The 55,695-nt window shown below is 46.1% G+C and overlaps 2 protein-coding genes across 2 annotated transcripts in view; both read left to right on the forward strand.

Annotated features, from left to right (window-relative positions):
- LOC105877214 (aurora kinase C-like) overlaps window positions 1-4,107 on the forward strand; it is a 5,688-nt gene extending 1,581 nt beyond the window's left edge. Inside the window, exons 3-7 of the mRNA XM_012775585.3 lie at window positions 827-1,018; window positions 1,378-1,516; window positions 2,675-2,823; window positions 3,431-3,605; window positions 3,805-4,107. Coding sequence (XP_012631039.1) covers window positions 827-1,018; window positions 1,378-1,516; window positions 2,675-2,823; window positions 3,431-3,605; window positions 3,805-3,963 — 814 coding nt within the window. The 3' untranslated portion in view covers window positions 3,964-4,107. The remainder of the gene's footprint in view (window positions 1-826; window positions 1,019-1,377; window positions 1,517-2,674; window positions 2,824-3,430; window positions 3,606-3,804) is intronic.
- A 20,388-nt stretch (window positions 4,108-24,495) lies between these two features.
- Window positions 24,496-44,222, forward strand: LOC105877211 (NACHT, LRR and PYD domains-containing protein 7). The gene is made up of 10 exons (XM_075999020.1): window positions 24,496-24,776; window positions 29,461-29,535; window positions 29,698-31,303; window positions 33,193-33,306; window positions 35,229-35,399; window positions 37,264-37,434; window positions 37,760-37,930; window positions 39,976-40,143; window positions 41,671-41,841; window positions 43,867-44,222. Exons 1-10 carry the CDS (start codon window positions 24,500-24,502, stop codon window positions 43,985-43,987), a joined length of 3,045 nt encoding a protein of 1,014 aa, XP_075855135.1. The 5' UTR covers window positions 24,496-24,499; the 3' UTR covers window positions 43,988-44,222.
- The last annotated feature ends 11,473 nt before the right edge of the window (window positions 44,223-55,695 follow it).

Below are 55,695 nucleotides of genomic sequence, written 5' to 3' on the forward strand. Positions count from 1 at the left end.
GACTCCAGGCTAGGCGTGAGGAGGGACTGGAGCCCAGGGGTGGACTCCAGGCTAGGCGTGAGGAGGGACTGGAACCCAGGGGTGGACTGCAGGCTAGGCGTGAGGGGGGACTGGAACCCAGGGGTGGACTCCAGGCTAGGCGTGAGGAGGGACTGGAACCCAGGGGTGGACTCCAGGCTAGGCGTGAGGAGGGACTGGAGCCCAGGGGTGGACTCCAGGCTAGGCGTGAGGGGGGACTGGAACCCAGGGGTGGACTCCAGGGTAGGCGTGAGGGGGGACTGGAGCCCAGGGGTGGACTCCAGGCTAGGCGTGAGGGGGGACTGGAGCCCAGGGGTGGACTCCAGGCTAGGCGTGAGGGTGGACTGGAACCCAGGGGTGGACTCCAGGCTAGGCGTGAGGGGGGACTGGAGCCCCTGCAGGGGTGGACTCCAGGCTAGGCGTGAGGGGGGACTGGAGCCCAGGGGTGGACTCCAGGCTAGGCGTGAGGGGGGACTGGAGCCCAGGGGTGGACTCCAGGCTAGGCGTGAGGAGGGACTGGAGCCCAGGGGTGGACTCCAGGCTAGGCGTGAGGGGGGACTGGAGCCCAGGGGTGGACTCCAGGCTAGGCGTGAGGGGGGACTGGAGCCCAGGGGTGGACTCCAGGCTAGGCGTGAGGGGGGACTGGAGCCTGGCTCCCTGGACCCACGGCACACCCAGGCTGGGGCCAGGAGAAGGGAAGGCGGCAGAGAGAGGAGAAAGTAAAAGAGGAAGGGGGGCATTCGGGATCCCTGACTTTTCTTCCACCTGCTCTGCCTCCCGAGCTGAGGCTCTATTCTTCTCTCGTCAGGCGGCGCTTCACAATTGACGACTTTGACGTCGGGCCTCCTCTGGGCAAGGGGAAATTTGGGAATGTGTACCTGGCTCGCCTCAAGGAAAACCATTTTATTGTGGCCCTGAAGGTTCTTTTCAAGTCCCAGATAGAGAATGAAGGACTGGAGCACCAGATACGCAGGGAAATTGAAATCCAGTGGCATCTACAGTAAGGACAGTCTTGGCGTGAGATTCCCACACTGGGTCTTTACTTGTTCTCCTGTTTTCCTCTTCCATCTCTGACATATGAACCCAGCATTTGATAGCATCAAATACTACCCCCAAGAAAGCCCTTTGCTTCTACCTTTAAGATTGTTCTCTGCAGTTCATTCCAGTTACACCGTGTAAATCTCCCTCTCTGTGGCAGGCGTCCAAATCTTGATTCTGTTCTCCCTTCACTCACTCCCAGACTGAGCTGTTATTATTTTGGTCCCAGCACAATTGCCACTTGTGTGACCAATCACTGATGACAGCGTCATGTGTTGGGCCTCAGGGAAAACTATGACCCTTTTTCCATCCTTCCTTCAGACACCCTAATATCCTAAGGCTGTACAATTACTTCCATGATGCTGACCGAGTATACCTCATCCTGGAATATGCTCCAAGGGGTGAGCTCTACAAGGAGCTGCGAAAAAAGCAGAAATTTGATGAGCAGCAAACAGCCACGGTAAGGGGGGCTAGAGGCTCTGGGTCTATGAGTTTACTGTGTGCTGGTGGGGGGGGGTCTCTGTGGCTGTCATGAGTGTCCAGATTTCTTTTTTAAAAATTTATTTATTTTTTATTTATTTATTTTTTTGAGACAGAGTCTCGCTTTGTTGCCCAGGCTAGAGTGAGTGCCGTGGCTCCAGCCTAGCTCACAGCAACCTCAAATTGCTGGGCTCAAGCAATCCTTCTGCCTCAGCCTCCCAAGTAGCTGGGACTACAGGCATGCGCCACCATGCCCGGCTAATTTTCTCTGTATATGTTAGTTGGCCAATTAATTTCTTTCTATTTAGAGTAGAGACGGGGGTCTCGCTCTTGCTCAGGGTGGTTTCGAACTCCTGACCTCGAGCAATCCGCCCACCTTGGCCTCCCAGAGTGCTAGGATTACAGGCGTGAGCCACCGCGCCTGGCCAAAAATTTATTTCTGAATTTTCTGTAAATTTTATTTTTTAAATTTTCATCTATTTTTAAATTTTCTTTTAAATAAACCCTAAATGGACACATATGTAAATTTTATATAATGACACAAACATCTTATAGTTTCACATTTGAATACCCTAATTACCTTCAGTGTATCTGTAGAATATTAATAAGTAGTGTGTATAAATTTGGATTCTTTAGTTGTAAGCAACGGACTCTACCTTATGCAAAGAAACATACCAAGAGGCTGTGAAGGAGTTCACTGAATATGGATAGAACTGGCTTAGAAAGCGGTACCAAGAGATTTCTAGAAAGGGAACCACAACAATGATCTTCCAGCAGCAATGGTCAAGTCAGCTTGCTATGTCAAAATGAATGATCTATCTTTCCTCCCATTTCTTTCTCATTTCCTCCTTCCTCAAAGTCCTTTGGGAGATCATCTAAATAGCTCAGTGTAGGCTGTGTGGATACTTGCTGTGCTAGGGCAACAAGGAAGATCTGTCCACCCTATAACACAAAAAAAATGGGGGAGAGGAAATCCTTCCCCACCAATAACCATAATGCTATTAAAAGGAGGTAAAGGAGTTGAAAAGCAAAAAATAAAAGATCCCACTACAATCATAAAATTCATGAGGGGTATTCTACCTTGTAGGGAAATTGTGGCAGGCTTCACTTCCAGATTGCCTTTTCTTTGCTCACACAGATAATAGAGGAGTTGGCTGATGCCTTGATTTACTGCCGTGACAAGAAAGTGATTCACAGGGATATTAAGCCAGAAAGCCTGCTGCTGGGTTTCAGGGGTGAGGTGAAGATTGCAGATTTTGGCTGGTCTGTGCACACTCCCTCTCTGAGGTAGGTCTGGTGGTGGTGGTTGGTGGGCCCCGAGTACTAGTTAGAAATGATCCATTTTAATTTATTCCACAAGTAAGACCCAGATACCAACCTGGGTTTATATTTGAATGTTGCTTTTTTTCAAATTAGTATTTTATTTTTAAATTTTATTTTGTTTATACATGTTTTAGAGACAGGGACTCACTCTGTCACTCAGGCTGGAGGGAAGTGGCGTGACCATAGCTCACTGCTCATAGCAGCCTTGAACTCCTAGCTTAAGTGATCTTTGTGCCTCAGCCTCCCCAGTAGTTGGGATTACAGGCATGTGCCACCACGCCCCACCGACTTACTGCCCAGGCTCCAAATCTTTCTTGATGCTGAGAATATTCTTGTGGAACCATTCTGGATCATAAGCTAAATAATTATATGAATAATTCCAAATAATGGATTTAGTAGGTCCTAGTACTTGCCTTCTCTTAACCTTGGTCTATTTAAAAAGTCTGTTTCCAAACCCCTGTGCTCAGGAGAGGACTGTTCAGGATGTCCTAAGTTCTCACTGGAAGCTGGGAAGGAGGATTTCCCTCAGTCTGGGCTTCTGCTCAGTGTTCCCTTCTTTGCCTTCCTCTAGGTCAAAGACAAGGTGTGGACCACTGGACTACTTGCCTCCAGAAATGATCGAGGGGAGAAGATATGCTGCGAAGATGGATCTGTGGTGCATTGGCGTGCTCTGCTATGAGCTGCTGGTGGGAAATCCACCCTTTGAGAGCGCCTCCCACAATGAGACCTACAGACGCATCCTCAAGGTGGGATGGTCACCCTTTGGGCATTCGTAGGGGAGCTGGTTGGCTGCTGGACCTGTAGGGACCGGGGCACACACATAAGGTTGTCTACTAAGGTCCAGAGTGCCTTGAAGGGACTCAAACAAACAAACAAAAAAACCGGGAAGAATATTAACCAAAGAAACTAACCGAACTTCTCTTTCTTCTTTCTTGGCTTCAACAGGTAGATGTGAGGTTCCCCCTGTCAATGCCTTTGGGAGCCCAGGACTTGATCTCCAGGCTTCTCAGATACAACCCCCAGGATCGGCTGCCTCTGGCCCAGATCCCGAAGCACCCCTGGGTCCAGGCCCATTCTCGGAGTGTGCTGCCTCCCTGTGCTTAGGTGGCTTCCTGAGCCCTGTCTGCTTCTGTTCCTTGTTGTTTGTTTAGGGAGCTCTCTTGGCTTTGCTACTTCATCTGTTTTGTTTCTTCTCTTTTAAGATGCACAATGATAATTAATAAAAGTTGAATAATTTTGCATTCCTAACTAGTACTCAGGGTCCTCCCACCACCAGACCTACCTCAGAGAGGAAGTGTGCGCAGCACAGCCAAAATCTGCAATTTCACCTCGCCCCTGAATCTCAGCAGCAGGTTTTCTGGCTTAATATCCCAGTGAATCACTTTCTTATCATGGAAGTAAGTGCTTACATCTTTATGCTTTCTAGCTTCATCCTTAGTTTTTTTGAGTTAATATTTCAATTGAACATTTGAAAATTCCTAATTGACTGGTTCATACATATGAACCCTGCAATTTATACATGTTAGGTCCTTAATAAACTCACATCGCTGGGCACAGTTTGGGAAGACAAATATAGAAAAATCACTAGGGCCACAACAGTGACTGGCAGGATATATGTTTACATAACAAAAACTCTGACATGCTTTACATCAGGGATTGAAAAGTGTCTCCAATATGTATATAGTTTTCCTCACCTGCACTAATTTCAGACATTCTGGACTCTCATGGCAGAGTATGTAAACATCTTTTTGTTTTGTTTTGAGACAGGAGCTTGCTCTGTTGCCTGGGCTAGAGTGCAGTGGCATCATCTTGGTTCACTGCAACCTCAAACTTCTGGGCTGAAGTGATTCTCCTGCCTCAGCCTTCTGAGTAGCTGGAGTAAAGGCACATGCTACCATGTTCAGTTAATTTAAAAAAATTTTTTTGTAGAGATGAGAGTCTCACTATGTTGCTCTGGCTGTTCTTGAACTCCTGGCCTCAAGAAATCCTCCTGCCTTAGTCTCCCAAAGTGCTGGATTTACAAGCATGAACCACTACACCTGCCCTACATATCTTTTTAAATTTTTCCCCCAGAAGCATAGATTGAAGTTGCCCTGAATATAGACTCTCGAGAATATAAACATTTTTTTTTTTGAGACAGTCTCGCTGTGTTGCCCAGGCTAGAGTGAGTGCTGTGGCATCAGCCTAGCTCACAGCAACCTCAAACTCCTGGTCTCATGCAATCCTGCTGCCTCAGCCTCCTGAGTAGCTGAGACTACAGGCATGTGCCACCATGCCTGGCTATTTTTTTATATATGTATTAGTTGGTCAAGTAATTTCTATTTATAGTAGAGATGGGGTCTCGCTCTTGTTCAGGCTGGTTTTGAACTCCTGACCTTGAGCAATCCACCTGCCTCGGCCTCCCAGAGTGCTGGGATTACCACCGTACTCGACCAAACATCTTTAATATCTGTTTTACAGCTTAATCCAAAACCACTTAATTTAACCCTAAGGGACATACACACGTGAAAAGGGAAATTATAAGTCTTCCAAATTGTGCAAAATACTATTGTCAATTATGAATAACAGTGTTCCTTGTATGCTAATTAAGCCACATTTATCCATAATCTCTTTTTACTTTATTTATTTATTTATTTATTTATTGAGACAGTCTCACTCTGTTGCCCTAGCTAGAGTGCTATGGCGTCAGCCTAACTCACAGCAACCTTAGACTCTGGAGCTCAAGCAATCCTCCTGCCTCAGCATCCCAAGCAGCTGGGACTATAGGCATGCACCACCATGCCCTGCTAATTTTTTCTCTATATTTTTAGTTGGCCAATTAATTTCTTTCTATTTTTAGTATAGACAGGGTCTGGCTCTTGGCTTAGGCTCCTTTTGAACTCCTGACCTTGAGCGATCCTCCCACCTCAGCCTCCCAGAGTGCTAGGATTGCAGGTGTGAGCCACCTCGCCAGGCCTCATAATCTCTTTTTATAAACAACATCTAGGAAATTAACTCCACCTCCATTCCTTGACTCAATTAACATCCTGTCATGATGTTTCTCCCTACTTTTTTTTTTTCCGAGACAGAGTCCCACTCTGTCACATGGGCTCTAGAGTGCAGTGGCCTCATCCTAGCTCACTGTAACATCGAACTCCTGGGCTCAAGTGATCCTCTTTCCTCAGTCTCCCGAGTAGCTGAGACTACAGGCATGCGCCACCATGCCTGGCTAATTTTTCTATTTCTAATACAGATGGGGTCTCTTGCCCAGGCTGGTTTTGAACTCCTGGGCTCAAGCCAACCTCTTGCCTGGATCTCCCAGAGTGCTAGGATTACAGATGGAAGCCACATTCTTGAGGCCTCCAGATTCAAGTGGGCAGCAGAGTCATCTCCGTGCTCCTGTCCACCTGAGATTTAGAAGCAGTGATTCCAGAGGAGGGACCATCTAGCAGGCAGCTGAACGCTCTACAGTCCAAATCAGCTTTGTGATGACATGTGACTTATCTCAGGGCAAGTGTTGTGTACTTGCTGGTCTTGGTACCAAGGAAGGTGTCACAGCTCTCCCTTGGGTGAGGGCACCCAAGGCCAGCTGGGAGTAGGTGACCTCCTGTGGTCCTACAGCTTCAGAGGCCTGAGGAGGGAAGGGAGGTGACGAAATGGTGGTGTGATCGGAGGACTGAGGGATCCTTGGACCTGGGACAGAGGAAGGACTTCTTACCAGTCCAGCCTCTGGCTGCCCTCTTTCCTGGCAACATCTGGAAGGAGGAGGAGGTTGTTATACGTCGTGTGTTTTTGTCCCCAAATTCATGTGCTGAAACCCTAGCCCTAATGGGTTGGCATTTGGAAGTGGAGCCTTTGGGAGATAATTAGGTTTAGATGGGGTCATGATGCGATTTGCATGCTTACAAGAGGCCAAGGCACTGGCTCCCTCTGTGCCACATGAAAATGCCAGCCCTGTCCTCTGATTTTGCAGACAGGAGCTGAGGCTCAGGAAGGCTTGCGGTCACAGGATCAGCCAGCACAGCCACCCACGCCTCTGTGCCTCCTTCCCCCAAACCCCACCCTCAGCAAACGCCCTGTCCCCATTTCCCCTGTTTGGTTTGCACCATGGGGGGCTCTGTGCAGGCTCCCCCTGCCCTCTCACGGACATACTGGCCTTTGCTTTGTGCTGGTGGAGGATTAAGAGGAGGAGGAGGATGGTGAGGGTCAGAAGAGCAGACTTGGACGCCAGTCAGGGTGGTGTGGTGTTCCTCCCGGAGGCTTGGAGTGTGAGGCGGAGCTGCCAAGAGGAAGCGGTTTGGCTTTATGTGACATCGCCATGCTCTGCCCGGTTCCTGTAGGCTCCCTCAAACCCTGGCCCCAGCTCACAGCAACGGAATTGTTGACTCCGTTTCTTCAGAAAGAGAAATGACCTTTGACCACCTTGTCTACTTGCTCAACCATCTGGATGAGAAAGGAAATGGAGCCCACATTTGTATCAACCTAGAATGGGGAATAAGCAAATCTTGGCCTTCAGACTCGACCCAGCCACAGCTTGGTTTCATACAGCCCACGAACTAAGGATGGACTTTCCATTTTTAAGTGGTTGACACAAATCAAAAGAAGAATAGCATTCTGTGATTAGAGGCTGGGCACAGTGGACCACGCCTGTAATCCCAGCTCTCTGGGAGGCTGAGGCAAGAGGATGGCTCGAGGTCAGGAGTTCGAAACCAGCCTGAGCAAGAGAGAGACTATTTCTACTACAAATAGAAAAATTAGCTAGGTGCAGTGGTGCACACCTGTAGTCCCAGCTACTCGGGAGGCTGAGGCAGGAGGATTGATTGAGCCTAGGAGTTTGAGGTTGCTATGAGCTAGGCTGACACCATGGCACTGTAGCCTGGGCAATAGAGCAAAACTCTGTCTGAAAAGAAACCCCACGTTCTGTGCTGAGTAAAAATGACCGTAAATTCAAACTGCAGCATTTATAAATAATGTTTTCTTGGAACATGGCCAAGCTTGTTCCCTTCCGTATTGTCTGTGGCTGCTTCTGTGCTGCAGTGTCAGAGTTGAGTAGTCACCAAACAGACCAGATGGCCCACAAAGCCCAAAATGTTTACTTTCTGGACCTTTTCGGAAAATATTTGCCAATGGCTGGGATAGAGGAAGAGCAACTCATGAGCCAAAAGAAATTTATTAGAAGACTGTGATGTCAGCAAAGCCAATGGAAGCACTCATGTCAAGAATTGAGTTTGGACGCAGTGGCTCATGCCTATAATACCAGCACTGTGGCTTTGGGAGACTGAGGGGGAGGATCTCTTGAGGCCAGGAGTTCAAGACTAGCCTGGGCAATATAGTGAGACCCTGTCTCTACAAAAAATAAAAATAATTATGCAGGCATGGTGGCATACTCCTGTAGTCCCAGCTACTCAGGAGGCTGCAGTGAGCCATGATCGTGCCACTGCACTCGAGCCCAAGCAACAGAGCAAGACACTCTATAAGACAAATGAAACAATTGAGCAGTTATTGCTAAAATTGTGGAAAAAGCAAAAATAATGCAGAAGCAGCCATAGACAACACATAAACATAAGCGTGGCTGGAACAAAACTAAACAAAATAACAACAACAAAACCAAACCAAAAAATAAACTTGTTTTTTTAAACCAAATAGGCAGTAAGCCAGCTTTAGCCTGAGGGTCGTAGTTTCCAGATCTGTGCTCTATCTCTATCTTGTGTGTTGTTTGTTTGTTTGTTTTTTGAGACAGAGTCTCACTCTGTTTCTTGGGGTAGAGTGCCGTGGTGTCAGCCTAGCTCACAACAACCTCAAACTCTTGGGCTCAAGCGATTCTCCTGCCTCAGCCTCCCAAGTAGCTGGGACTACAGGCATGTACCACCATACCTGGCTAATTTTTTCTATATATTTTAGTGAATTTGTTTCTATTTTTAGTAGAGACGGGGTCTTGCTCTTGCTCAGGCTGGTCTCGAACTCCTGAGCTCAAACAATCCACCTGCCTCGGCCTCCCAGAGTGTTAGGATTACAGGTGTGAGCCACCACGCCTGGCTCATCTTGTGCGGTTTTGACCACAATTGATTGTGTTTGTTTGCAAGTTCTTGTTTTCCATTAGGACTCCCTTCTCACTCTATCTCATCTACTATATTTTCTGTCTTTTTGCCCATCAGTTCCACACCTGTATTTGCAGCCCATGCTCTTGTAGCTCAAGATTTATAAAAGTAACATCCATTGCACATTTCCCCTAGGACGACAAAGGCCACCTCAAAGGTAACAAGATCCAACTCCTCACCATTGCACCGTGGTAGCTTCTCAAGCATCTATTTCCCCATGAATGGTCCGTGATACACTCAGATCCCAGGCACTACTAGAGATGTGACCTGCTGCTGGGGGCAAATGACTGAAGCCTAAATTCTTCTCATACGTAGGAGGGAGTGACGGTAGCCAAAATCGCAGAAGGTCCTATCTCAACAGTCCTTCTTAATCCTGTACAGAATATGCTTCTGGGTATGCGGAGAAAAGGATGCTCTGAGAAGGCAGCCGCCTGCCGTGCAGGCAGACACAGTGACCTACCTGTAGGAACAGCTCAGCACAGTAGAGGGATGAAGACTCCAGAGAATAAGGTTGAGTCCAGAGCTCCCTGTAGCCACAATCCTGAGATATATCATGAGTATTTGCCCTTCTGGAAGGATCATTCAATGGGTGAGGGGCTAGCAATCCTAGAAACTGCCTGGAATATTGACAATATGGGGCAAAGATGAACAGAACCTATGGACAGTATCAAAACTATCAGTTTTTTGTTTGTTTGTTTTTTTGACACAGAGTCTCACTGTATTGTTTGGGTTAGAGTGCTGTGGCATCAAGCTAGCTCACAACAACCTCAAACTCATGGGCTCAAGCAATCCTCCTGCCTCAGCCTCCTAGTAGCTGGGACTACAAGCATGTACCACCACGCCTGGCTAATTTTTTCTAATTTTAGTAGAGACGGGTCTCACTCTTGTTCAGGCTGGTCTTGAACTCCTTAGCTCAAGTGATCCTCGCACCTCAGCTTCCCAGAGTGCAAGGATTATAGCCGTGAGCTATCCTACCCAGCTTGACACTACCAATTTTATTTGCATTCAAGAGCTTCTTTCTGCTCTTCCTTGTGGGGAGAAGTCTCACCCCGTCCTGTCTCCTTCTAACTCTGCAACATCCATAAACTTGATGCTATTCTACCCCTCTTGAAAAGCCTTCTCTGTCTCTGGTACATAGTCATTCTTCTGCTCCAAGTTTGAGAGGAAGGAAAACCCCTCCTTTCCTTTTCCACCTGAACTCACTCACCAGTTGAGTAGGTGGTCTCCATGGGACTGCTAGGAAATTCTGCAAATGGGGATAATATGACAGTGATTTTCCTTCTTTCTGTTGTTTATGGATGACCTGGGTATTCCCAAGGACTCACACTGGAGGCAGGGCTCCAACATGGGTGGGGGGCGTGAGCCCCCCAGGGCTTCACCTGGAAGCAGAGCATGCTCCCTGCCCCAGTCACTAAAGGGGCAGCCTCTGTACCCAGGAGGGAACATGGGATGAGAGGGGGTTTCCTCACCTTTGACCTCCAGCTCCTGTGAGTCTCTGGGCAGAGACGACACATCGGGGTTGCTCATGACACCGAAGCTCCTGTAGGTCCCTCCTATTCAGAGGTGACGTGTTCTATGAGGAAGATGGCCTGGTGTCTCCTCCCCTGGGGTGTGGAGCTTTGATTCTTGGTGGTGTGAAATCCATCTTTGGTGAGAATAAATGCACCAAATTTGAGATTTGAGAAACATCGCAACTTCACATTCTCACACCAGGCGTGATTGAGAGGGAGAGTTTGTCATAAGCTCCTGAGGAAGAAGGAAGTTTGGTGATGGTGGGGAGGGCTGCGTACACTCTCTGTCCCTTTTTGTTCTGGGAGTTGACACGGCTCTGGTTTTTATCACCTCTTGTCCTGGGGAACCTGTCTGAGCTCTGTCCCTGATTCCTTCCGGTCTCCAAAGCCTGGTTCTTCCCTCTTCGGAGGACAGTCCTGCGTCTGCTGCCTTCACGTCTGCTCACCGATTGTCACCAGCTGCTGGGGGCACTGGGCTCAGACCAGTGGCGTCTGCTCGGATAGGAACAGCGGTACAGCTGCCCAGTTTGGCAGCATCTGTGAGATATTCCACGTGTTCATCTCCCCACACACCAGCGGCTCCTTTCTGTTCCAGGGTTCATGGCTTCTCTTGTGCCATATCCTCTAAGCTTCAGCTTCGGGGGGTCCTGGGACAGGATGGTCACCGGGTCCTTGGATGGAATCATGAAGCCAGACAGGACTGTGATGTGAGGTCAGGAGAGATTTCCTGGAAGGGGAAGAGGTAATGGTCTTACAGGTATATCTAGTTCTCACACCATCTTTCTACTTCCTCCCCTCTTTTTCTTTTCGAGACAGTCTCACTCTGTTGCTCAGGCTAGAGTGCTGTGGCGTCAGCCTAGCTTACGGCAACCTCAAACTCCTGGGGTCAAGCCATCCTTCTGTCTCAGCCTTCCAAGTAGTTGAGACTGACTACAGGCATGCACCACTGTGCCCGGCTAATTTTTTCTGTTTTTAGTTGTTTGGCTAATTTCTTTCTATTTATAGTAGAGACAGGGTCTTGCTTTTGCTCAGGCTGGTTTTGAACTCCCGACCTCGAGCAATCCGCCCGCCTCGGCCTCCCAGAGTGCTAGGATTATAGGCATGAGCCACCCCCCCCCCCACCAATGGCAACAATTCTGAACCTAAAGGAGGTGCTTTCTTTGTGGCAGAGTCTGTTCTTGAGCTTATCCACATCCTGGACCTTACAGAGTCGCTCTGCCGCCCATTACTTTGGATGGACCACGTAGCCTCCTTCCAACTTCACAGGGCCACTCTTCTCCAAAATCTGAAATAACTGAACAGCCAACCAGGCATTGTGGCTCATGCCTGTAATCCTAGCACTCTGGGAGGCTGAGGTAGGAGGATTGTTTGAGCTCAGGAGTTCGAGACCAGCCTGAGCAAGAGCAAGACCCCATCTCTACTAAAAATAGAAAGAAATTCATTGACCAACTAAAAATATAGAGAAAAAATTAGCCGGGCATGGTGGCGCATGCCTGTAGTCCCAGCTACTCAGGAGGCTGAGGCGGGAGGATCGCTTGAGCCCAGGAGTTTGAGGTTGCTGTGAGCTAGGCTGATGCCACAGCACTCTAGCTTGGGCAACACAGTGAGATTCTGTCTCAAAAACAAACAAACAAACCAAAAACTGAACAGCCAGCCCTTACTGACATTTCATTTTATGCAAGACATTTTTTTTTTTTTTTTGAGACAGAGTCTCACTTTGTTGCCCAGGCTAGAGTGAGTGCCGTTATGCAAGACATTATTCCACGCAGATCACCTGGGAGACCAGAGTTGTCTTAACCTCCATAAAAAGTGCGGCAGCTTCAAATATTGTTCAAATCATTTAGTGTGTCCACATAACCACATTAAAAGTCCACAGCCATCTTCGTTAGAATTCCACCATGAAAGCGGCAGTACCGTGAGTGACGTGGATGCAGGGTTTACGACAGGAGTTAGACGGGATGCTACTGTCAGTCCAGGTAAAGAAGTCCACAGAAGGCCGTCGGGGTTGCATCAGGAGGTTGGCTGAACTCGATTCCAGCAGGGCTGGGTGTTGAGAAGCAAGGCTGGGGATGAAGCAGGGACCCCAGGGGCAGGCACACTGTGACCTTGAGGGAGGCAGAGGCTGGCCTCTGTCACCATCTCCAGCCTCGGAGAGAGGTGCCTTTTGCTTTTGATCTGCAGGGATTAGCCGATTTGGGGGAGGAGCGTGGAGAGAAAGGGCAAGCAGAGTGGTGGGCTTGACCACGGGCTCCCACTAATGCATGAGCCAGCAGGTGCCCAAGCTACTCACCTCTAGTGGTCAATGCACCTGTCGGAGGGGACCTGGGGACACTCCCACAACTTCCTATGGCCCTCCTGGGAGTGCTGGCAGCTTTGAGGAGGTGGGAACCATTCTTCCTCCTGCAGGGGTGAGGGTGGGTTGATTTAACCCTGTGGGATTTCTGGGAGATTTCTTTAGACTCCGAGGGATCAAATGACCCTGGACAGGAGAACGGTGGTGACGTGAGTGGCCATTTCCTGTGGTTTCCTGGCCTGTATGTGGCAGCAGCATCTTTCTGATGCTCCTGACTGCAGCTATAGTAATGAACCTAGAGGTGGACTGACGCTCACTTCTGTAGCTTCTCCAACAGTTTCGTAAGAACCTAATTCTGGCCGGGAGTGTGACTCACGCCTGTGAGCTCAGCACTTTGGGAGGCTGGGATGGGAGGATCCCTTAACACCATGAGTTCCAGACCAGACTGAGCAACATAGCAAGAGCCTGTGTCTATGAAAAACATTGGCTACAGATTACAAGTTCTGTGCGTGATAAAGATGCTAAAATAACGGCCACACCAGCTCACCTCATGTGGTGTCCTCCCTCGCAGAGGAGAGAGAGAGAATCAGGATCTCTTGAATACTCTGCTGAGAGGCTGAGCAAACGGATTGTTTTAATTCTATTTTATTTTATTTTTATTTTTTTAAATTGTTATTTATTTATTTACTTATTCCCAAATTCTGTGGGTACAAATATTTTTTTGAGACAGAGTCTCACTTTGCTGCCCAGGCTAGAGTGAGTGCCATGGGGTCAGCCTAGCTCACAGCAACCTCAGACTCCTGGGCTCAAGCAATCCTCCTGCCTCAGCCTCCCGAATAGCTGGGACTATAGGCATGCGTCAGCATGCCCGGCTAATTTTTTCTATATATATATTAGTTGGCCAATTAATTTCTTTCTATTTATAGTAGAGATGGGGGTCTCACTCTTGCTCAGGCTGGTCTCGAACTCCTGACCTCAAGCAATCCGCCCACCTGGGCCTCCCAGAGTGCTAGGATTACAGGCGTGAACCACTGCACCCAGCCTGTTTTAATTCTTTAAGGTGGATTTTGGTTTATATTAAACAGAGAAAGGTAAGAGTTCAACTGCCATGTTGAAAGCAAAAACGTGGAAAACAAGATTGGCTTCTTCAAAGGCTCATGAACTGCCTGTGTGAAACTTCAGGGTAGTTTCAAGGTACTTTACTAAGGCAATTTTTCCCTCCAGGGGACATGTCTGAAGAGTTATTTGGTTATCACAAGTGAAGGATGCTTCTGGCATGTGCTGGGTAGAGGCCAGGGATGTAGATAAACATCCTAGGATGCACAGGACGGCCCCACATAGAAGAATCTTCTATCCCCAAATGTCAATAGAGCTGATGTTGAGAAACCTCAACGTGAGAGAGAGGAAAAACCAAAATGTTTTTCTTGTTCTCATACAATGCAGAATACTTCACCTCTGGTCACCTAAACGTGTGCATTTCTCCCCACCAACAACCAATTTGCCAGTGGACACCAGCTGGGTGGCCTCTAATTCCATTTGGTTCTGACACCACCTACCTGGAGATAGTGTCCCATCCCTCAGGTTCAGGGCTCAGTCCCACAAGACTGCTTCTGTTTGAGAAAAAAATATTCAGTGACACTTGTTCAATCAGGCAAGAAAGACTTTATTCAGGACCTCTGAGCCAGGTTGAGGCACCATGACAATAGGAACTTGCAGTCGCGAGGAAGACAGAGCTCAATTCGGAATTGTTAGGTCTGGAGCCAGAAGAGAGACACACGAAGACTCCTCTGTAGCAAAATGCTGTCTATTTGGTGCATCTGGGTACAGATGGGTGGAGGCCGAAAAATGTGTCTATAAGAGACACATTTTAGAGGGTTTTTTAGAGGGTTTTTCTGGGAGGAGTAAATAAATTCTTTACAAACAACCAGGAGGGATAAAGAAAGTAAACTCCCCTCTTGCATGCCAAGCAACCTTAGTCCTTATCAGGGAGAATAAGGAAAGTAAGGTCCCCTTTTGCATTTCATTCCCTTATCTCCCTAGGGTCTGGCAGAGGCTAGGAGCCTAATTCGCCCCAGGAATGGGAGAGTGGTGGGTTTTATTGGAGGTTTGGATGGAAGTCTGGGTAGGGTGAAATCTTTAAGCCTGAAAGGAATACAGCATGGGCGTGTGGGAATGTATCACCAATGAGCAGGGGTGGCAGATCAGGGGATACGAAGTGAGAGGAAATATCATGGAAAAGGGAGATTCTTGCTGAAGGCAGGCCCTGGTGGCCAGATGTCACCTGGGATGGTGGTGGATGATGAACAAGTTTAGACGGCGAGGGTGGGGATCTTCTTAATATTGGATTTTATAATACAAGCAAGTGCAACATGGGGCTAGGAGAAGCCTCAGGGGCCTGACAGAAGTTTGGCCAAGCAGAGAATTTTTGTCACATGCCCCCACTTTAGAGGCCAATCACAGGTCCCAGGTTGTGACCTTTACTTCTGACCAACTACCTACAGATTGGAAATTTCTAGAGTGGCTCACAGAACTCCGGGAAACACATTACTTACGCTCACCCATTTGTTACAAAGGGTATTTTGACTTATTTATTTATTATTTTTATGTTTTGGAGACAGATTCTTGTTCTGTTGCCCAGGCTAGAGTGCCCTGGCTTCAGACTAGCTCACAGCAACCTCCAACTCCTGGGCTCAAGCAATCCTTCTGCCTCAGCCTCCTAAGGAGCAACCTCCAACTCCTGGGCTCTAGCAATCCTTCTGCCTCAGCTTCCTAAGGAGTTGGGACTACAGGTGAGCACCACCATGATTGGCTAATTTTTTCTATGTTTAGTAGACATGGGGTCTTACTCTTGCTCAGGCTGGTTTCGAACTCCTGACCTCGAGCAATCTGCCTGCCTCGGCCTCCCAGAGTGCTAGGATTACAGGCGTGAGCCAGCGTGCCCAGCCTAATTTCTTTCTATTTTTAGTACAGACAGGGTCTCGCTCTTGGTCAGGCTGGTTTCAAACTCTAGACCTTGAGCGATCCTCCTGCCTCAGCCTCCCAGAGTGCTAGATATGATTTTAAAGTTAATGCTGTAATAGTTTGACACTTTGGGGATGTTGGGATGGGGTGAGTGTATTTTACACATGAGACATACTCACAGGTGTGAGCCACCACACCGGACCCCCCAAAGATATTTTAAAGGATATAGATGAGCAGCCAGAGGAAGGGATACATAGAGTGAGGTTTGGAGTGCTTTGTGCATGTGCAGGGTTCTATCCCTGTGGAGCTGGGTGCACCCCCCTCCTGGCACGGGAGTGGGTGGTGGGTGGTGGGTGTTCTTCACCATGCAGGAAGCTCCTTTTAAACCCTGTCATTTTGAATTTTTAGGGCAGCTTCCTTAGGGAGTAGAGTTTGATTAGATTACATAGCTGGAGGTTGGTGATCACCTTGATCTTCAGCTCCTCTCCCTCCCCCAAGGTCAGGTGGAGGCTGGAGCTGAAAGTTCCAAATCTCTCCCCCACCCCAGGCACAACCTGGGTGCTTATCTAGGGGCTTACCCCAAATCACCTCGTTAACATAAACTCTAGTGTGGTTGAAAGGGCAGGGTTATGAATAAGAAAAGACACCTCTTTCACCTTTATCTCTCCAGTATTGCTGGTTTCAGGAATTAGAGGCCAAATATTTTAACATAATATACTCCTATTGTTCTAGTCACATAGGAAATTACAAGTTTTTGGGCTGTGAGCCAGGTGTTCTGTGCAAAACCCAAAATGTAGATTTCCTACTATATCACAGTATCGCACCTGACCCAGTGTACGTGAGCACTACACGCACCTGGGGAGTTTCTAAAGGTCCTGACCCCCAGAGCCCACTTTGAACCAGTTACATTAGCATCACAGAGGGTGAGTCACCTGTTGTTAATTGAGTGGGGCGGTGCAGCCGGGGTGGGGAGGCCCGGGCAGGGGCAGAAAAGGCTTCCCCACCCAGGGTTCCAGGAGTCAATCACACAGCTTGGGCTGGTAGAAAAACCTCCTGACTGTCCATTTCCTTTGCACAGAATATCCACGGGCTGGGCCAGTCCTGACCCAGAAAAGGTGAGTTCCGGTTCTTGCACTTACTTCTCTGAGCAGCAGTTGTTTGGTTGGGTCTCTTCCATAGACCTTTCCAAGCCTTAATGGTTGGTGTGGGACTTTGAGAAGGGTTTTTGAGGTTCTTGAGCTGTGTTTCCCCTTTATGAATATAGATGTGGTGAAGAGAGCTGGCAGTGAGTGTGTATAGAGTTTCTTCTTCTTTTTTTTTTTTTTTGAGACAGTGTCTCACTTTGTCACCCCAGGTAGAGTGCAGTGGCATCCTCATAGGTCATTGCAACCTCAAACTCCTGGGCTCAAGTGATTCTCTGGCCTCAGTCTCCTGAGTAGCTGGGACTACAGGCATGTGCTACCATGCCTAGCTAATTTTTTCTATTTTTACTAGAGACGGGTCTCTCTCTTGCTCAGTATGGTCTTGAAGTCCTGAGCTCAAGTGATCCTCCCGCCTTGGCCTCCCAGAGTTCTAGGATTACAGGTGTGAGCCACCATGCCCGGCCTGTAAAGATTTTTTGAAAGAAATCTTTGGCTGAGGCAGTATCTTCAGTGTTTGAGGGGGCAGGTTCTTGAATAAAACTCACTTGATTGTAGTCTTGGCTTTAAGTTTAGCAGCTGTGTGATGTGGGGCCTTATTTCCCTATACCCCTGGTCCTTGAACATCACACTTATCATAATCACCTGGAAGGTTTTTTTTTTTTTTGAGACAATCTTGCTCTGTTGCCTGGGGCTAGAGTGCCATGGCATCAGCCTAGCTCACAGCAACAGTCCTGAGTAGCTGGGACTACAGGTATGCACCACCATGCCCAGCTACTTTTTCCTCTATATATTAGTTGGCCAATTAATTTCTTTCTATTTATAGTGGAGGTGGGGTCTTGCTCTTGCTCAGGCTGGTTTCGAACTCCTGACCTTGAGCAATCCGCCCGCCTCGGCCTCCCAGAGTGCTAGGATTATAGGCGTGAGTCATCACACCTGGCCGAGATGGGGGTCTCACTCTTGCTCAGACTGGTCTTGAACTCCTGAATTCAAGCAGTCCTCTCATCTTGGCCTCCCAGAGTGCTAGGATTACAGGCATGAGCCACTGCTCCCAGACAAGGGTCTATGTTCTTAATACAATACTGTAAAATATATATGGTCTTAAAAGACTACTTATGTTTTTTAGATCCTGATTATTTCTTGTGTAATTATTGGTTGAGGTTAAAGTCATTTCTTAAGTAATTGGAATTTCCAAATTTCCAGTCTAACTGCTATGGTCAAATAAAGGCATACTCTGTATCATTTTGACCTCTTGAACTGTGTTGACTCTTGTCTTATGGTCTTAGTATGGTCTTTTCTTTTTTTAAAAACAATTCCATGTGTAGTTAAAAGGGAATTGTGTTCTACAGGTGCTGGATGTAGTGTCTACAAATGTCTATTGGGTCAATGTAGTTATGGCATTCAAAGCTTTCATATGATTATTTTCAGTTTGTAGTAGCAGCCAGGTGCTGTGCCTCATGCCTGTAATCCTAGCCCTCTGGCAGGCTGAGGCAGGAGGATTGATTGAGCCCAGGAGTTTGAGGTTGCTGTGAGCTGATACTACAGCACTAAAAAAACCAAAAACCAAGGAAAAAAAACCCACCCTTCTGTTTAGTTTCTCTGAGTCAGGGAGCCAAGGGACTCTAAAGATGTCAGTCTAGGTGTCAGCTTGGGCTGGGGTCTGATCTGAGGCTCAGGGTCCTCTTCCAAACTCATCAGAATCCATTTTTATTTTTTAATTTTTTTTTTCCGCAGCTGTAACACTTTTGATGGGTGGCTTTTTAAAAGCCAGTAGCAGAGTCTCTGAACTTACGGAAGGCCTAAGTTGTCTTTGCTTTTGGATGTATTAAGGTTATGATTTTTTTTAAAGTTTATTTATTTATTTATTTTTTATCTTTTTTTTTTTTTTGAAACAGGGTCTCGCTTTGTTGCCCAGGCTAGAATGAGTGCCATGGCATCAGCCTAGCTCACAGCAACCTCAAACTCCTGGGCTCAAGCGATCCTCCTGCCTCAGCCTCCCGAGTAGCTGGGATTACAGGCATGGCCACCATGCCCGGCTAATTTTTTGTATATATATATTTTAGTTCAATTAATTTCTATTTTTAGTAGAGATGGGATCTCACTCAGGTTGGTTTTGAACTCTTGACCTTGAGCAATCCACCTGCCTCTGCCTCTCAGAGTGCTAGGATTACAGGCGTGAGCCATCACGCCCGACTTAAAGTTTATTTTTAATTGACAAATACCTGCATAGATCTATAGGGCACAATGTGACATATATACTCATTATAGAATGATTAGATCAAGGTAATTAACATATCCAATTGTTTCCCATACCTATTTTGCTGTGAACATTTGAGCCACTTTTTTTTTCTTTTTTCTATTTTTAGTAGAGATAGGGTCTTGCTGTTGCTCAGGCTGGTCTTGAACTCCTGTTCTTAAGCTATCTTCATGCCTCGGTCTCCCAGAGTGCTAGGATTATAGGTGTGAGCCACAGTGCCCAGTGAAACATTTGAGACTTGCTGGTACCAATTTTTTTTTTTATTTCAACATATTATGGGGGTACAAATGTTTAGGTTACGTGTGTTGCCTTCCTCCCCCTTCTCCCCCAGAGTCAGAGCTTCAAGCATGTCCATCCCCCTACTGGTACCGAATTGGATATACTGTACAATATACTAAGTGGCAATTTGGAAGTATACAATATACTATTGAGCATGATCACCTTGCTGTGCAATAGATTTCCAAAGCTTATTCCTATTTAACTGCATTTTGTATCCTTGACCAACATTTCTCCAATCCTCCACCCTTCGTCTCCAGCCCTGGTAACCACCATGCTGCTACTCCTAATTCTCTGAGTTTGGTTCCACATATTAGTGAGATTATACATATAAGTGAGATCATGCAATATATTGTTTTCATTCCTGGCTTATATCACTTAACATAATGTCCTCCAGACTTATCCATATTGTCCCAAATGACTGGATTTCCTTCTTTTATTTTTTATTTTTTTGAGACAGAGTCTGGCTCTGTTGCCCAGGCTAGAGTGCCGTGGAGTTAGCCTAGCTCACAGCAACCTCAAACTCCTGGGCTCAAGCAATCCTCCTGCCTCAGCCTCCCGAGTAGTTGGGACTACAGGCACGTGCCACCATGCCTGGCTAATTTTTTCTATATATATTTTTAGTTGTCCAGCTAATTTCTTTCTATTTTTAGTAGAGACGGGGGTCTCACTCTTGCTCAGGCTAGTCTCAAACTCCTGACCTTGAGCAAGCCACCTGACTCGGCCTCCCAGAGTGCTAGGATCACAGGTGTGACCCACCACGCCTGGCTGATTTCCTTATGTTTGAACAGTATTCCATTGTGTCTGTATATACTACATTTTCGTTATCCATCCATCTGTTGATGCACACTGAGGTTGATTCCATTATCTTGGCTATTGTGGATAGAGTTGCAGTAAACGTGGGAGAGCAGATATCTCTTAAACATAGTGATTTCACCTTTTTTAGATATATATACCAGCAGTGGGATTGCTAGTTCTATTAACTTTTTTTTTTTTTTTTTTTTTTGAGACAGAGTCTCGCTTTCTTGCCTAGGCTAGAGTGAGTGCCGTGGCGTCAGCCTAGCTCACAGCAACCTCAAACTCCTGGGCTCGAGTGATCCTTCTGCCTCAGCCTCCCGGGTAGCTGGGACTACAGGCATGCGCCACCATGCCCGGCTAATTTTTTATATATATATCAGTTGGCCAATTAATTTCTTTCTATTTATAGTAGAGACGGGGTCTCGCTCTTGCTCAGGCTGGTTTTGAACTCCTGACCTTGAGCAATCCGCCCGCCTCGGCCTCCCAAGAGCTAGGATTACAGGCGTGAGCCACAGCGCCCGGCCTCTATTAACTTTTTGAGGAACTACCATGCCATTTCCCATCATGACTGTACTAATTTACATTTCCCACCAACATGTCCAAAGTTTCTATTATTCCTATCCTCAAAAATACTCATAATTGCTCATCCTTCTAGTAATAGCTATCCTAACAGGTGTGAGATAATAAGTTCATTGTGATTTTGATTTGCATTTCCTGATGATTACTGATGCTGAGCAGTTTTTCATATACCTCTTGGCCATTTGTGTCTTTTGAGAAATGCCCATTCAATTCTTTCCCCCCTTTAAAAAAATCTGGTTATTTTCTTACTGTTGAGTTATTTGAATTCCTTACATATTTTGGATATTAACCCCTTATCAGATGCATGGTTTGTAAGTATTTTCTCCCACTCTGTAGGTCTCTTTACTCTGTTTTTTTCTTGAACAGAATTTTACTTTTTTGAGACAGTCTCACCCTGTTGCCCGGGCTAGAGTGCCATGGCATCAGCCTAGCTCACAGCAACCTCAAACTCCTGGGTTCAAGCAATCCTCCTGCCTCAGCATCCCAAGTAGCTGGGACTACAGGCATGCACCACCATGGCTAGCTAAATTTTCTATATAGTTTTAGTTGTCCAGCTAATTTCTTTCTACTTTTAGTAGAGACAGGGTCTCGCTCCTACTCAAGGTGGTCTCGAACTCCTGAGCTCAAATGTTCCACCCGACTTGGCCTCCCTGAGTGCTAGGATTACAGGAGAATTGTTTAGTTTGATATCCCACTTGTCTATTGTTGCTTTTGCTTCCTCTGCCTTTGTGTATATCCAAAAAATCATTGCCAAGACCAATGTCAAGGAGCCTCTTTTTTTTTTTTTTTGAGACAGAGTCTCACTTTTGTTGCCCAGGCAAGAGTGAGGGCCGTGGCGTCAGCCTAGCTCACAGCAACCTCAAACTCCTGGGCTCAAACGATCCTCCTGCCTCAGCCTCCCGAGTAGCTGGGACTACAGGCATGCACCACCATGCCCGGCTAATTTTTTGTATATATACTTTTAGTTGGTCAATTAATTTCTTTCTATTTTTAGTAGAGACGGGGTCTCGCTCAGGCTGGTTTCGAACTCCCGACCTTGAGCAATCCTCCCGCCTCGGCCTCCCAGAGTGCTAGGATTACAGGCGTGAGCCACCGCGCCCGGCTCAAGGAGCTTCTTTATGCTTCCTTCTAGGAGTTTTGTAGTTCCGTTCTTTAATCCATTTTGGGTTGATTTTTGTGTATGGTGTAAGAGGAGGGTCCAATTTTATTCTCTTGCCTGTGAGTATCCAGACAAGACCATTTCCCCATGGTGTTGTCTTCTTTTTTTTTTTTTTTTGAGACAGTGTCTCGTTTTGTTGCCCAGGCTATAGTGAGTGCCATGGCATCAGCCTAGCTCACAGTAACCTCAAACTCCTGGGCTCAAGCAATCCTCCTGCGTCAGCCTCTCCAGTAGGTAGGACTACAGGCATGCGCCACCATGCCTGGCTAATTTTTTCTATATGTATTAGTTGGCCAATTAATTTCTTTCTATTTATAGTAGAGACGGGGTCTCGCTCTTGCTCAGGCTGGTTTCGAACTCCTGACCTGCAGCAATCCGCCCGCCTCAGCCTCCCAGAGTGTTAGGATTATGGGCGTGAGCCACCACGCCTGGCTATGGTGTCGTCTTGATGTTTTTCTTGACCATTAGTTGACTGTAAATTCATAGATTTATTTCTGAGTTCTCTATTCTGTTGCATTAGTCTGTTTTCATACCAGTACCATACTGTTTTGTTTGTTTTTTTTTTTTTTGGAGACAGTCTCTCTCTGTTGCCTGTGCTATAGTGCTATGGCATCAGCCTAGCTCACAGCAACCTCTCAAACTCCTGGGCTCAAGCGATCCTCCTGCCTCAGTTTTCCAAGTAGCTGGGACTACAGGTGTGCACCACCATGCCCGGCTAATTTTTTCTATATATTTTTAGTTGCTAATTTCTTTCTATTTTTAGGAGAGATAGGGTCTCACTCTTGCTCAGGCTGGTCTTGAACTCCTGAGCTCAAATGATCCACCAGCCTTGGCCTCCCAGAGTGGTAGGATTACAGACATGAGCCACCGTGCCAGGCTGATACTGTTTTGATTATTATAGCTTTGTAGAAGACTTGAGATCGAGTAGTTTGATACTTTTCACCTTTGTTTTTGCCCTGGATTACTTTGGCTATTTGGGGTCTTCTGTGGTTCCACATAAACTCTGAGATTTTGTCCTATTTCTGTAAGGAATGTTATCAGAATTTTGTTAGGGATTGCATTGCATCTGCAGATCACTTTGGGGAGTATGGACATCTTAACAAAATTCTTCTATCTGTGAATATACTATATCTTTTCATTTGCATCTTCAATTTCTTTCAGCAGTGTCTTAGATTTCTGTGTGTAGATCATTGAACTCTTTGGTTAAATTTATTGCTAAGCTTTTCTAAAATTTCTGATGCTATTATAAATGGGATTGTTTTCTTTGTTGGATATTTCAGTAAGTGTATAGAAAACCTACTGACTTGTGTTTTTCTTGTGTCCTGCAACTTTATTGAAGTCATTCATTTTGACAGTTTTTTGTGGAATCCTTTTTGTTTTCTGTATGTATGAATAAGATAATGTCTGCAAACTGACACCTATCTGATTTGGATGCATCTTATTTCTTTCTCTTGATAATTGCTCTGACAATTAGGACTTTTATGTCGAATAGAAGTGGTGAGAGGGCATCCTTGTTTTGTTGCTGATCTTTATAGAAAAGCTTTTAGTTTTTCGCCATGAAGTATTATGCTAGCTGTGGACTTGTCATATATATGGCCTTTATTATACATTCCTTTTATGCCTAATTTGTTGAGAGTTTTATCACAAAATGGTATTAAATTTTGCCAATGCATTTATTTATTTAGAGAAAGAGTCTTTCTTGCCGAGGCTAGAGTGAGTGCCAAGGTGTCGGACTAGCTCACAGCAACCTCAAACTCCTGGGCTCAAGCAATCCTGCTGCCTCAGCCTCCCGAGTAGCTGGGACTACAGGCATGTGCCACCATGCCCAGCTAATTTTTTCTATGTATATATTTTGGTCAATTAATTTCTTTCTATTTATAGTAGAGATGGGGTCTCGCTCTTGCTCAGGCTGGTTTTGAACTCCTGACCTCAAGCCATCCTCCTGCCTCGGCTTCCCAGAGTGCTAGGATTATAGCCATGAGCCACCGCGCCCAGCCTGTCAAATGCTTTTAAAGCATCCATTGAGGTGATCATATGGTTTCCATCCTTCATTCTGTTAATTCTGCATATCACATTCATCGATTCTTATATAGGTCAAACCATCCTTCCACCTCATGGATAAATCTCACTTGATTTCGGTGAATGGCTGTTTAATGTGCTGTTGACTTTGGCTTACTGGTGTATGTGTATCTTTTTTTCTTCTTTTTGCGTGTGGGGGGTAGTGTCCTTGCTTGGCTTTGGTATCAGGGTAGTGCTGGCCTTGCAAAATGAGTTCAGAAATGCTCTGTCCCCTTCAACTTTAAATTTTTAAGAGGAATTGATCTTAGTTCATCAACTGTTTGGTAGAATTAATTCAGCAGTAAAGCTATCAAGTCTTGGGCTTTTCTTGGGATTTCTGATTCCAGACTCATTCTCCTTATGCTGGGTCTGTTCATGTTTTCTGTTAATTCAGCCTATATAATTTACTGTTAGTGGGGCAGTGAGAACAGGCCTGTTCTTGGCTCATAAACTGTTTCATTTAAGGATGCTGGTTCATGAATTTCTCTCCCCGCCCCAATTCCTTGGTCTTAAGGTCTCATACTTGGGCGCTATGGCATGTATACCACCAGAGTTTAGCCTGGAAACCCTTCTGGAGCAGCTGAACGAGGATGAATTAAGGCGGTTCAAATCTCTATTAAAGAATCTTCCACTACAAGGTAAGCTAAGGATGACCCCATGGTCCGAGCTAGAAGAGGCCAACGGCAAGAAACTGGCAGAAATTCTAATCGACAAATCCCCAAAATATTGGATAAGGAGTGTGACCGTGAACATCTTGGAGAAGATGAATCTCACACAATTATCCAGGAGGGCAAAGGCTCAAATCCCGGGTAAGTAGAACCCAGCATATATCAGTCATCTGCAACAAAGAATGAGTCCCCAGGGGTTTAGAAACCTCAGGAATATTATTGAAACTCCTAATCTTCTGTGTGCTCGGAATACCTCCTAGATGTCTATATGTGTGGGTGGTGAGGACCAGCCCCGTTTGTGGACTCTGCGTGTTTCTGTTTCTCCCCTTCTGTCTACCCTGACCTCTGCTACCCGGTGTCCTTTTGTTAGCTAATGCCTATGATAGTGCACAGATGTTCATGATTTTAGTTTATCCATGACATCATTTTTAAATATATATATATTTTTTCAGCTCTTTAAAAAATTTTTTTGTTCTGGGATAACTTTAGGTTAGTAGAAAAGTTGCAAAGACCATTCAAGGAATTCCCATATACGCTTCACCCAGCATCCCCTAATGTTAACATCTTACATTTGACAAAACTAAGAAATAGACACTGATATGACCCTTAACTGAAGACTACTTGGCTTTCACTTTTTGCATTTGTTTCCACTAACACCCTGTGTGTCACCAGATCCAATCCAGGATCCCACAGTGCATTTACTAGTAGGGTCTCCTTAGTCTCCCAAACTATGTGAATATTCCCATTTGTTCTTTTTCCCACGAATTGTATGTTTAATGCCCTTGAGGAATCTTAGAGTTCCAGACTGCTACCCGCTAAATCAGCATTCCTTTCCCTGATAGAAAAAAAAACTCACCCAATTCTATCACACTAAAAGAAAAACTGTTCAACACAGCATTTCCTCCTAAGCAGGAGTTGGCAACTTTTTTTCTGTAAAGGTTCTGATCATAAACAGTAGACCCTTGGGTCTCTTCACAACGACACGGTTCTGCTGTTGGTTATATTGTGAAAGCAGCCTTTGATAGTAATAAGTGAATGGGTGTGACCTTGTTCCAATACAATTTTATATGCAAAAACAAGAGGCAGACCAAACCTGGACTGTGGGCCATAGTTTGCCCATCGCTGTGCTGGGGCACTGGATTTCAAACTGATCTGCGTGTGAAATCAGAATCTCAAAGACACTGCTGCACCAGGATCCTATATGGATCTTACACTTTCCATCTTACGGAACAGTGAGAAAACTTCTGTTCTTTATGGACTGCCCAGTCTCAGGTATTTTGTTATAGCAGCAGGAACAGACTAAGACCCCAAAGTTGAACTATGAACCCTCTTAGATGTCTTCCTGGTGTATATTTCAGGAATACTGCTCTAATAAGCCCACTGTTCTTATTTTCAGAGTACACATTGATTTCCAAAACACTTTACACATGTCTGGAAGAAGAAGAAGATGAATCCGAAAAGAGAGAAATGGGTTTGTATCCACGTCACTAGATGCTGGAGCATGATATAAGTGACAGGAGACCTCTTCGACTCCCTTAGCCTCTAAGTGACAGCATTCTCTCTCTACCACTTTCTTCCACTCTTTATGGTATTCGCTGTATATCCTGGAGAACGTGTTCTGTTTCATGTTGGAATTGGAGATCCATAGGCAAGACTGACCCCATTATTTCCAAGAACAAAGGACTGATCACTGAGTGGGAATGACTGATCTGAGCTGACCGTGTGGACAGTCTGGGTCTAGAGTAGGGTTTTCCTGCTTGAGCACTACTAACTTTTTAGGCTGGCCTCTGCCCACTAGTTGCTAGGAAGACCTACTCTGGTTATGAGCCTTGGAAATGTCTTCAGACATTGTCAATTGTACCCTGGAGGGAAAAATCACCCATGGTTGAGGACTACTTGTTTGGACAGTTTCTATCTATCTTTCTTATTTTTCTTTTTTTTTGACAGAGTCTTGCTTTGTTTCCCAGGCTAGAGTGAGTGCCGTGGCGTCAGCCTAGCTCACAGCAACCTCAAACTCCTGGGCTCAAGCGATCCTGCTGCCTCAGCTTCCCGAGTAGCTGGGACTACAGGCATGCACCACCATGCCCGGCTAATTTTTTCTATATATATTAGTTGGCCAGTTAATAAAGAGACGGGGTCTCGCTCTTGCTCAGGCTGGTTTCGAACTCCTGACCTCAAGCAATTTGCCCGCCTCGGCCTCCCAGAATGCTAGGATTACAGGCGTGAGCCACTGCGCCCGGCCTTTTTTTTTTTTTTTTTTTTTTTTTGAGACAGAGTCTCGCTTTGTTGTCCAGGCTAGAGTGAGTGCCGTGGCGTCAGCCTCGCTCACAGCAACCTCAAACTCCTGGGCTCGAGCGATCCTTCTGCCTCAGCCTCCCAAGTAGCTGGGACTACAGGCATGCGCCACCATGCCCGGCTAATTTTTTTTTATATACATATCAGTTGGCCAATTAATTTCTTTCTATTTATAGTAGAGACGGGGTCTCGCTCTTGCTCAGGCTGGTTCTGAACTCCTGACCTTGAGCAATCCGCCCGCCTCGGCCTCCCAGAGAGTTAGGATTACAGGCGTGAGCCACCGTGCCCGGCCTTTTTTTTTTTTTTTTTTTTTTTTTTTTGAGACAGAGTCTCACTTTGTTGCCAAGGCTAAAGTGCCATGGCATCAGCCTAGCTCACAGCAACTTCAATCTCCTGGGCTCAAGTGATGCTTCTGCCTCAGCCTCCCGAGTAGCTGGGACTACAGGCATGGGCCACCATGCCCGGCTAATTTTTTCTATATATTTTTAGTTGGCCAATTCTTTTCTATTTTTGGTATAGACAGGGTCTCCCTCTTGCTCAGGCTGGTTTTGAACTCCTGACCTTGAGTGATCCTCCCACCTCGGCCTCCCAGAGTGCTAGGATTACAGGTGTGAGCCACCGCGCCTGGCCTCTGGTAGTAGTTTAATTAAGTGACTTGCCATCAAACATTTGTACCCTTATTATATGGCAGAACAGGCTGGGCATGGTGGCATGAGCCTGTAGTCCCAGCTACTCTGGGAGGCTGAGGTGGGCAGATCACTTGAGTGCAGGAGTTCTAGACTGTAGTATGCCATGATGGTGCCTGTGAATAGCCACTGCACTCCAGCCTGGGCGACATAGCAGGATCTTGTTCCTTAAAAACAAAAAAAATAACTTTGAAAATAATATGGCAGAACAGGGCTGAGAAAACAATGGTCCATTAGTGAAACACAGACCACTGCCTGTTGTAAATTTTTACTGGAACACAGTCATACTCATTTGTCTACGCATTGTCTGTGGCTGCTTTCAGGTTGTGATGACAGTTTAGTAATAGAGACCCTGTGGCCCACAAAGCCTAAGATATTTACTGTACGGCCTTCTACAAATTTAATTTTTGCCTCTGATTATGATGAAGTGTTTCCCACTATAATGATGCTTATGTTCTCTCCCAGTGGTAGACATAAACAAAAACAGCTAAAGGAAAGGGAATTCATTTTTTGTTTTTTTAAAATTTTTCTAATTTTTTCTATATATATTAGTTGGCCCATTAATTTCTATTTATAGTAGAGACACGGGGTCTTGCTCTTGCTCAGGTTGGTTTCAAACTCCTGACCTTGAGCAATCTGCCTTCCTCGGCCTCCCAGAGAGCTAGGATTACAGGAGTGAGCCACCACGCCCGACCAGGAATTCATTTTTGTTTATTAGATGGAGTCTTGCTAAGTTGCCCAGGCTGGTCTTGAACTCCTGGCCTCAAGGACTTCTCTTGCCTCAGTCTCTTGAGTAGCTGGGATTATGGGTGTGAGTCATCATACCCAGCTCAGAATGCATAAATTCTGATCGGGTTACAGAAACATGTTAAGGCAAGAAGACTAGAGGGAGGGAGTCTGGTGAGTCCCCTAGCTCATGCTGCTGTGACGAAATACCACCGGGCACCAACAGCCTGGAGGTGCTGTTATTGTTAGTCTGCTCTGAGGCCTCACTCCTTGGCCTCCAGACGCCTGCCCTCTAGCTGTGTTCTTGTAAGGATGTTGGTTCTATTGTTCCCTCCCTTACAACCTCACTTAATTTTAATTCCTTAAAGCCCTAACTCCAATCACATATAGTCACACCAGGGGTTAGGGCTTCAGTGGAAATTTTTAAAGGGTACAATTCAGTTCATAGTATCTGATTTAGAGGTTGTCTGACTTCTCTCTAGGTCAGTGGTTCTCAACCTTTTTGGCACCAGGGACTGGTTTCATAGAAGACAGGGTCTCCACAGGGAGGTGAGGTAGTGATGGGGAATGGCCGTAAATATGGATGAAGCTTTGTTTGCTCACCTGCTGCTCACCACCTGCTCTGTGGCCCTGTTCCTAACAGGCTGCAGACCGATACTGGTCCATGGCCTTTGGGGCTCAGGGACTGTAGCTCTAGATAAACTAGTATGTTCTATTTCTTGATACATAATTGAAGCTTGAGGCCAGGCATGGTGGCTCATACCTGCAATCCTAGCACTGTGGGAGGCCGAGGTGGGAGGATGGCTTGAGCTCAGGAGTTGGAGACCAGCCTCAGCAGGAACGAGACCCCATCTCTACTAAAAATAGAAAGAAATTAGCTGGGCAACTAAAAATTAGAAAAACTAGCTGGGCATGGTGGTGTATGGTTGTAGTCCCAGCTACTCTGGAGGCTGAGGCAGGAGGATTGCTTGAAGACAGGAATTTAAATCCAGCCTGGGCAACACAGCAAGATCTCATCTCTAACAAAACAATATTTGAAGCTTTCTTTATCTACAACAATATCTAATGTAGGAAGTACAAGTAACTCTGTCTGGCTTATGTCTGTGTGCATTTTGTAGAGGGTGTCCCGGAGCAAGGAATAGATGCCCCAAAACTTGGAGACACAGAAGAAAACTTGGATGTAGAAAAGCCAGGTGGGTAAACACTGTCTTAAGGTCATAAGTTTGGTGTTTGAGAGCCTGCAAGACAAATCACATCTCTGTGGTTTTCCTTATTTCTGGTACTTTACAAAGTATTTTTCAGATGAGTATCATAGAATCGTTGGCATCTCAACTCTTCCATTGCATTCACTGCAGGTAAAATGGGGGAACATAGAAATACAGTGGAGAAACCTCGTTTGGTCTGGAACAATAAATTTTGGCAGGGAGACGGTGACTATTTCCTTGATGATGTCACTCGGAGAAGCCAGAAGTTCATACCCTTCTTGCATCCCAAGACGCCCACGCAGCCAATACCACACACGGTGGTGCTCCATGGCCCCGCAGGTGTCGGGAAAACCACACTGGCCAAGAAATTGATGCTGGACTGGACGGAGACCAGCCCCAATCAGACGTCCAGATACGCCTTCTACCTCAGCTGCGGGGAGCTCAGCCGCATGGGCACGTGCAGCTTTGCAGAGCTGATCTCCAAGGACCAGCCCACAGGGCAGGAGGACATCTCCAAGGTCCTTGCCCAAGCACAGAAGATCCTGTTCATCATCGATGGTTTCGAAGAGCTGAAAGTCCCCGAGGGGACCCTGATCAGAGATATTTGTGGCGACTGGGAGCAGCGGAAGCCAGTGCCTGTGCTCCTGGGCAGCCTGCTGAAGAGGAAGATGTCACCCAAGGCCATGTTACTGGTCACCACACGATCTGAGGCCATGAGGGAGCTCCGGCTCCTGGTAGAACAACCCCTATTGCTAGAGATTGAGGGCTTCCTGGAGCAGGACAGGAAGGCCTATTTCTTGAGACACTTTGAAGATGAGGATGATGCCCTGCGAGCTTTGGACTTGGTGAAGAGCAACGCGGCCTTGTTCCGCATGAGCGCGGCGCCCGCCGTGTGCCGGATCATCTGCACGTGTCTGAAGCTTCAGATGGAGAGCAAGCAGGACCCGGCCCCCAGCTGCCTGACCACCACGTCGCTGTTCCTGCGTTTCCTCTGTGGCCAGTTCATGTCGGCGCCCGGCGGCAGCCCCAGCCACCACCTGCGTGGCCCGCTGAGGACCCTGTGCCTCCTGGCCGCCCAGGGCACGTGGACACAGACGTGGGTGTTTGACGCAGAAGACCTCGGGAGCCTTGGGGTGCAGGAGGCCGACCTGCGTCCTTTCCTGGACAAGGGCGTCCTCCAGCAGGGCAGGGACTGCGAAGGCTGCTACTCCTTCGTCCACCTGAGCATCCAGCAGCTCCTGGCTGCCACGTTCTACATCCTGGAGAGGGAGGAGGAGGACGACGATGACGACTGGGAGAGCCACACGCGGGACATCGGGGACGTGCAGAAGCTGTTCTCCAAGGAGGAGAGACTGAAGAACCCCAACCTGATCCAGGTGGGATACTTCTTATTCGGCCTCTCGAATGAGAAGAGAGCCCAGGAGTTGGAGATGACTTTCGGCTGCCGAGTGTCTCTGAAGATCAGAGAGGAGTTACTGAAATACAAAGCAAATCTGGATGAGAATAAACCCTTCTCAGACACGGACACGAAGGAGTTTCTGTACTGCCTCTACGAGTCTCAGGACGAGGGGCTGGTGAAGGATGCCATGGCCCGCTTCCAAGAAGTTTCTGTCCGTGTGACAGATCCATTTGAGATGATGTGCTCTTTCTTCTGCCTCAAGCATTGTCAAAACCTACAGAAAATCTCGCTGCAGGTAGCAGAGGGGGTATTCCTGGAGAATGATCCTGCATCAGAACCACAGTCTCAGCTTGAGAGGTAAGAAAGAACTCGGTTTACCCTCCTAGTTCCCACCGTCAGCTAGGGAGGGACCAGAGTCTCCTGTGTCCTTGCGGCTTAGGGTCGGAATGTCCTGCTCACTGGACTTTCATTCTGTTTAACATTCAAGATATAGGAGACACCATGTTGTAATTAGAGCTTGTTTTACCTTTTTAATTAAAAAATTTTTTTAACACTTTTAAAAAAGAACAGCATTTTGCTATAGAGTGCAGTGTTGAGATCACAGCTCACTGTAGCCTTGAATTCCTGGGCTCAAGGGATCCTCCTGCCCCAGCCTCTCAAATAGGTGGGATTACAGGCACATGCCATTACGCCTGGCTAAGTTTTCAATTTTTTGTAGAAATGGGGGTCTCACTGTATTGCCCAGGGTGGTCTCAAACTCCTGGCCTCAAGTGATCCTCTTGTCTTGGCCTCCCAAGCACTGGGATTATGGGTGTGAGCCACTATGCCCAGCCAGACTTTGTTTTAGTGTTAAAGTTCTCGTGTGGGGATGGGCCTAAGTATGCCTAGAGAGTTCTATCATTTCGGATATTTTCCCTCCCTCCCCAGATGTTACGTTTTTTCTATATGTACTCTTCTTTCTTTTCTCAGAACTTAAAAGCTTAATTTTGTGTTACTGATTTATTTTGAGACAGTCTTGTTCTGTCTCCTGGGCTAGAGTGCAGTGGCATAATCATAGCTCACTGCAACCTCCAACTTCTAGGCTCAAACAGTCCTCGTCCTGCCTCAGGCTCTTGAGTAGCTGGGACTACAGTTGCATGCCACGATACCTGGCTAGTTTTTCTATTTTTCGTAGAGACAGGGTCTTGCTCTTGCTCAGGCTGGTCTCAAACTCCTGGCCTCAAGTGATCTTCCTGCCTCAGCCTCTCAGAGTGCTAGGATTACATGCATAAGCCACTGCAAACTGGCTTATGTTTTATTTTTAATTGACTGCAATTGTTTGCATTTATGGGGTATAATGTGACGTTTTGATATATTTATGTTTTGGAATGACCAAGCTAATTAACAAATCCATCACCTCACATTTCTTTTGTGGTGAAAAGACTTAATATCTATTCTTGGCAATTTATAATATACAATCCGTTACCCATGGTTACCATTCTGTGCAGTAGATCACTAAATCTTATACCATTTTATTGAAGAATGATTGAAATGAAAAACTATAAGTTTGAGTATGCAAGAGTGTTAACTACAGGCACTGTACTTAATGAGTCTACTTTGACATCCTTTTAAACTGGTGTCTGTTGAAGGGTTGAAACTTTCCCCAGGCCGGGCGCAGTGGCTCATGCCTATAATCCTAGCACTTTGGGAGGCCGAGGTGGGCAGATTGCTCGAGGTCAGGAGTTCGAAACCAGCCTGAGCAAGAGTGAGACCCCCGTCTCTACTATAAATAGAAAGAAATTAATTGGCCAACTAATATATATAGAAAAAATTAGCTGGGCATGGTGGCTCGTGCTTGTAGTCCCAGCTACTCGGGAGGCTGAGGCAGTAGGATTGCTTGAGCCCAGGAGTTGGAGGTTGCTGTGAGCTAGGCTGACGCCACGGCACTCACTCTAGCCTGGGCAACAAAGTGAGACTCTGTCTCAAAAAAAAAAAATAAATAAAAATAAAAAACAAAACTTTCCCTAGACCGACATGCCTTAAAAGGAATAAGTCACTGAAAACACAGTGTTATTCACTTAGATTTATGATAAATGTCAAACTCTACAGTTATTGGGTAGGGTTTTGGCTGTACAAGATGAAGTATTCTTAGAGATCTGCTGTATACAACAGGTATACAGTAAGTGCTCTTGTCTGTTCTTTCCTAGTCGGTGGGAGTGTGACCGCCACTCTCTTCGCCTCTGGAGGGATTTCTGCTCTGTGGTCAGCTCAAACAGGGATCTGAGCTCTCTGGATATGAGTCAAAGCTCCCTGAGTGACTCCTCTGTGAGGATTCTCTGTGACCACATAACCCGTGTCGCCTGTCACCTGCAGGAAGTGGTGTAAGTAGAAGCTCATCTTTCTAGGGGAGTCCTGAAGCGTGGCCAGTCTTCTTGCACTTTTTAACATGAGAGCGATATTTGAATTCCTGACCAGGCTACCACTAGGTGCTCGGAATACAAAGAAACGAAATGGTTCCTATCTTAAACTATTCTAGTGGGAGAATCATATTACATCAAATCATTTCAAGAAATTTTGCTGAGAGTTTGGAAGTTTTGCAAACCTCTGCTGTGGGGCATATTTGAATCTCAGCCTATAGGAAATGTAGGCATGTATCAGGGGATATCCGGATGGAAAACAGAGAAATATTCCAAAGAACGCTTTGTCAAATTGGCGCATAAGAGCATGTTGGTAAAGTGATGGTGAATTCATAGCCACTGTCATGGCAATGGCCTTGAGAGACAGGTCTGAATAAGGTAGGTCAAAGCAAATACAAACCAAGATGTGGACCACCTATACTGACTATGATGGTATCCTTTTTTTTTTTTTATAAATGTTTCCTATTTATTTTACTTTAAATATTTATTAACAACAATGTGGTACTATGTGATAGGATACATGTCTACCTGTGGAAAGATTAAATCAAGCTAATATATCCATTGCCCGATATACTTATTGGTTTGCAATGAACATGTAAAATATACTCTTAGCCATTTTTAAATATATAACACATTATTAACTATGGTCACCATGCCGTACAACAGGTCACTAGAATTTATTCCTCCTGTGTAAATAAATGAAACTGTTTGTATTTTAACCAACATCTCCACTTTCTCCACCCACCCCTACAGGAGTGAGCCTGTAGTCCTAGCACTCTGGGAGGCCAAGGTGGGCGGATCGTTTGAGCTCAGGAGTTTGAGACTACCCTGAACAAGAGCGAGACCCTGTCTCTACTAAAAATAGAAAGAAATTACTTGGACAGCTAAAATATATAGAAAAATTTAGCCAGGCATGGTGGTGCATGCCTATAGTCCCAGCTACTCGGGAGGCTGAGGCAGGAGGATCGCTTGAGCCCAGGAGTTTGAGGTTGCTGTGAACTAGGCTGACGCCACGGCACTGTAGCCCAGGCAACAGAGTGAGACTCTGTCTCAAAAAAACAAAAAAAAAAAACCCCAAAACCAGAGTAAACACAACTTAGCCATGTTACTATTTTGTTCCTCCTTACAGACTCAGTAAAGCTAATTACCTGTACGAGCTGGAAATGTCATCTTTGTGGTTTTCCTACCATTAGTGCAGATAAAGGAGTCTCTTGTCAACCTGTCTCAGTAGCAGTGGGATTCTAAACCTCAGAGTGGGACATGTCCTTATGAGATGTCCTCATGTGTTCATGAATGTGCTTGTTCTCAAAACGCAGGGAAGGTGACGTATTGCCTTTTCTCCCCAACAAGCCATAGAAGCACTTGTTTGAAATGAAACACGGCTCGTTACTGCTGCCCTTCAGTAAAAGGTTGAGACAACAATTGAAGTGAGAATTTTTTTTTTTTTTTTTGAGGCAGAGTCTCACTTTGTTGCCCCGGCTAGAGTGAGTGCCGTGGCGTCAGCCTAGCTCACAGCAACTGCAAACTCCTGGGCTCAAGCAATCTTTTTGCCTCAGCCTCCTGAGTATCTGGGACTACAGGCATGTGCCACCATACCTGGCTAATTTTTTCTATATATTTTTAGTTGGCCAATTAATTTCTTCCTATTTTTAGTAGGGATGGGGTCTCACTCTTTCTCAGGCTGGTTTCGAACTCCTGACTTTGAGCAGTCCTCCCGCCTCGGCCTCCCAGAGTGCTAGGATTACAGGTGTGAGCCACCGCGCCCGGCTGAAGTGAGAATTTATAATGGTCTCTGGATCTGAACCATAACTCGGCTTTTTGTTGACATATGCCTCTAAACAACAGGATTGAACACTCGAGATGGAATCCCTCCTGTTTCTCCCTAGGATTAGAAACGTCACCCCTGACAGTGCTTACCGGGATTTCTGTCTGGCTCTCATCGGGAAGAAGACCTTGACTCGCCTGACCCTGGAAGGCCACGTGCAGTGTGACGAGATGTTGCTGACGATGCTGTGTGAGATCCTCAGACACAAGCAGTGCAGCCTGCAGCACCTGAGGTGGGTCTCAGTCGCTGCCGTCTCCAATGTGTGAAGGGAGCCACGTGGTCTCGCTGAGTGGACTAGGACAAAGGCAGCCGCCCTGCCTGGGTGCTGTGCCGAACAGGGAATGCGTTTCTCCAGTAGACCTGAGTGGAGTGTCGCTCTCCTCTTTTCCCCTGCCAGCTTGTCTCCTGCATTGCATAACTAGCTCTGGATGCAAAGAAATCTTGTGCCATCTTCTAGCTTAGGGACATGATATTCTAGGCTGCATGTTGCCTGCCTGGTGTGGTTTAGAGCAGTGATTGCCCTCAATAGACCACCCAGTGATGCTGTGGGAAAATCTAGTGTTCTGGCTCCTGGTGGCTCCCTGGTTAAGAGATCCCCTTCTCCTCCAGTGGCTCTCCAAGTGAGAACTGGGTGTCGCCACCACAGTGGTCATTAGGCTGTCTTTTTTCCCCTCAACTTAGTTGGGTAGCATCCCAGGTACTGGCTAGCGGCACAGGTTTTTGGAATTAGAAATGAGTTAAATGTCAGAGAAAGGATTAAGACCTAGGTTATCTTTTTTTTTTTTTTTTTTTTTTGTTTTTTTTTTTGAGACAGAGTCTCGCTTTGTTGTCCAGGCTAGAGTGAGTGCCGTGGCGTCAGCCTAGCTCACAGCAACCTCAAACTCCTGGGCTCAAGTGATCCTTCTGCCTCAGCCTCCCGAGTAGCTGGGACTACAGGCATGCGCCACCATGCCCGGCTAATTTTATATATATATATCAGTTGGCCAATTAATTTCTTTCTATTTATAGTAGAGACGGGGTCTCGCTCTTGCTCAGGCTGGTTTTGAACTCCTGACCTTGAGCAATCCGCCCGCCTCGGCCTCCCAAGAGCTAGGATTACAGGCGTGAGCCACAGCGCCCGGCCAAGACCTAGGTTATCTTGAGCTGTTTTCTCATCCATAAGATGGGATTTTAAGAATCTAATGAGCTGGTGGTAACATGACCTATAGTCCCATCTACTCCCCATGGAAGCTGAGAGCTACATGGGGGACTGAGGTGGGAGGATCGCTTGATACCAGGAGTATAAGTCTAGCCTGGGCAACATAGTGAGAACCCTGTCTCTTTAAAAGAACAAAAAATTGAGTGAAACATGAGTTGTGAACTTCTTTGTGTAGGGACCAGATACCAATTATAAATGTATCGGAAATCAATAACAGTTTATCAATTAGAAAAATAATCTGTCTTTCAATTAGAAAAAAAACATAGCTTTAAAATCTTGATTAGATGTTTCTAATGGATACTTGGAGGCTCCAAAATGACAAATGGCTGATATAGAATCTCCTATATGCTGATTGAAACACCTAATATCCCACCTTGTATTCTTTTTTTTTTTTTTTTTTTTCTTCTATAAGCCCCGAGTCTGGGGGGGTTATGGCTCCGGGATCTCCCATCTCATCTTGCCACCACCTAAGACGTGGCTTCTGTTCCTAAATCCATATTAAGTGATTCTTCCTGAAAACTGGGAATGTCAGTCTCTTTCCTTGGTCGCTTGGCTTCCTTGGGCTTTGGGGTAGGTTTGCATAGGCCTGCCCTCCATGAGACAATCACATCAATTTTAACCATGGAATCACGTACTTAAGTCTAAGCAAACCACGTTGGTGAGACTCCACACAGAATTGTGTTAGTCTCTTGGAGCTGAGCCTAGATGTTGACCAGATGTCTGTGGGGATGCCCAAGGAAGCAAAGGAGATCAGATCTCTCTGATAATTCAGGCCAGGTTGCATACTTATTGCGGCAGATTGACATAAGCCAAGGACACAGTCTTCAGGGAAGCGAAGGGTGATCTGATGGTCTCTCTGTCCTCCTGGAAGGATGATTTATTCCTATTTCTCCCGCAGGTTGGGATTTCTTTCTGTTACCACTCAGCAATGGGCCGATCTCTCCTCGGCCCTCCAAATCAACCAGTCGCTGACATGCCTGGACCTCTCAGCCAACGAGCTCCTGGACGAGGGTGTCAAGGTGCTGCACACGACTTTCAAAGACCCAAAGTGCTTCCTGCAGAGGCTGTCGTAAGTCTCTTCTCTCCCCGTGGAGCATCTGTTTTAGGTCTGGGGCCATAGAAGAGAAAAGGGTAACGAACGTCTGACTTGCTAAGAGCCCATATGGAACCTCTCGCTGCTTATTTTTGCTGCTGCTTATTTTTGGTCCCAGGAGGGTGGCTGGTGCGTGTTGGCTGTCTCATTCCTGTTCACTCATGGCTGTGCTCACAGAGGGCAGGGAATTAACAAGAGGGGCTGTATGTAGCTGAGGTCTTTTTGCATCTGGATATAGCCAAGAAAATTGGATTTTTGGAAGTGTGTTTACCACTTCACCATTTGTTTCACATTTTTGCAGGTTGGAGGACTGTCACCTTACAGAAGCGTGTTGCAAGACACTTGCTTCTGTTTTGGTGGTCAACCAGCAGCTGAAGTACCTGTGCCTGGCCAAGAACGATCTTGGAAATACTGGAGTGAAACTTCTGTGCAAGGGCTTGGGTTACCCTGATTGTAAACTAGAAACCCTGGTGTAAGTCCCTGCTTGGCTGTGTGTGTGTGTGTGTGTGTGTGTGTGTGTGTGTGTGTGCGCGCGCACATGTGAATTCAAGCAGAACAGATGTGAAGGTACTTAATTTCTTTCAAATGTAACTGGAAGGAACCTGGTGAGAATTAGAACAGGTAGAAACAAGGAGAGAGATGTCATTATAATATTCACACGTCCTCAGATCCTCTTTCTACTGTGGGGATTGGAGACAGGTGATTGGTTCCCAGACCTGTTTTGTGTATGCTCTTAAAATTCATGTGACATCCTACTTCCCGTAATCGGAGATAGGTTGAGTTAGAAGGTGGGGTCAGTAAAATCCCTTTTTCTGTAAAAGGCCAGATTTTAAGTATTTCTGGCTCTGTGGGCTCTGGGGTCTCTGGCTGCTATTGTGGTTGACTTGTAAAGGAATAAAACTTTATTTATTTAAAAAAAGTGGCAGGCTAGATTTGCCCCATGGACTGTTGTTTGACCCTTGTTTTATAGGGTTATACAGGAACAAGCCCAGTGTGAACTACCTGGTCATAGGAGGATCATAGTTAGGACAATACTCAAGAGATTGCATAGGGTTGGAGACCTATTTCTCTTTGGAAATTCTGTCCAGTGTTCATTTCTCTGGGGCTCTCATTCTCCCGTAAACCTGCTGTCTGCTAGTTCACACTGTGGCTTTGGGAGCCCTAGAAACTCCCAGCGACTTACTCTAGGATATGCCTTAATGTCCCAGTCGCTTCAGACTTGAGTATCCAGCTTCTCGTGGCAGATAGAAAAAAGGGAAAGATATCTCTACCGAAAATATTCATTAGAGCATAAAATTTCATATATGATGTCACTAAGTGGACCTATTTTAGAGTTCATGTAGGCATCTAAACAGACAAAAGTTGCATGCTTATTAACACTGCAAATCAGGTTATGTTAAATTTTACAAGCATTATTTTTAGAGCCCTTACAACCTTATGAGATAAGTACCTTTTATTGTGATTTTACTAGTTAGAGATTTGGAGCTCATCCCCTTGGCTTGCCCACGGTCACGTCTGTGCAGCAGGTCTGAAGTCTACTCTATGATGAGTTTTCAGTTCTCTTTACTTAAGAAATGTAAAGTCAATGTTTGGCTAAGCCTCTGTCACGTAGGCTGTCAACTTAATTTTAGACTTTTAGTCTCCTTCCCCAAGTTCTCCAGGTTGGTGTATGACTTTAGGATTTCACATAAGAACATGGCATCTTCTGGTTTAGTTACCATCTATCTGCTCTTCGGGGTCACCTTCAAGTTCCACAGTAGCTGCTGTTTTGCCTCCCCTGGGGCTGCTGGTGCTGACTGCAGATCCACCTGCCTAAGCATGTGACGTGCCGACCCTTTCTTATCGTCAGGCCTCCTAACCTGGAGGATTTGTAGAAGTCTCAGTTTATAGGAGAATCTGCAGTGTATACATTAGAGCCACAGCCACTGAGTTATCAGGAATGTTTACCTTTCTGGGTGCAGCATGTTTCTGCTGGGTCAATTAATCCAAGATTTGAAATAAAACACAAAATGATGGGGGTGTATGTTAATACGTTATCATTAACTATAGTCATCTTGATCATTACACAACATATCAAAACATCACATTGTACCCTATATATATGTGCAGCTATCACATATCCAAAATAAAACTTAAAAGAGTCAGGGAAAGAAGAATCTCAATGATCTAACAGTACAGAAAATAAGGGAGGCTTCAGATTCTGTCCTGGTTCTGTCTGACCCAAATCCCAAGCTCTTGATCTGCAAAGAGGCTACAGTCCTAGAAAAACCTATATCTCAAAAGATGTGTTTGTTTCTTCATGATAAAAGGTGGTTGACAAAGGCTGGTTTGATCCTCTGCCACCTAAGCAGGGTAGAAATAATGCAACCACATGTCCATGTGCATGCTTTTATGACAAGCCTGCCTGGAAATGTGTGGTTCGAGGTAGAAGGTGCATGATTTCGGAAGAAACAACTACTTCACAGGGCACAAGTTGCAGAGGGATAATAGACGCATTTTTATACAATTATCCCGTAGGTTACAGCAATGCAACATAAATAAACGTGGCTGCAGACATCTCTCAAAGCTACTCCAAGAACACTCCAGCCTGAGAAACTTGGACCTGGGTCTCAATCCCATAGCTGCTGGATTGTGGTTTCTCTGTGAGGCCTTAAAGAATCCAAATTGTAACCTAAAATTCCTGGGGTAAGCGCTTTTGCTCATCTTTAAAGTGTTTGGAAATCTTTAATTTCTATATTCTAAAATATCTTAAGCTGTGGTAATATCACTCCTTATCCAATTTTAGGAGAAAACCCCTCTAGAAATTGAGTATAGGTAACTGGGTGTTTCCAAAGGTTGCAAAGGTGGGATGTAGGTGGGATGGCCTCCAGTGAGGGTTTCAGGAACACGAAGTTTGTGCTGGGATCCAGTGATCAGGAGGCAGTGGGCCTGTCCAGCTCAGTCCCCTGGGATACCCCCCTGGGGAGTGCAGTGGCTCCAGAAATGGGATCGTGAGCTCGGCCGCACTCCTCTTCCAAGTCTGTCAAATGCATCTCATGGGTGAAACCTACTTTGCAATTAGAAGCCTAATGGAAAGACAGTCTGGAAAATGTAATTACTTCCTTAGCTTTGCTGTAGAGACGAGGAAAACAAACAAACAAACAAACAAACAAACAAAACCCCCCCAAAACACCAGGGTGCTTTTGTTTTTTCTTCTGGTTGTTCTGGGCAACTCTTTAAAATTCTTGGCCAGACATGCTCCAGGTTGATTACTTCTGGAGAGGGGAGTTTTACATATGCTAGCATGACCTGTGTCTACCCTAAGTAGAACCTTCCCACTGCCTTCCACTGGCAAAGGCACCTTTCAGTCTCACAGGGGCTCTGGCAAGACAAGACGAGGAATGGAATAGAGGTAATGATAATATTTCATGCTTTACTAAGTGTGATTAACTCAACCCTCAGTAATAAGGTCTACAAAAACAATCTAATCCTAGTCATTGATTGATTCTAAGCCTTCTAATCCTCTACTTCCTTTATTTCATAACTCACATTCAAACCATCTTTAGGTCCCTCCTTCCAGATAGCTGGAATCTGACCAGCTACCTTTCCACTGCTAACACTCTCATCTGCCTCTAACTCTCATGTGGATTGTTCATAGTCTTTGAACTGGTCTGCAAATTTCTGCCCTTGATTTCTTGAAGTTTCTTTCACCCCAAGGTACCTTTTAAAGATGCGAGTCAGACCATAGGACCTTATTTCTGAAGACTCAAAAGGTCCCTGTAGCCTACAGGGTCTTATGAAATCCTCTTGTTATGAGCCAAACTTTTTCAACTTTGCCACTGGTTCACTCTTTTGGCTGTAAGGTTCCTTCCGCTAATTATCACAGTGGTTCACTATCTACCTTTAGTTTCCCCCTCCCCCCTTCTTGTAACACTTTCCCAATGAAGACTCCACTGGCTACCATAATTAAAATCTACCCAGTCCTGCTCCAGTTGGCTTACCTCTATCCTGTTTTGTCTCAATACCATCATCCACGGTCTTACATATAACATGTCCTGATGTCTGTTGTCACTAAAGTAAGCTCTGTGAGAAGAAAGATTGGTGTTCTTTTTTTTTTTTTTTTTTTCTTTTTCCTTCATTTCCTCATTACTAGATCCCCGGCAAGTAAGACTGTGTTTGGTAATACTATACTTGCTCAATGACTGAGTGGGTTTCTGTGTTCTTTCTCAACAGGCTCTGGTGCTGCTCCATCCCACCTTTCTCTTGTCAGGATCTTGCATCTGCTCTCATTAGCAACCAGAAGCTGGAAACTCTGGACCTAAGCCAGAATAATCTGGGGAATAGTGGAGTAACTGTGCTCCTTGAGGCTTTAAAACAAAAGAATGGACCCTTGAAGACACTCAGGTATGGCCTTTTTTGTTTCGCATGGTGAGTTGCTCAGGCAGAGAATAGTTTTTTTGGGGGTGGGTGGGTGCATACCTTATAGGAATCAACTTATAGCATCTTTCAGTAGCAATAGCATACTCTAGCTTAGGGGATTTTTTTTTTTATTAGATACTTCTCTAAAATTCTTTTTGAATTGATTATTATCCAGCATTCCCCACAACATGCAATACTGGGTATGCTGGCAGCTTAGACCATCCCAGAGTGCATGCATGTACGCATGTGCTCCCACACACAGGCACAAACATGTCATCTCCAAAAGAGAATAAGTAGTTCCCGTTTTTGGTATCCCCAGCACTGCCCTGGCCTCAGCTTATCAGAAGCTGGTCATATAGATATTCCATTAATTGTATGAAACATCTGTGTGTCTTCGATAATTTAAGCAATCTGTCTTTAGTTTCTTCTTGCTTTTAACCAAAGAACTCTAATATCACTTCTTACTTCTCTAGCAATATATATCTAAACTTAATATTCTGGATGAATAGGTACACTTTATATATTTAAAGATGAGGACTCACTATATTGCCCAGGCTGGTTGTAAACTCCTGGGCTCCAGTGATCCTGCCTCCTCAGCCTCCCAAGTAGCTTAGCTGGGGTTACAGACACTCGTCACCATGCGTTTCCATAAATGACCAGGCAGTACATAAAACTAGGCTCTGTCTTGGCCACTCTGCAGAGCAAAGGCAGCCATGTAAAATACATAAATGAGTGGCTGAGTTTCATTCCAGCTTTATTTACAAAAACTGGTGGTAGGCTGGATTTGGCCTGTAGGCTGTAGTTTGCTGACCCATGCCCTAGTCCTTTACATACCATCTGATCTATTATCACTTCATTTCTGGATAAAATTAGGGTAGTGATTTGGTATTGGGAGGTGTTGTGTTGATTCCCTGTCACTACCAAAAATTATTCATGAATAGATCCACACACATATTTGCTCAAGGGATATAATCAGCCTGCTGTGCTGGCTCATGCTTATTGCACTTTGGGAGGCCAAAGCAGGAAGATTGCTTGAGTCTGCAGTTCAAGATCAGCCTGAAGAACATAGTGAGACCCCATCTCTACCAAAAAAAAAAAAAAGAAAAGAAAAAATTTAGACAGGCATAGTGATATGCACCTGTAGTCCCAGCTACTTGGGAGGCTGAGGCAGGCAGATCACTGGCAGGTCACTGGAGCCTGGGTGTGTGAGGTTGCAGTGGGCTCTGATGACTCTACTGTACTCTAGCCCAGGTGACAGAGTGAGATCCTGTCCCACAAACCAAAACAAAGTAGTAGTCAGTGTGATACTATAGGTATTCAACTTATTCAAGGATATTCTAGTTGTAGATAGAATAACCATTTAAACTGGTTTAGGTTTTATGGGTATGTCACAAAACTTGAGCAAGATAGCTTCACACTTCTCTTGCCAGCAGGACCAAGACCTGTAATGCCACCAAGAACTGTGATGACTAATCTCTCATCACGTTTTGGTTTTCTTTCTGTCCTATCTTGTTTCCTCCATCACCTACCACCACCCCATTTCAACACGTATTGTAGCTACATTGTATCTAAGTTTGCTCTTGTTTACCTTGGAGATCACTTTAACATTTATGAGGGACAACCCATTTCCTGAAGAAGTAATCTAATCTGATTTAGATGAGCCACACTCTTCTCATGTGTGTTCAGCTTATCTGTCCTATTCAAGTCAGGGTCCAAGAAATTGCTGGGAGGGTTGACGTTTGAAGAGGTAAACCACAGACTAGAGCTCACCCTAGATACTGGTAACTATAGAAACCACGGAAGCCGTGGTGAGCCCATTACAATGTTCTTGCAGACTTTAGTCTGATATCCATAGAGGTGTCATACAAAAAACAGATCCCTAATTTTGGGGTCTGTATTCTCAAAAACAAAACAATACCAAAAAAACCCCCAAAACAACAACAACAAAAAACTTGCTGGTTTGAATGCCCTGAAACAGATTTTTGGGCACTTTATGTTCTGATTCTCTAGGTTGAAGGCAAATGATTATGATTGGAAAATCCAGAAGCTCTTGGAGGAAATAAAAGAAGTCAATCCCAGATTGGCAATTGAATATAATGGTGCCAGGACAACTAGACTGTCATGCTGTTGACTACCTTCCCTGAGCACCCTGGGACCATTCTCTCTGTGAATTGCACGTCTGAAGGGGAAGAATGCCATCTCTTTGTGAGACTTCTTGTTTGTGAAAATCAACTGTAAATCACTACGTAAGGTGTCAATGTGTAGGATTTAACACGGGTGTTTCTCTGAGGTTTAGAGGGGATATTCTGCACAAGTCACATACCCATTTTGTATCACATGTTATCGCTCACAAGGGTAATAAAGAATTAAAGCATTTTTGGAGTGGCCTTTGTTATCATGCCCAAGAGCAAACGGGGAGTAAACTTCATACTCTGAGCGTTGATACCACGAAGGACCTAATTTATCTTAATTACAAGATAATTCTCAAATGCTCAAGATGACTGTGGTATTTAGTGTACACTTAGCTGACATTAGGCCTTTGGGTAACAATATTTAGGGGCAGGAGGTTTAGACAAAGATCTATAATTGACATCGATGGAAAACATGGTGGAGAAATTGGGTGTGAATCAGATAAATTGGTCAAGTCACTGGGGTGGGGCCGAATCAATTAGGGTTCCCCTTGGGTACCAAGCTCAAGGGTAGGATGTATGTTAAGAACGAAGATACACAATGGAGGGAAGTTGTGATTGAAATCGTCTGGGTCAGACTCTGCTGTATATTTTAAATTTTGCTGAAGTGTTTTTTTCCCAAACAATCATTTTATCTCATAAATAAGGAAACGCAGGACTTTAGGGGACTCAGTGGCTTGATACGGTGCAGTCTCCCCCCAAAAAGGCCAAGAATTGAAAATAGCATTCAGATCGTAAAGCTTGTGATGTGTCTTGCAGCTCACTTTGTGCAAAAACTTAAAGATCTTATGGAATGTGGGGAAAATGGCATAGTTTATTGCCTCGTAGATCAGTGCTAATGGGAGTGATTTTGCCACCCATGGGATATTTACTACAGTCAACATGGGGGGTGCTCCTGGCATCTGGTGGGTAGAGACCCACAAGGTACAGGACAGCCCCCGACAACAGTGCCCTGGCCCCAAATTTCAATAGCACTGAATTTTATTTTATCTTTTTGAGATAGTCTCACTCTGTTGCTTGGGTTAGAGTGCTATAGCATCAGCCTACCTCACAGCAACCTCAAATTCCTGGGCTTGAGTGATCCTTCTCCCTCAGCCTCCCGAGTAGCTGGGACTACAGGCCATGCCTGGCTAATTTTTTTCTATTTTTAGCAGGGGCGGCATCTCGCTGTTGTTCAGGCTGGTCTTGAACTCCTGAGCTCAAGTGATCCTCCTGCCTTGGCCTCCCAGAGTGCTAGGATTATAGGCATAAGCCACCACCTGGCCAACGCTGAATTTTAGAAACTCTATCCATCGTCATAGAATAAGACAATGGCCCTCAGTTGGTGCCAGTTTTGCCCACTGGCGACACTTGGCAATGTTGAGAGACATTCATTGTGGCAAAATAACAAACTGTCCTTTTTAGCCCTTTTAGAGAGCAACCCAGTGGCATTTAGCATTTACAATGTTGTGAAACCATCACTTCTATCTGCTTTCAAAAGGAAATCCCATCCACCAAACAGTTACTCTGTATCCACACCCCAGCCCTAGAAACCCCTAACTTTTTTGTGTCTGTGGATTTGACTACTCAGATTTTTTTTTTTTTTTTTTTTTTTGAGACAGAGTCTCGCTTTGTTGCCTAGGCTAGAGTGAGTGCCGTGGCGTTAGCCTAGCTCACAGCAACCTCAAACTCCTGGGCTCAAGCAATCCTTCTGCCTCAGCCTCCCAAGTAGCTGGGACTACAGGCATGCGCCACCATGCCTGGCTCATTTTCCTATATGTATTAGTTGGCCAATTAATTTCTTTCTATTTACAGTAGAGACGGGGTCTGGCTCTTGCTCAGGCTGGTTTCGAACTCCTGACCTCGAGCAATCCGCCCGCCTCGGCCTCCCAGAGAGCTAGGATTACAGGCTTGAGCCACCGAGCCCGGCCTTTTTTTTTTTTTTTTTAAGACAGAGTCTCGCTTGTTGCCCAGGCTATAGTGAGTGCCGTGGCGTCAGCCTAGCTCACAGCAACCTCAAACTCCTGGGCTCAAGTAATCCTTCTGCCTCAGCCTCCCGAGTAGCTGGGACTACAGGCATGTGCCACCATGCCCGGCTAATTTTTATATATATATATATTAGTTGGCCAATTGATTTCTTTCTATTTATAGTAGAGACGGGGTCTCGCTCTTGCTCAGGCTGGTTTCGAACTCCTGACCTCGAGAGATCTGCCCGCCTCGGCCTCCCAGAGTGCTAGGATTACAGGCGTGAGCCACTGCGCCCGGCCCTTTTTTTTTTTTTGTGATCACACTGGCTTTGCTATAAACCTCTATTGGGTGGAAACCAGAGATGCCAGTAAATGTCCTGCAAGGCACACGACAGCCTCCACAGCAGAATAATTTGGCCCTAACCCTAACCCTAACCCAATCATTGTAAGACTGGAAACTTTGCCATGGATGGAAGGCAAGTGAGGTGGCTGGTCTGAAATATCCTCCTGATGTTGTACCTCTCCTCAGTCTCCGTGCTGGGTAAAGAAAGACCTAGGGCCGGGTGCGGTGGCTCACGCCTGTAATCCTAGCACTCTGGGAGGCCGAGGCGGGAGGATTGCTCAAGGTCAAGAGTTTGAAACCAGCCTGAGCAAGAGCGAGACCCCGTCTCTACTAAAAATACAAAAATTAATTGATCAACTAAAAATATATAGAGAAAAAATTAGCCGGGCATGGTGGCGCATGCCTGTAGTCCCAGCTACTTGGGAGGCTGAGGCAGGAGGATCGCTTGAGCCCAGGAGATTGAGGTTGCTGTGAGCTAGGCTGCAGCCACGGCACTCACTCTAGCCTGAGCAACAAAGTGAGACTCTGTCTCAAAAAAGACCTAGGAGGAGAAACTCACTTCTTTCTCCTCACCCCCTGCAAGAGAGCAGCTGTTGGACCTGAGCCTCGTGGTGTCAGATGGACCTCTTTCCCCACATCCTGTGTCCTCACCTGGGCTCACAGGACCGACCCCTTTGTAGACCAGCTCTGCAGGGATCAGGGGCTCGCGTGGTCGCAGAATCGCACCTCCTTCCCTGCCCTGCTCAGCCTTGGAGTCTCAGAAGTTGGAGGATGGTATTGCACCCAGAGGGGAAAGGAACTTGAAATTTTGGCTGATCTCATCAGGGATTCTCTTCGAGGGCTGTGTAGGGGCTGGAGCACCCAGGCTGAACCCCTCCCCCGAGCTCCCCATTGTGCAGCCCTCTCCTCACTTAACTCACATTTGGGGATGACACATTGGCGGTTCTCTGACAGGCTTTGTAGGGGCGATGCTACGGAACTGATCCCAGAGACCATTCGGGTTTGATCCTTCTTCCCAGGAATGTTCTCCAGAATTCTTCTCCCAGTTCAGCCCAACCCGCTGCTTCCAAGTAAGGGTTCTGTGACCATGAGTCTGGGGCCACCGGAAGCAGGACAGTCCGTCACAGGCTGGGGGCACCTTCATCCTTGGCATAGAGCCCACCACTGCCCACAGGCGCAGGTACAAGGTGCACCTCAGAGGCGGATCAGGGTAGACCCTGGTCAGAGCTCAGTGACGCCCCTGGGGCAGATGACAGGTGAGAAGGGCTCATGGGACCATCTGTCAGGGCTAGGCTGGGATCTGTCATCTCTAGCAAATTCACTGCCCCCACCTCCCTTCTCAGGTCCCCTCTAGTCCTCTTGCATCTTGGCACTTGCTTAGGTCCTGTTCTGGCACCCGGGCTATGCTCCGGGACCTGTTGTTAGTGGTTCTCAACCAGAGGTGACTGCTCTCCACCCCAAGGGCCACTTGGCGATGTCTGGCGTCATTTTTGGTGTCACAACTGTGCAGGCAATGAGTGAGTAGAGTCCCTCGATGGTGCTCTACCTCCTACGTGCCAGGACAGCCCCACCAGCCCCCAGCTCCCAGTGGCAGTGGTGCCAAAGCTGAGGGACACGACCTCATCTAGAAAATAACGACCACCCTGGGCCCTTCAGTTTGGGGACAAAGGCAGGGTTACAAGTCCAAGGCAATTCTGCAAACTGAGCTTAGGGTGAGCCACGCCCATTTTTAGAGAAATGGAATGACGTTCTCTCAATGACAAGAGAGAAAACAATCCTGGCAAAGGTGCTCAGTGCCCACTTTGCTCACCCTCCCCGCGCCCGCTCTGCCCCAGCCGCACTGGGCTTCCTGCCGTTGCCCCAAGCCCCTGCCCGCCACCGGCCCCTGCAGCTGCTGCATTCTGGGGGGCTACCGCACTTTACACCGTGCCCCTTCTCAGCTGTCACCCTGCTGCTAACTGACGGTCAAATCTCACACAGCTCCCATCACACTCAACTCCTGTCACCCTAGTTATAAACTGCTAAGCCAATGGTTCTCACCTGGGGGTGATTTTGCCCCCCAAGGGGTCATTTTGGCCATGTCCACAGGTGTTTTTGATTGTCAGGCGTTGCAGTGGGGTTTGGGGAAGACCAGCGGCATCTATGGGTGGAGCCCAGGGATGCTGCTAAACATCATACAAGGTACAGGACGGCCCCCGCTGTGGGCTGAATTGTGTCCTGTCAGAACTCCATGTTGAGGGGCCAGGTGCGGTGGCTCACGCCTGTAATCCTAGTACTCTGGGAAGCCAAGGCGGGAGGATCTCTGGGGGTCAGGAGTTCAAGACCAGCCTGAGCAAGAGTGTGACCTCATCTCTACAAAAAATTAGCCTGGCGTGCTGGCACACCTGTAGTCACAGGTACTTGGAGGGTGATGCAGGAGGCTTGTTTGAGCCCAGGAGTTTGCGGCTGCAGTGAGCTATGATGATGCCATGGCACTCCAGCCTGGGAGACAGAGTGAGAGTTTGTCTCAAAAGAAAAAAATTCTATGTTGAAGCCCTAATCCTCAATGCGACTATCTGGAAATTAGGCTTTTAGGAGGTAATTAAGGTTAAATGAGCTCATAAGGGTGGGACCCTCATATAATAGGATCGGTGGGCTCATAAGAAGTGGAAGATGTGCAAGTACCAAAGAAAGGCAGTGTGAGGTCACGGAAGACCGCTGTCTGTAGGCCACAAGGAGTCTTCTTGCAGGAACTGGTTTGGCTCGTATCTTGAGTTTGGATTTCCCAGAATCCAGAACTCTGAGAAAATAAACTTGTGTTGTTTAAACCACTCACTAATGGTACCTTGTTATTGCAACCTGAGCTATGACAGTCCCTATAGTACAGGATCGTCTCGCTCCAAATGACAGGAGGGCTGAGCTTAAGAAACCTGCTGAAATCTTGAGTTTGAAAAGTCTCAGATGCGCATACACAAGTAGAGACGCAGGTCTGAGTTTGGTTTGTAGGTGTGGTGACCTTTTCATCCTGGTTTAGGTGAGAGTTTTGCACTTCAAGTGTCGTGTCCCAGAAACCCCTCAGTGTGGGATGGGCAATCCACTGTTGCAGGCGTGGACGACTGTGAAGATACGGGTGGGAGAGAGGGGCCCTGGCTTGGCCACTTCTGCCAGGCGTGGATAGATAAAACCATCCAGGTACAGTCAATAGATTGAGAAGATCAATTTTTTCTTTTTCTTTTTGAGACAGAGTCTTTCTTGCTCTGTCTCCTGGGCTAGATTGCAGTGGCGTCATTATAGCCCACTGCAAACTCCTGGGGTACAGTGATCCTCCTGCATCAGCCTCTCAACTAGCCGGGATGACAGGTGTGTGCCACCACACCTGGCTAATTTTTCTGTGTTTTGTACAGATGGGGTCTCGCTCTTACTTGGTCTCATCTCAAACTCCTGGCCTCAAGTGATCCTCCCACCTTGGGCTCTCAAAGTGGTAGGAAATTGAAACCATGGAGTTCCATGAGATCAACCCAGGTTTGAACTCAGACAGGTCGGTCTACACTAGAAACCCAGCATGGGGGTTGCAGGAGTCTGAAAGCCTGGTGGCATGTAGCCATCAGAAGACAAGCAGCAAGAGGTGTCAGAGAAAGCCAGCGAAGTGACACTTTCAGGGAGGAAGTGGTCAAAGTGTCAAGTACAAATACAGAGGAGCAAAGATAAGTGCTGAGAAGTGTCCACTGTGTGTTCCAGGAAGTCCATCAGTGTTGGTCACAGGAACAGCTTCAGAGGCAGCTGGGGGAGGTGGGGGGCAGTGGGAACAAACCAGTTTCCAGGCCGGTTAGGGCATGGGTGTGAGGAGCCAAAGACTTCCAGCGTTTGTGATATCTTAGGGAAATTAGGCTCCAGACCCACAAACCAGGAAGGGGAGGCGAAGGTGGCATGTTTCCCTGTAACTGTCCCCATGTTCTGATGCTCAGCTTCAGAGTTAGGAAACCTTGGTCCTGGTGATGACGGTGCTGGTGGTGGGGTGTTCACTGTGGATCGTTGATAAATGCTTAGGGTGCTATCATGTCCTCATTGCATTGCCAAGAAAGAGTACTGTCCCCTACTTTTGGCGAAGGCAAGGGGGAGACGGAGGAGGTGCATCTTGCTCCAGGAGCGCAGCTGTGAAGGGGACTGAATTTGGTCTTTCCCAACCACCTGATGCTGTGAGGGGTTTGCTGTGTGAAATGGGATGGCGAGGGAGACGGGAGACCCAGCCTTAATGGTGTCGTCGGGAATATGGAAGAACCTGGGGTAAACCCAGAAGGCAGAGAGGCTGGGCTGAGACACAGCAAGAAAATGCCATCCCAGCCTTCGAAGTTGACTTGCAAGACCAGGATACGGTTGCATCCACCTGCAGAAACAGACTGCGCACAGTGGGGGCGCCTGGGAAGGGAGACAAGGTAGAGCTGTGCGGTGCTGTGAGTGATGGTTGTGCCTGCTTTTAACAAATAGCTTTCAGAATATTTTTCAGCCATCAAAAAAGAACATGGAAATGCTGCCATTTGGGACAATGTGGGTAAATCTGGTGGACATTATGGTAAGTGAAATAAGCCAGTCACAGAAAGACAAATACCACCTGATCTCCCTTATACGTGGAATCTAAAAAAAGTCAAACTCATAGCAACAGAGAGTAGAATGATGGTTACCAGAGGCTTGGGGTTGTGGGGCGAAGGGGAGATGTCATTCAGAGGGGACCAAGTTTCAGTTATGAGATGAATAAGTTCTGGGATCTAAGGTACAGCATGGAGATTACAGTTAATAATACTGTACATTGTGCTTACTTGAAATTTGATAAGAGCCAATTTTAAGTGTCTTTGCCTCCATGCTCCACCCACACAATGGACGTGATGGGTGTGTTAACTCGATAGTGGCAATCACTGCACAATGTATATCAAACCATCACGTGTACACCTTGGACATATACAATTTTTATCTGTCAATTTTACCTCAGTTAAGCTGGAAAAATAGTTTTCTGGTTGGAAATGGACAACGTGATTTGTGTCTCCCAGGCTGCCTCCAATTTATCCTCTTCATACTAACCTATCATGGTTCATCCATGATGTTTACACCAATGAAGGAGTGAGGGGAAGTAAATACCCCCTCTATCTATCTCATTGCCCAATTTACACACTTCACAGTCTCTGTTGACCCCACCCTGTCCTCAGCCATCTCTCCTCCTCCTTCTCCTTCTCCTTCCTTCTGTTTTTGAGACAGAGTCTTGCTCTGTTGCCTGGGCTAGAGTGTCATGGTGTCAGCCCAGCTCATAGCAACCTCCAACTCCTGGGCACAAGCGGTCCTCCTACCTCAGCCTCCCGAGTAGCTGGGACTACAGGTGCTAGCCACCATGACTGGCTAATTTTTTCTATTTTTAGTAGAGACGGGGTCTTGCTCTTGCTCAGGCTGGTCTTGAACTCCTGACCTCAAGCGATCCTCCCACCGTGACCTCCCAGAGTGCTAGGATTACAGGTGTGAGCCACCCGGCCAAACACCATTCTCTCTATTCATGTTCTATTTTTTAAATTTATTTTTATTTTATTATTATTATTATTATTTGAGACAGAGTCTCACTCTGTTGCCTGGGCTGGAGTGCTGTGGGATCAGCCTAGCTCACAGCAATCTCAAACTCCTGAGCTCAAGTGATCCTTCTGCCTCAGCCTCCTGAGTAGCTGGGACTACAGGCATGCGCCACCATGCCCGGCTAATTTTTTCTATATATTTTTAGTTGTCCAATTAATTTCTTTTCTATTTATAGTAGAGATGGTGTCTTGCTCTTGCTCAGGCTGGTCTCAAACTCCTGACCTCAAGCGATCCTCCCGCCTTGGCCTCTCAGAGTGCTAGGATTACAGGCGTGAGCCACTGCGCCTGGCCTCTCTATTCATGTTCTAATTCCTCTTTTTGGAAAGTTTCTTTGGACAGTGGAGGTGAGACCCTAGATTAACTGAAGTTGGAGCCAAGAGTCTCAATGAACTTATCAGGAAAATCTGCTGAAAGCCTCTTTCTGAGTGAACGCTGGAGAGATTCTGAGTCCTTAACTCCTCGAAACAGCTGTGCCTCTCACTACTTCTGCCTGATTTCCAGATAGCGGTGAAGACATGATGGAGCCAGTTCCCCCAGCTCACAGTTCAGGCACCCAGATTGGTATCTGTATGGCCAGAAGGTTACGTTTCTAAGCAGGGCCAGGATTAGGGTGAGGTCAGTGAGTGAAGGTAACCAAGCGTAGGGGCAGATGCCACCTGCTGTGGACTGCACTGTGTCATCTGACCCCAGTGTGACTCCATTTGGAGACAGGGCCTTTGAAGAAGCAATTAAGGTAAAATGAGGTCACTAGGGTGGCTGTAACCCAATAGATCTGGAATACTTACAAGGAGAGATTAGGACAGACACACACATGGACCTCGTGGGCCTGGCAGGGCTGGTGGCAGGTGTGTGACACAGAGGAGGAGGCATCAGTGGACCAGGAGATGCTGCCTGGGGCCAGCTGGCCAGAGGGGACCGGCTCCTCAGGCTTGTCTCTGACCCCACAGCAGTTAGTTAGGGAAATGACCAGAACTGGGTAAAAGGCAGTAAAGTAACGTCTAGGAAAAAAAGTTCATGTGCAATTTCCATGTTTTGGACCAGTCGGCAACTTTCTCAGCATTTCCTATGATGTATTTCTTCCCCTCTAAAAAATTCCTCCTCCACCTTCTTGCCTATAAAACTGACCCATTCCCTGTAACTCTAGTTCGCAGCTGGAGGTGATTTTGCCCCTCTAGGGAGGGCCACCAGATCAAACACGGATGCCTAAGGACATCTGAGCTGCAGGTTGAATGGTGAATCAATTTTTAGAATCAGAGTCAGTAACTCTGGGGGCAGAGCTTAGCAATCCGTGTTTTCACAAGCTCTCCTGGGGGTGATTTTGCTACACTTTTATTCAAGAACCACTGGTCTAGATGGTTTTGTATGAGCTTTAAATTTCCTGATTTTTCCCCCCTTGGGAAATACACACTGAAATACTTAGGGTTAAGAGCTATGATGTTTCCAACTTATTTTCAAAATTTTCAAAAAATTATATATAATATATAGCATTTATATATAATATACATGATGTACACACTATGTCTAGCTGTCTATCCATACACAGCCCTAAGCATTCATGGGCTCTGTGTTGTGGATTCAACCAACTGTGGATCGAAAATATGTTTAAAAAATTGTTTCTATACTGAATATGTACAGACTTTTTTCTTGTCATTATTCCCTAAATAATACAGTAATACAAGTATTTACATAGCATTTGTTTTTTGGGGAAGGTGCATCTACTTTTATTGAAAAATCTTTTTTTTTCTTTTAATCCATCATGTCTCATAGGGATTGTAAATTTTATTGAAAAATGTTTTTAACTGGAAAATAATTATAAAGACACATCAAAACTGAGAAGAGTAATAAGTAATACGAGTCACATTCTTCAGACTCCTGGAGTCATAATTCTTTTTTTTTTTTTTGAGACAGTCTCACTTTGTTGCCCAGGCTAGAGTGAGTGCCGTGGCGTCAGCCTAGCTCACAGCAACCTCAAACTCCTGGGCTCAAGCAATCCTCTTGCCTCAGCCTCCCAAGTAGCTGGGACTACAGGCATGCGCCACCATGCCTGGCTAATTTTTTTCTATATATATTAGTTGGCCAATTAATTTCTTTCTATTTATAGTAGAGACGGGGTCTCGCTCTCGCTCAGGCTGGTTTCGAACTCCTGACCTCGAGCAATCCGCCCATCTCGGCCTCCCAGAGTGCTAGGATTACAGGCGTGAGCCACTGTGCCCGGCCGAGTCATAATTCTCTTGACAGCTAAAACCATTTTCCCAAGAAAATAATATGGTGATAAACTCTCGAGTCACTTTGAAGGGAAGGAGCCACATCTGTCTCTGCTTGTGCCTGGGGCTGGTTTTGCAGTAGAGGAACCACACAGCCCAGCCTCTTCACCAGGTACCGTGTTTCCCCGAAAATAAGACAAGGTCTTATATTAATTTTTCCTCAAGAAGACACCCTAGGGCTTATTTTCAGGGGATATGTTATTTTTTTTAAGTACGGTACAACAATCTACATTTATTCAAATATAGTTAAGTTGTCTTCTTCTGGAACATCATCATCACTCTCCAAACCCCGAATTCCATCCTGAATTTCTTGTGACTCTATTCCTTTAGAACCAGTGGCCCCAATCTCTCATGTTGAGCAACAGAGCTCTTATGGGGCAAATGAGAAGGGCTGCGACGATTCTTTACTAGTCCACGACGAAATGCATGGGTTGTGCAGACACGCTGCGTAGCCACGCCCATCACTAGGTCTTGTTTTCGGAGTACGGCTTATATTGCACAAATGCTTAGAAATGCTGCTAGGGCTTATTTTATGGGTAGGTCTTATTTTCAGGGAAACACGGTAGCAGTCTTTGCAGTGCTTCTTGGGGACACCCATGGACTGTGGGTGTGGGGAGGGGCTGTGTGCCCTGCAAGGGGTCCGGCCAGGAATGTGGAGAAGGCTGGGGGGGGGGGGCTGAGACGGAGGAGGTGGTGCACGACTGAAACCACCATTCTCCGTATAAACAGGGCTGTCCTGCTGTAGCCAAGTCTGGGAAGAAGGTGCCTGAGCCGGCCTTTACATATCATTTGCATTCTCTTATAGCTGGTACGAGTGATCTAGAGGTGATTTAAAGCATGCAGGGGGATGTGTGCAGGGTACATACAAATACTATGTCATTATATATCAGAGACTTGCGCATCCATGGATTCTGGTACCGGTGGAAAGTTCTGGAACCCACCCCCCACGGATACTGAAGGACAACTGGATATCCATCCATCCATCAACTGTCTATCTATTATGCAAATAGGGCAAAATGCAAGATGTAATCAGTGGGTGAATCTGGGGAAAGGTACATATGAGTTCCTTACACTATTCTTGCAATTTTTCTGTAAACTTAAAAGTATGTTAAAAAATCTTGCAAAGAAAAAGTCACACAGTTTATTCCAGGTATACCAAGAAGCTGTAGCATTCAAGAAATAATCAGCGTTACTCATCACATCAACAGGAAAAAGGAGAAAACTCATGATCATCTTGATGTTTGCGGGAAAAATTTAAAGACAAAATTCAACTCCCATTTGCGAATTAAAAATAAACCAAACACCTTTAGCAAGAGAATAGAAAACAATTTTCTATCTGTGATAGAGTATCCAAAAAAAATTGTAATAATTAAGCTCATCAAGGGTAAGATATTAAAACATTCCACATATTGGTATTAAGAAAAGGAGAGCATCTGCGATCACCACTCTTATTCAATGTTGCACCATTGTTCTAGGCAGGTAATAAGGCAATAACAAATAATTTTAGA

The sequence above is a fragment of the Microcebus murinus genome, chromosome 32 (assembly GCF_040939455.1).
Source record: "Microcebus murinus isolate Inina chromosome 32, M.murinus_Inina_mat1.0, whole genome shotgun sequence".
Lineage (NCBI taxonomy): Eukaryota > Metazoa > Chordata > Mammalia > Primates > Cheirogaleidae > Microcebus > Microcebus murinus.

What these genes read in the sequence shown, in the direction of transcription:
- LOC105877211 (XM_075999020.1), top strand. Translation starts at nt 24,500, where the DNA reads ATGGCATGTATACCACCAGAGTTTAGCCTGGAAACCCTTCTGGAGCAG. An exon ending in CTTGGATGTAGAAAAGCCAG is followed by an intron (nt 29,536 to 29,697) that starts GTGGGTAAACAC and finishes CATTCACTGCAG; the next exon opens with GTAAAATGGGGGAACATAGA. An exon ending in TGCAGCCTGCAGCACCTGAG is followed by an intron (nt 35,400 to 37,263) that starts GTGGGTCTCAGT and finishes TTTCTCCCGCAG; the next exon opens with GTTGGGATTTCTTTCTGTTA.